At 38.4% G+C, this 72,089-nt stretch overlaps 1 protein-coding gene across 1 annotated transcript; it reads left to right on the top strand.

Moving 5' to 3' along the window:
- The first annotated feature begins 17,853 nt into the window (after positions 1–17,853).
- On the top strand, positions 17,854–69,468 carry ngfrb (nerve growth factor receptor b). Its single transcript, XM_047377747.1, has 6 exons — positions 17,854–18,186; positions 26,246–26,387; positions 43,311–43,670; positions 62,437–62,674; positions 63,767–63,927; positions 65,126–69,468. The coding sequence occupies exons 1-6, from the start codon at positions 18,133–18,135 to the stop codon at positions 65,467–65,469; spliced, it is 1,299 nt and encodes a 432-aa protein (XP_047233703.1). The 5' UTR covers positions 17,854–18,132; the 3' UTR covers positions 65,470–69,468.
- The last annotated feature ends 2,621 nt before the right edge of the window (positions 69,469–72,089 follow it).

Raw genomic sequence — 72,089 nt, 5'->3', positions numbered from 1 at the left:
GGCTAAGTGGTTTGGCCATGCCCACTGACGACGACATTAAAGAACAAAAATGTCATGCGGGAGACAATTTTGGGTAAAATTTGGTGAGTTTTGGGATATGGCAAAGTCCCCATATTGCCCCGCCAAAAGTCCCCGGAATAATAATAAGAATTCGAGCGATTACTATAGGCCCTTGCAGTTTTCAGTTTTCCTGCTCGGGCCTTTCAGTTTTCCTGCTCGGGCCTAATAAATGAGGACAAGAAAACTTACAAGGCAGCACAAGGAAACAGGATGAGGAACCCAGGGGAGTAACAGGACCAACAACAGGAAAGATTAGGCACGAAAATGAGGAGTGTAACGGGAGGAGAACGATGATCAACAGAGGACTTAAATACCGAAAGACGAATGGAGAATGACATTGGACGCCAACGTGTTATAGACTCAGATAATATTTTACTTTTAAAGTACCAACATAATGAAGGACATTAAAGTATAGTTGGGCAGCCTTATACCTGACATAAATGTGCCTACAGACCAAATTTACTCCATCACTTGTCTTCTCTAGCTGGACTGAAAGCGAGGGCCAATTTTAATGTGCTTCACCGCCATATTTTTACATCAACCACTATGTTTTCTAATTTCAATGGCACCTTTTCTGAAGGGCTGCATGGTGTCACAGTTGGTAGCACTGTTGCCTTGCAGCAAGAAGGTCCTGGGTTCAATTCCTGGCCAGGTATCTTTCTGCATGGAGTTCGCATGTTCTCCCCATGCATGCGTGGGTTCTCACCAGGAACTCTGGCTTCCTCCCACAGTCCAAAGACATGCCTGTTAGGTTAATTGGTCATTCTAAATTGCCTTTAGGTGTATGAATGAGTGTGTGTGTGCATGGTTGTTTGTGTGTTGCCCTGCAATGGACTGGCAATCTGTCCAGGGTGTACCCTGCCTCTCGCCCATAGACTGCTGGAGATAGGCACCAGCTCCCCGCGACCCACTATGGAATAAGCGGTAGAAACTGACTGACTGACCTTTTTTGAAAGAGGAACTAAATATAACCATTTGGCAGTCTTATGTTGTCTATCTTTCATGTAGTAAACTTGCTTGAAACATGTCCCTCGATTCTACAAAACAAAAATGGAGTTCTGCAGTGTGCGTCTATTGTGTGTGTGTGTTGTCTTAGCCTTTTGATCGTTATGGCAACACACCTGCTCACATTTTGTGTGTGGATGTCCCAGTACACATTAAAAACAGGTGCAAGAAACCCACTTAGTTTGTATTACAGACATAAAACACAAACCACATCATATGTAGTGTGCACTATTACAGGGAATATAAATCACATGCTCTGAAATGTATAAAAACATAATTATTTTCTATTTGTGTTAAGAAATTAAATAATGGCCTAATAAAGTGGCTAGGGGGTATATATCTAAAATATTCAATAAAAAAAACACATGTTTCTGTTGAGTGAAGAATATCAATGAAGTTGTATCTTTCTTCACAGGGAGGGAGGTGGCAGACACATTTCTTGAGACCAAAGTAGCAAAGGTTTTTGCCTAGGACTTCCGTGGTTAGCAGCAACACCCATCCACCAGTCTGTGGTCAGTCTCCACGGTAACCATCTGTTGTAGCTGGATGTGAAGCTGGATACAGATGTGTTGCTATGCAGATGGTCAAAAACAAAAATGCAACTTCTTACTTGCAGAAGAACAAGCTAGTGTAGCATTTGTATTTGCAAAGACGATTGATAAATTCTGCTATTCAAAGTACAAACATTTGGCAGTTATAAGCAGTTGTGTGGTTGTTTCCTGCAGTTCAGCTCTAAGTCTTCCCTGGCTTCTGTTGCCAAGCCTCCGTCTCTGTGGATTTTGACTCAGCCAGTTCATCCAGTTTTCCTGGATCATGAAAAGTCACCGGGAATGTGAGCGCATACATTCTCAAATCATTAGTGTTCCCAGAAAACATAATTTACATAATTTAAAATTTCAAGTCAAAACACCCCTGAAACAAATATTTTGATTTTACTGCAAAAACTGCTTTTTGCAATTGTTTTTGTAGAGGGATCGGCCTGCCTTCAGAACACTCTCTGTCAAGAATCTATTCAATTAGACCTTGTTTGAGTATTCTGAATTAAAAAGAGAGGGCATGACTGAGACTCTGCAGAGTTAACATGACCTTTCATGTTAACCTTGTGTTACAACTGTGTAGAGTAGTTTTGAAATGCATATTTTATATTTTAATCTTTCATTTATTTTCCTTTGTAAAATGTAATTATAATTTTTTGTCACGTTACTTTTCTAGCCTTAGAAGTACTCTCCTTGGCAGAGGAGATTGACCTCATTACGCTTGTTTGTTTTTGTGCTTCCTTCTTTGCCCCAAAGGTATTATTAGTCAGTTAGTGTTTAACTATTTAGCTGCCATTTAATTTTATCTGTGCGTCTTTTTGCTTAATGGAGTAAAGACAAAAATTCAATCTGGGAGACTCACCCCTCCTCCAACTTCACCCAATGGCTTCAAGTCTGCAATAATCCTCAGCCAATGATCCTTCAAGGCTCCACATTTAAAGTCTCCCATTCATGGATCTCTCTGCTGTCAGTTGAGCTTCGACCCTTCTCCACCCCATCACCTCCATCAGATTCTCAGTTCCATTACCATCAGGCCTCCTCTCCATTTCCAGTATCAGATCCGGGGGAAGACAATTCTAATTCTAATCCTAAGACGTTCATCAGTTCATGCATTATCAGCATTCATGTCTTCCTCTGGGGTCTGAGCGCCAAACAAATAAACATCCATTGTGTAACTTCTCTAATCGCATTTTGTGTTTCTTATTGTGAGTCTCTACAGGATTGAATTGTAGGTTGGTTGTCTAATAATATCTTCAATTCAATTCAGTTTATTTATTCAATTCAGTTTATTTATATAGCGCCAATTCACAACACGTATCATCTCAAGGCACTTCACAAAAGTCAGGTACATACATTCCAATCTTCTAACTAAACACAAAACAATACGTGCTACGTGTGCTCCTTCAATATCCCAGGCGACAGGTCAGTGGCTACTGTGTCCCAAATCCTGCCCTGCATCTCCTGTTGAGTCAGAGGAAATTACCTGTAGCATATGACATCATGTCATTCACTCTTGCAAACAGTCAACAAATATTCAGTTTAGACAGGACCCGATGTTTCACTGTGGCTTTTTAACAGTGCTTGTATCAAAACGGATTTAATACACTTTTTTCAAAGAATTATTAAAGTATTCTCTGGTCTGCATGTAACTCATGTTACAGATTTTACCTGAGATATTATACAATTAAACTTGTATGCTGCAAAATAGTATTTTATGGACTGGACCGGTTATTCTACATTTGTCAAAAATGTTAAAAAACATGAATAAGTCAGATTCACAGCTGATATTTTGTGGTAACCTGCAAACGCTTCTCTAAGCCGATTTATTTATGGTTTTTCAAAGTAAATGGTGGTAGAGCCTTCTCTTTAAAACCATTAGTTAAACTACAGGGACTCTGGATTAGCTTCAGGATTGGATTATTACTTGTGGGAGAAATGTTTCTGCATCAATATCAACCTTTTTTAAATTGTCTTGTTGAAATCATGGCATTAATGGATCCGAATTTTCTGAGTTGCAATAAAAACAAAACAGGTGATTTTAATCTGCCCTAACACTACCTTACATACCCCACTTGCCATCCTTGAGTGTCTAGAACCACACCTCAAACAGAATGCTACCATTATGGTAATGGTTTGATTAGGTAAACAGAGCAGCTCAGTTTTGCACAAAATCTTCTTTTAGTTAAAGTAGAGAGAGAATAGTGCTTTTGTCACAACTCATCTCGGCTGTGTTGTTGCACCTTATACTGCGGTCAGTCAGACCTCGCTTTCTCAAAACTTGATTCTTTCTGTCTTTTAACAACTAACAATCTTGCCATCTTTCGGTTGGTTCACTGCGTGCAACAGAATAGATTTTCAAATCCTTCTTTTGGTTTAAGGACACCTAAATGATCCTCCCAGCACCTGCCTCATCTGTTTCAGCCTTATTATTACCAGTACACATAGTTTATCTATATATATATATATAAACTCTTTTACACATTATTATTGTACAATAAGAACATGATTCAGCACCGGCAGAGCTCTAAAGAGTTTCTACACATGTACGTGTGTTTACACGAATACATGCTTGAGGTGATGGCAGAGAACGCCAGCAGTATCCTACAAACTCTGACACTGCGGGTTTCAAGAGTCATTAGCTTGATGGTTAATGTCAATTCATCTCAGAACATTGTTTATGGGGGCCAAGAGGGGCTGACACCACTGACCCCCACGCCTCTTCATCCACACAGCAACAAGACAGATTATGTCCAGAGGTGCAGTTGAGGCTCTCAACTGCTGACATGATCATGTCATGTCATGATCTTTGCAAAGATTTGATTATAGCAAAAGTTATCATTCTCAAGATAACCCCTCACCTTACGCTACATCATGGACCAATGACTACTTTGGATGTCAGTTGTTTAATCACATAACTTCAATGACTTGAGTGGAAAACAATGGAAGGGAGAAAACATGTTTTGCCTCCAGCCCTTATTTGGTGTGTTTAGAAAAAAACAGAAGTCAATTAACTGGGGCTGTCAACCAATTACTCCACGTTCATTCAAACATGCAAAAGACATGGTGTCCCTTTGCCTCCTGTTAACATATAAGTTGGAAAGAACTGGAAAAGTCTAGAAGGAGTGGAATAAATGCATATAAAAGGCTGCTAACTGCTTTAATTATTATAGGTAAATCAAAGAAAGGAGTTTGGTGAAAAATAAACCAAGGTTAGGATGTAGGTACAATGTTTACATTTGTTTGAAATGCAATGTCCATATTTGCTGTTACACACTTAATAAGCTGGTAAAACTCAGTTATTTATTTTAAAATAACAAAATTTGTATGAAAAGGGATTTTATTTATTACCGAAATTTTATTTCGGTTCTGCATTTTAAACCCTTTTTTATTTTATGCAACTGATCAGTAAACATAGTTTTCAAAATGTTTTACAAAAAAAAATAAAACAAAACGTGCCAAAAATTTGTGTTCACTCCTCTCTGAGTCAGTTATTTGTAGAACCATCTTCAACTACAACTACAGATGCAGGTTTTTGGGACTGGTCTCTACCAGTTTTTTATATCTAGAGACTGAAATTGTTGCCCCCTCCTCTGAGAAAAATATCTCCAGCTCAGTCAGATTGGAAGGGGAGTGCGACAGATCCTCAGTTAGATTTAGGTCTGGACTTTGACTGGGCCATTCTAGCACATGAATATGCTTTAACCTAAACCGTTCTATTCTAGCTCTGGATGTATGTTTGTGGTTGTTGTCCTGCTAAGAATTTCTGTCTTTTCCTGCCTCTAACAGGTTTTGTTCCAGGGTTTTTCTTCCATCAAGTCAGATCAGTTTCCCTGTTTCAGTGCATTACCACAGCATGATGGGGCCAACACTATGTTTGACCATGGAAATAATGTTTTCAGCATGATGTGCTGAGTTAGTTTTTTTTTTTTTTTCCCCAAAAACCCCATTTATCGGTTTACATTCCTACATGAATGTATTCCCTAAACTTCTACCCTGACAAACAAACAGATAAAAGCAAGAAAAGATTTTATAAGGTATATAATTTTAAAAGCTTGGGAAATTGTTATATAATCTACATTTGCTCTAAACTTTCACCACCTTTATAGAAAAGAAGAAGTAAAATAGGACACAGGTGGACATTTATTTTGAAGTATCGGCTCAAAGAGATCTGAATATAGCAAACCTTTCAGATTTTTCATTTATAAGAAATGTGAAAATCATGGTTCCTTTTCCTTCCACTTCAGAATTATGCATTACTTTATGTTTGTTTATAACATAAAATCCCAATATAACATACCAAAGGTCATAGTTGTACTGGAACTTGGACTGTATAGTCAAATAAAAATTATTAACCTGGTTATATCAGATATGATAAAAAGCTATACCTTTGAATGGAACCCCCTCGTCATGTGCATTTTTGAAAAGTTCTCCATTTATTTATAATCTGAATTTTTTTTGGGTGATAAATAATTCTTCTCTGGTGCATAAAGTAGAGAACACAAACCCATCTGCATTAAACCGAAGTTCCACTGCACTCTTAAAGTCAAAATACTTCTAACCTTTGTTATTACTTCCTTAGGATCTTTTTGTCACATGAATGTTATCTCAACTCTTGATTTTTTTTCATGAATCACACTGTTGTCACATGCTTGCTTTTCATGTTTGGTCAATTGTTTAAATCGCTAACCGCTGGAGAGAGTCACTGCTTCAACAGTACAGTGAATACAGGAACTGAACCACGAGTATGTGTCAAAACAGGTGATGACCACCAGGGTGCAGAATTGCATGGTTTAAAATGTATGTGGTTTTGGTTCATTTTACAAGTTATCCACATATGCTTTAATTTTCTTGGTTTTATTGAGACATAAAACGTTCCATAACACTGGAATCTGTACATTTTCATAAAACTGGGCTTCACTTATTGATTTATTTGATCCAGCTTAGCCGTTGTAGGAGCTGGACCCTAAAACCTTTGGTAACAAATGTTTGCCAGGAGTTAGGTGCTTTGCAAAGTAGCTAACCCATTTAAATCTAATCCCTCTTTTCCAAAGATATTGAGTGAAGGGTCTTTGCATGTATCTAGATTCAAAATGGAGCACAACAATAAACATTGGACAAAGCTACACACAAGCACCAGTATACCTAAGGCACTTTTTAGGCATAACTCATGTTTTTATTTTGTTGACATACAGGATTTAGTTTCCAGGGTATGAATGACCACTGGTTTGCACAAATGTCTGGACAGATGTTCAACTTTCTGCTGAGGGGGCGTCTGTTTGTCGAGTCGCCTGTCACCTTAGGATAATCAATAGGTGTTTTAAATGAATATGTGCTGAAAGACATTCTTTGCTAGGGGATAATTATTTAGTTTTTAACCTCTGACTCTGGAAGTCATTTTCAATTTGAAGATACAAATTAGAGCTACTTGGAAAAACCCTCCTCTAAACAGCTGTTCTGTTTCTTTGTGTCTCTAACAAATCTAATATGTTTTCTAGATTTCTCTTAAGAAAGTAGAGCATTAACTTAAAAAAAAACTCTGCTAACTTTTCCAACTTGTCAATATTTAAAGCCACAATACAGATCCTACCTTGAACAGGCCTGCAGTGCAGTTTGAGGAGTGAGATTGCTATTGAAGAGGGTTGAAGGTGAAATATTACGCAGTGATCAGTTTAATGGTCGAAGCTTCTGGATTTTTATTTACAATCTTCTGATATTTCAACAAATCCATCCTGCCATGCACTCCAACATAGTTACCAGGCTTTATGAAGAGAAAAAGGCCCACAGCACCACAGATCCATCACTATACTTAACAGTGGGCATGGTGATTTTCAGATTCTCATCCCTTTGTTTCATATATTTGAATTTTTGCTCTGGTTTTTTATATGTTTGGATTTTTCTTGAAATAATTTCCTGACTTAGAGATGAACCTACATTTGTGTTCCTTCAATTGCATGTTCTCTTGTCTTACTCATAGTGACAAAGAGAAATCTTTAGACATAGTTTAAAACAAAATAACTAAAAAGGTGTTTTCATAAAACAATCCTGTTGGTTTTAACTGAGTATCTGAAGTAAGTAGGTTACTTTTATAATTGTAAGCACATCATCTGTCGCATCAGTGGGAGTCCACTGCATAATAGACTGCATTGACTGTCCCCATCCCGAGGCTCATTTTTACCCCAGTCTTTCAGCGGGAGATGTGTCCCTCCCAACGCAGATCAATAGAATGGCCACTGAACTCCACCAGGCCCCTCCTGAATGAAAAAGAAAATTTTAATAAATTTAAAAAGTCCCCTCAGCACCTGATATAGTATAAAAGAAACAAATACAATGCTGTTATTAATGACTTTCCGAGGAATAATGAAAGACTAGGAGGTCAAGTTCGACAGCGGAAGAAACGGCATTCATTTCTTTCTCATTCATTTCTTCATTCATTGTGGATTTTCAAGGACAAAGCTCATAGAAATATTCATTCCAGCTTTAGGAGAACCTTCATAGAACAAGCAGCAGCTTGAAGGAAAGAAACTACTCAGGCAACACCTTTTTGTCAGTTATATTTAAACAAAGTGTCTCTTACTGCCTTTGTGACTGTAATCCATCCATCCATTGTCTATGTCTGGTTTTCAGAATCAGAATCAGAATCAGAAAAGCTTTATTGCCAAGTACGTTTTTGGACATACAAGGAATTTGTTTTGGCGTAGTCGGTGCAATACAATACAAATTAAACAGTATAAACATATCTACAATATAATATAAATATATGTGCACAGTTTTAAGTGAGTGAGAGTAAATATAGAGCAGTATAAGATGCAAGAGCAATACAACAGTGCAGGTGATTATTGTGCAAGTATGGCAGTGCAAGTAAAGCAGGAGTCCAAGCTGAGCATTAATGTAACGCATAGAGTTACAAGTTACGGGTGTCCTGTCAGCAAAAAAAGGGGGGGTGTGGGTGAAAGGGAGAGTGTCAGGGTGGTTTCCGGGCTTTTCTGTGCAATGGTCATTGGTAGAGCACTGTTCAATCCCTCTGAACTGAAAAGGATTTTGATACAGCTGCAGAACTACCCCGCATATCATCCTAAATCCACCATCCCCATGGTAAATCATGGAGATGGCAGTGTTGTAGGTATGCTTTTCTTTGGCAGGGACAGTGAAAGGTGTCAGGGTTGATTGAAAGATGGATGATTCATCCACTCTAACTGAATGCTTGAGCTATATATTGAAAAGTAGAACTGAGAAAATTTACCATGAAGACATTCTCTAAAAGACATGCTGCTGTAACTCCTTGGAGAGGGGGTTGTGGGGAGCTCAGTTTACATTCACACCTCCCAATTTAGAGTTTTGTTTGTAAAATAGAAAAGATAATATGTATTATTTCCTTTCCACTTCATAATTATGCACAACTTTTTGTTGATCCATGACAGAAAATGCATATGAAATACAGCGAGCTTTGTGGACCGATTGTGAAAAAACATGAGAAATATGAATACTTTCTCAAGGTTCTGTAGCTGCACAGACCATGTAGAAGTCTTTCAGCTGCTTATTCAGCCCTTATTCAGAGGTTGCCACAGCAAGACAGTACAACCTGCACACAGTCCTGGCAGATAATTTACTCTGGATGCCCTTCCTGATGCAACCTGAGATTCAAACCCAGGTCCCCTGTATCCAAGATGCAGACTTTCCCCGCTACACCACGAGAGCTGTTCTGACTTTAGAGAGATGTAATTCAACATAATTAAGACACAAACAGATTTTAACAGCAAAATGAAAACTTAGGTATTTATGAGTCACAAAAAATACCCTAATTATCTAGAAAATAATTCAGAAAAAAACTACAGATCAGAGAATGTACAGGCCAAAATAAAATCAAAACCTTACATTTAGATGAACAAAACAACTTTCAAAATTCATCATACGAAGTATAAAGACAAAGTTACTGAAATGGATATATGATAGGAAACCTATTCAGTTCAGTGTGTCAAAAACTTGGTGTGAATCAAATGCTCAGAGTGGAAACTATTTTATATAGGATGCATAAAGATTAAATTATTTATACAATGCTCTGTGTGATGTGACAGCACTGAACAAAAGACGGAGTTTGGATGTAGAGAAAAGAGGATAAAACAGATCAGATCAATAAAGTGCAGATGAGGGAATCCCCAGGGAAAAAGTTGGGTTTGTTGCCATCTGGCCTCCCTGCAGTTCACTCCAGCACAACCTTAACCCTCCAGTTCCAGCAGTCTTAGGATTAACAATATCTGTACCAACTTTACCAGACAAAGCCTTTCAGGATGCAATGACTGTTTTGTTGAACTTTCTCCAAAATCATATGGATATACACAACAACAGTGCCACAATAAACACAACATGATATTGCTCCAGTTATTGGAGTGAGTGCTCTCAGAGTAATTCAAGGGCTTCTTCTGCTCGTCATATGATGCCCCTGCAGCTATTACAGTACATTAGAGTGAGAGCTTGCAAGAAAATTGTGGATCACGTTGCCCAGTATTGTTTATGCTCCTTCACTGCAGCTGATGCAGGAGCGACTGTCGAGCTTCAGCTTTCAGGAGATGGAGGGGAAAAAATTGTATTCATATATGGAGATATTAGGCAGGTGGGTTGTGTTGCACATTAACAAGGTGCAAACAGAAGACATAAGCAACAAAACATATTGACAAAATTAAAGAGAGAGCTGCTTGTTTAACAATATCTATGGGGTGTGGATTTTTATGCTTGTTAAATTTAATAAAATGTATAAATGAAACAGTCTAAAAATATATCAAAATCAGTCAGAAGGGTTAATTCTTGACCTTTCAGGGAGAATCAGAATTTTTTTGTATATTTCAATCTCAGAATTAATTCACAACCTGAGGTAACTACTTATTAACTACATATAACATAAACCAACAAGAGTCAATATTCAATGGAATAACAAATTAAATTCAAGGGCAAAGAAACTATGGAAAAACAAAGAACAACTGCAACTCGATTCTCCAAACTACAGACAAAAAGGAGAATTTTCATGACTAGAGTATGAGAATTTAAAATACTAATGAAACTGATTAAAATCTAAAATTTACCTAGTTTATCAGTCCTGTAGCAACTAAAGGAAAGGGAGTTCATGGTCAAATTCTGAATTTTGACTTTCTTTTATCCAAGAAGGGAGGGGAAAAAGGTTCTACATCTGTCTATGTACCAGAAACACCCCAACAGAATAGAACAGAACAGGAGTTCCTTACTTTGTACCTTACTTTGACCAGACATGAGATGTGAGAATTTCATGGAATTCTCCCTGCTTTCCCCTCTTTAGTCTCTATTGGTATAAGAGTTAATCGGATCCAGCAACAACTGTGGTTTGACCTGCCAAATGTCACGTTTTCTGGACTAGTAACCTGTCCAGGTTGTTCCGGGCCTCTCGCCCATAGACCGTTTGAGATAGGCACCAGCTCCCCCACGACCCTGTATGACAGAAGCCGGTATAGAAGATGGATAGATGGATGGATGGATGGATAGACTTTGACATGTATTTGTGTCAGGCATTCAAACAAAAATTTTGAACATTAGAACATTGTGTCTCACATTTCCGGAACACCATCTGTGGTAATAAGTTGTTGTTTTGAATAGACCCATGGTTCTGGAAGGACATCTTGAGGTGACTTGGGGAAAAGCAGTTTTGTATGTGTTCAAATTAGGGAACAAGCCTTGCTACACGGGACTGTATATTGTAATAATTGCATTCCATTAAATGTTTAAAACCTAACTCTATTATCTCAGTGCGCAATCTAAGACCTAACAGTATTATCCATCAACCTTAAATTAAAACCTGACCATTAAATGGCTTTTTAAACGTGACAGTTTCAGTTCTGTGGGCCCGTTGTATACAGTGGGCTTCCTTTTGTTTGCCCTCTTAAAAACAAAAATATATATGGACTCAATAACAGAACAAGATCCTTTAACTGAAACCTTAGATATGATAGTGAGGGTATCATGGACCACCCATCCTCCGGTTACTTTCTAGGAGCAGATGGTCACTGTGAGAATTTACACTATGCACAGCTGTGATTTCAGGCCAAAACAGACTGTACCTGAAAAAGATTAGGTTTTGCTTTCACATCCTTATTTTTTACAAAGGGAACACATGTGCAAGACAATTTCTTTTAAAACAGAATCTTTACCCTTTTTTGTCATTTCTTTTGTACATATGTTGAGCTATTTCCATTTCTGTTTTTAACAATCTTTTAAATGAATAAGTGTTCTACTAATATTAGAATATAAAGTGATACTAAATTGTGTTTCTCTTGTTAAGAGGATGTTTGGTCAGTATAACTCCTTTGTCAGCAATAATGTCCACCCCCCAGCCTGCATTCAGTCTCCATGGCAACAAACGGTTTATTTTTGGTAGTAGTCTTTTTTTTTTTACTTAATAACTTCACTTAAATATATATTACTAGAAACACTGGCTGTTTTTTTACAATTTACACAGTCCTAGTTTTGCTAGACCTTGTCGGAGCTTTTGACACAGTTGACCAAAGTATGCTAAGTAGACTGAGCGACCTGCTTGGAAGTCCTAAGTCTGTTCTCAGAGATTTTGTTCATATATATTGTATCTCCTAGGAGCTTTTAGTACTTGAAATCGTGTCCCAATCTACAAAGATGTCATGTGGAGTTCCTCAGGGTTTCGTTCTGGAACCTATCTTGTTCATGTTATATACTCTTCATTTAGATCACATAATTCAGATGTTCAAGTTGTTGTTTACCTCACTTTCCATTGTCCTTATTAGGATCTGTTATCACAAAGTGTTTTGTTATTGTAATTAGCAATGAAAAGCAACTCTCCAGCAAAGAATTAAAAGTGGGACATGAAAACATATTGTTTTTGAAGTAAAATTTAATATCCATTTTTAACCTAGTGAGCTGTTTCTCATTAGAATAAGTTGTTTTGCATAAGTTTTATTTACTTTTGAGGTTCAATAGTGTACCTCTTGTCTTGTACGAAGCATTCAGGCAACATAAAAAAAATACTTAAGGAAGTATTTTGTATTGTTAACCTATGTTGAGATTGGTCAGAAGGATGAAGACAAACTCCAAATGTCGAGACAAAAAGTGGAAATGCATAGAAAAAGTCAACCTATTTTTTTCAAGAAAATGGTCAAATGATGAGACAAATAATCTAAACCCTGAGAAAGTCAGAATGCTAGGAATAAAACCCCCCAAAATGTTTAGAAAATGTTGATATGAGTGAGATCATGCGAATATGATATTACTATGATATGAATTAAATCTAAATGTTCAGGGAAAAATGTTTTTCTTAAAATTTAAACTTAAACTTAAACTTTTTCAAAATATTCACAAAATGTCAACTTTATTCTTTAATAAGAAAAAAAAAACCTCTTATGCCAACGTTTTCTTTTTTTTTTTTTTTTTTTCCCAAGTGACCCAGATACTCTGATGAGTTGTTTTGGTTCTTTTTCTCTGTTTTTGTGTTCATGAATTATTTATTTTCCAATAGCAGAGCAGCTTCCTCCCTCCGGTAAACCTCTGTCCCACACAGCACTTAGTCCTGACAGGGTTTCTGTAAATCACAGCCTCATCAGTGTAATCTGTCAGGCATCGCCATGAGCCACATGCTGCAAAAACGCTCTGCAAACACTGTCATGGTTACTTTAACATAAGAAGTCAGTACTTAACTAATCAAGCTGAGAGCTGCTGATACTTTACAGCACCCTTTGCAATCACTGGCACCCCTGTTATGTGTACATAAGTTTTTAAATTAACAGATGTTTTAGTAAACCCAAGATGCCATTTTTTCAGGTACCCAGAGCTTTGGGGTATTTTCTAAGTGTATGTCCTTCTACATCCTCCTCATTCTGTGTGGTGACAAGAAAAACCTGGATCCTCATCCAGCCTTGTTTGTCACAGGTCCAGTTCAAAACTTTTTTTAATTGTTCTGACTTGAGACATGCACAAATTCATATCTATTTCTTTGAAGCTATTTCTGAAAGATGATCTTCTGATGCTCAAAACATATTTGTCTACTTGAATGACATGTTCTCTTGTGTTTCCCATTTTTGAGAGTGGTTAAGAGAAATAGGGATCTGTATCCAAGACACTCCGATCAACCTAAAAAGCAAAGTATGTATCAAATACTGACTCTGGAATTGTTTAAGTATTAAAATGCTTAAAAATTATGATGATTATGAAAATGATGCTGCTGCAATAAAAAAGTTATTGATTTGAATCTTTGCCAAGCGTGCCAATGATTGCAGAAGGTGCTGCAGATTCTTTAGTTTGTCTATTTACATGAAAAACAATGCAATAAGAGAGCCAAAATGTTGCAGAAAATTGTTGTTAAACACTCAAGATAATCATATACATTACAGACCAACAGTTTGGACACACCTTCTCATTCAAAGAGTTGTCTTTATTTTCATGACTATGAATATTGTAGCTTCACACTGAAGGCATCAAAACTATGAATTAACACATGTGGAATTATATACTGAACAAAAAATGTGAAACAACTGAAAATATGTCTTATATTCTAAGTTCTTCAAAGTAGCCACCTTTTGCTTTGATTACTGCTCCACACACTCTTGGCATTCTGTTGATGAGCTTCAAGAGGTAGTCACCTGAAATGGTTTTCACTTCACAGGTGTGCCCTGTCAGGTGTAATAAGTAGGATTTCAAGCCTTATAAATGGGGTTGGGACCATCAGTTGTGTTGTGCAGGAGGTGGATACAGTACACAGTTGATAGTCCTACTGAATAGACTGTTAGAATTTGTATTATGGCAAGAAAAAAGCAGCTAAGTAAAGAAAAACGAGTGGCCATCATTACTTTAAGAAATGAAGGTCAGTCAGTTCGAACAATTGGGAAAACTTTGAAAGTGTCCCCAAGTGCCGTCGCAAAAACCATCAAGCGCTACAAAGAAAATGGCTCACATGAGGACCGCCCCAGGAAAGGAAAACCAAGAGTCACCTCTGCTGCGCACGATAAATTCATCCGAGTCACCAGCCTCAGAAATCGCAGGTTAACAGCAGCTCAGATTAGAGAACAGGTCAATGCCACACAGAGTTCTAGCAGCAGACACATCTCTAGAACAACTGTTAAGAGGAGACTGTGTGAATCAGGCCTTCATGGTAAAATAGCTGCTAGGAAACCACTGCTGAGGACAGGCAACAAGCAGAAGAGACTTGTTTGGGCTAAAGAACACAAGGAATGGACATTAGACCAGTGGAAATCTGTGCTTTGGTCTGATGAGTCCAAGTTTGAGATCTTTGGTTCCAACCACCGTGTCTTTGTGTGGCGCAGAAGAGGTGAACGGATGGACTCTACATGCCTGGTTCCCACCGTGAAGCATGGAGGAGGAGGTGTGATGGTGTGGGGGTGCTTTGCTGGTGACACTGTTGGGGATTTATTCAAAATTGAAGGCATACTGAACCAGCATGGCTACCACAGCATCTTGCAGCGGCATGCTATTCTATCCGGTTTGCGTTTAGTGGACCATCATTTATTTTTCAACAGGACAATGACCCCAAACACACCTCCAGGCTGTGTAAGGGCTATTTGACCAAGAAGGAGAGTGATGGGGTGCTGCGCCAGATGACCTTGCCTCCACAGTCACTGGACCTGAACCCAATCGAGTTGGTTTGGGGTGAGCTGGACCGCAGAGTGAAGGCAAAAGGGCCAACAAGTGCTAAGCATCTCTGGGAACTCCTTCAAGACTGTTGGAAAACAATTTCAGGTGACTACCTCTTGAAGCTCATCAACAGAATGCCAAGTGTTTGCGTAGCAGTAATCAAAGCAAAAGGTGGCTACTTTGAAGAACCTGGAATCTAAGACATATTTTCAGTTGTTTCACACTTTTTTGTTCAGTATATCATTCCACATGTGTTCATTCATAGTTTTGATGCCTTCAGTGTTAAGCTACAATATTCATAGTCATGAAAATAATGAGAAGAATGAGGTGTGTCCAAACGTTTGGTCTGTACTGTACACAAGTTGTAAAGAGATTCAGCATGATCAAAGGAAACTCATTATGAATTATTACAAAAGGATTCAAAACTAAACATATATATATGTAATCCTTTCACTGTTTATGATCACCTGAGTAATACTCCATAGTGAGCTCTATCATCACACAATTACTCATTTTAGATAAACACTTACAGGTTTGGTCTCGTTAGAATCTCAAGGACTGTAAAACAACAACACTGAAACCCATCAAAGGACTGAAATACAGCCATAAAACATGTTTTTTTATGAATTTTGCTTAAGGGTTTCAGAGCACATTGCACAAAATGCTACAGAACATCTGGAACACTTGCAAACAACTGTCAGATTTGGTTGTTTATAACCTACTAAAAAGTTGACTTAGTGAACTTAGACATCCTTAGAGCCTAAAGCAGAACATAATGATCAAATGAGGCCGGTATTTCATCTCAGGTGACAGCTCTCTCCCCTTTTCTAGTAAATTATTGAAATTAGTGTTACAATAGATAAGAATAGGTGGGGATAGTTAAAAAAATAATAAGAAAGAGCTATGTGATTTGGGAACATTGCTGAATTTTTAAATCTACTGCATGGTGCTACAGATCTCAGGTTTCCTGGTAAATGGTGCATTCAGTCCTGAGGGGGGAAGTGTTCCTGAGTTCAGCTTATCTGCCCTCTGTCTTTAGGCACTAACCTAACAGCGCTAGCATAACAAGTGCTGACATAATGAGTAACAAGGAAGAAAATATAAACAGATTCCTAGAAGTCAAAGTTCTGAAGATCATCATTGTCATTGTTGGTGAAATGCTTCAGAATCTAAAAAAACTTTAAAAATTTTAATATAACTAAAAGGTTAATCCACTTCAACATTTCAGTTCGGTTTAATTCAATATATGGATTCATTGCACACTGATTTATTTCCAATAACTTTGATACCCTTGGTTTCCTTGAAACTTAGAACAGTACCTAAAATCAATAAAATGTTATTATTATTATAAGAATGTTATCTTGTGGTCTGCATAATCATTGGGGGTGACTTTACAGTTATCCTGTAGAACATCATTGACACCTACAAGAAATGTAAGCCGAAAAAGGGGCATTGCTAAAGATACTGGCTGTTTTTCAGAGTAGTGAAACCAAGCATATTAATGAAATGTTCAGTGGAAAGTAAAAAACTGATAGAAAAGTATCTTCAGTTAAAGCTCTGTGGAGCAAAGTCATCTGCTGGTGTTGGTCCACTCTGTTTTTTTAAGTCCAAAGTCAGAAATTTTAGAGTTCTTCATGCTTCCTTATGCTGACAACCTTGTTTAATATACATATTTCCTTTTCCAGCAGGACGTGGCAGCTGCTCACACTGTCAAACGTAGCAAGATCGGCTTTAATGAAATGACTTTATGAAGATGCTGTCTGAAATTGGTTAAGAGTGGGTTCTCCACTGTGAAGAGTGTCCCGTGCCAATATGGGATAAAGGGTCACTCAGCAAGGAAGAAGCAAATAATCCAAAAACATGACTGTTGAGGAAAAAGGGGGACACTTGTATGCCTGAGAACAATATCCCAACTGTAAGAATGGGGGTGGCAGAATCATGTTGTGGGGGTGTTTTGATGCAGGAGGGATTCAAGCCCTTCACAACACAGATAGCATCATAGTAAAAGAACATTATGTGAAAATATCAATATCTCCCCACATCAACCAAAACGGTAAAGTTTGGACACAAATGGTTCTTACAAATGGACAACGACCCTAAGCAAACCTGGCTTAAGACAACAATCTACACGTTTAGCTGTGGCTGTCTCCAAGCCTTGATCTCAGTCCCATAGAAAATATGTGGACAGACCTGACCTAGTGACACCGGTCCTGTCAGGAGAATTGGGCCAAAATTCTAGCTAAGCATTGCGAGGATGTTGTGGACAGATACCCAAAACGTTTGACCCAAATCATACAATGTAAATGTCAATTTTACCAAATATTAAAGAAATTTTCTAAATTAAAGAAAGAGAAAAAATATACAGTATATGTCTTGAGGTTTAGCAATTTGGTGACTGACATAAAAATAAGATTTAATGAGCAAGATCTAAAATAAAATGTACTCATCAATTATTTGGCCTTGCTACATTTTTGTTGTTTTGTCCGGATCAACAGCAACATCCTGGAGCGTAATTGGAGTTGTTAAAGATAGAACAAGCTGCGTTCTTGTGTGCCGAGTGGGCGTGGGCAGGAGACGAGTCCTTCCCGTGAAGCCTCTCAGAACTCAGACGCTCCTGCCACATGAGAAACCCCAGTGGAAGCAGAGCACACACAGCCAGAAATCCCTCCCGATGGGTCATCCTCACCCGCGTCGTTTGGACTCTCAGACCGGATTGTAGCTGCGTGCTTGCAGGGGGCGCTTTGAAGACGTCATCAGGAGAGTTTTTCTCCTCCTCTCTTTGACACACATAGAAAGAATCGCGAAAGACTTCAGCGATGTCAGCCGTGTTTACTTCACGTCTAAGTTGCTGATACTTCATCCTCCTTTCTTGCATCTGATTGTTGACGCTCTTAAAAATATGCAAAGGAGATACACGATGAAATTGGTTTTAATAGCAGCCTTACTTGGACTGGTGAGTAGCACTTTTTATTTTATTTTTTTTTACAAATTCAGTGCATTAAAAATGTTGCAAAACTTTACGCTCTATGAGTTTATATATGCATCAAGTTTGTGAAAGTTTTAACTGATCTCTTCAATTAATCTAAAATAATCAAAATCACTGCAAATGTGGTGCATCTTGCTCATCCTGAGATTAAAACGTGGTTTTAGTGTGTAGAACTCCTTGTAATTCCTCACATATTGATGCTTTTTGGCTTCCTTGCACTTGCACCTGTCCTGTTTTCGGACCCTGGATTGACGATGTTAAAGCAGAACGGATGCATGCAGCAGAGCAGCCATTCGGGTTGACACTTTATAGCTTCGATTGCTGCATGGAGCTTTCCACCCGTCTCAGTTACATGTGTGCCCGCAGACAGAAGGACAATAACAGCGGACTCTGTGGAGCAGCTCATCCATGAGACATAAATTTACATAAAAAAGGCCTGATTTTTTTTTCACTTTATGGGACTTCATCTCGTCTGGGAGGTATAACAGAAGCTTTGTTGTTTGTAAATAGTCACATGGCCTCATATCAGCACTTCCACAAGAGCCAAAACAGGAGCAGAACATTTCCCAAACCTCAGGGGAATACAAAAGGAAGCACTCCTGTTGTGCTTTATAATACCTTTGATTTACCTAAAGGTCAAGTCAGTAAGTTCCATGAGTTTGTTGAGGTCCTGATTTAGGAGCCTGCTACATCACCAGCATATGACAGCTGCTCCCACTGATGGCTATGCATCCTTTGCTGGCTCAGCACATGCAATATTGATAGGTGCTGGACCACCCTTTCTCCTCCTCAATCTTTCTCTCCTCTCCTTCACCTTCCACGCTCCATTGTATGATCTTTCTGCTTCTTCCTTTCTGTTTTTAAGAAGTGATGATTCAGCTTTGTTAATTGTCATGTTTTTTGACACCATTGTGCCCATAGGACTTTAGGATTGGTTTTAATTTTGAGTCCACCTCACAAAGCAGTCATCTTAGAATGAGCATGGGGTTTTAAAAACTTGGCAAAAAAAGTAAGGAACTTTGCGTTTACAAATTTGTTCTGTATTTAAACAATGGATTGGATTGCTTAAAAACTTGTTGATTCCTCTTAAATTGTGCCACATTAGTAGGGAAAATGCTTATATGGGATGCGCCTATAAAAAAACCTGCGAAATCCTCTATGCCAATTGTGAACAACTTTTGGTGGCGACAGTGTGATGCTGTGGGGTGGCTATTTATTGACTGGAAACCCACATACTCAATCCTGCTGCCAAACCCACAAATGCATTTTCTGTTTGAAGGATGCAGCATTTAAAGGGAAATAAACATGTTTTCCAACAGGATGGGATTTATTGCCAAGAAGCATTGTTACAGTACAGAAATAAATGACCAAACCCAAATGTTCTTATTTTGGTGCTAGTTATGTATTGGCCTGTAAAAAAACAAGGATGTAACCTCAAAGTGACATTTTGTTGAAAAGACAACATACAGTGCCCAATTTCAACAAATGTAAGCTGCATGATATCAGAAAATCACAACATTTGCGACATTATGGCAGCTGCAACCAATGAACTTAAGCCGTGTTGTTTAGAGATGCTGTTTTAATAGAGCAAATCTTCTCTTAAACATGTAGACAACCACCTTTTCTATTTGGAATGCCTGAAATGCCAAGAAAGGACACTTGTAATAGATAAATAAATTATTAATAAATCAGTAAATAAATTAATAAATATAATTCAAATCAATAGAGTTAATTTTGGATACAATCCAAGCATAGTCAGATTGAGATTAAGGTAAATCAGATCCTATTTATAATACAATCAAAGTAAGTTTACTGTGTATTGTTAATTGGTAAAAAATATGGTTAAACTTTTATAGACCGAACGGGAGGGCCGGTGCTCCCATTTGCATATCTATTTTTAAATGCCTGTAGAATTGCAACCAAATAAGATAGAGACATTTTTTTTTTTTGCGAATGAAACTGGATAGTTAAACTTAAATATTCTATTTACAATGTGTCTTAGAGCAGTGGTTTTCTTCTCCAGAAACATTTGCAGAAATCCAGGCCGCTGTGTGCTTTCTACATCGGAATATGTGTGATGACATTGGAGGATGAAGTATCACGTGGTTTTCTTGTACGCCATTGCCCGCAACAACTGGAAGTGATCTGATTTCCCAGGACGTCTTTCCTGGAAGTTGTAGTTTTTCCGCAGTACACTTTGCTCGCACTTCCTCTTTCATCTTGTCTCGTCGTTTAGTATTTATTGCTCTTTTACACACACACACCAGACACTCAACACACACTTACACAGTCGCACACACACTTATGGAGCCTCAAAAAGCAGGACACACCAAACGGTATTTTACCTCGCTAGAAGCTTTGGAGCTTACAGAGTCGGATGAAGGGGGGATTCTGTCCAATCATCTGGTCTGGATTTGGCCAACAGTGGAGATGAAGCTGATTTTATTGACGGGATGGATTCTTCCCATGACATGTATGTATATGTTTATGAAATATTACTGAGTTAGAAAAAACTAAGGTAAATATACAGTTGAAAGAATTTTACTGTGTTATGCATCATTATTATATTATGCACATTATGGACACATATAAGACACAATGTAACTTTTTCTGTATGCAGTGTTGATGATGAGGAGGAGGAAGACGAGACCTCCTGCTCCTCCGAGGCACACAGTGCTCTGGAGAGAGGCAGAGGGAGAGGAAAGAGTCAGCCTTCAGAAAACAGGAGCTGCAGCAGTCGTTCCACTGGGAAGCCAGTAATCACCTGTCACAAGGCCTATCACAGCTCCACTGGTCAAATTGAAAGCTGTGTCTGTGATTGCACTATTGTAAATAGTTTTTTATGTTCATGTTGTGTTTTTTGCATTCTGCTTTTTTGTATCTTGATAAAAAATATTATTTCAATTTTCGTTCATGTGTTTTAAAGTTTCAACGCAGTAAAAAATTATTAGATGTTTTGTTGTTTATTGCACTTTTTATTGTTTGAAGATGGTCCTATGAACATATGTGCTCATAGGTATCTGGCACACTTTGCGCCACTGTAAATAGTTTATTTTGATGTACATATCTTTTCTCAAATTGTTTGCAATGCACATTTTATTTCCGTTTTTATCTCTGTTTATAAAAATTTGTGTATTTCAAAAATCATGGATACACTCCAAATAAAAACTTGTTGTGGTTTGAAAGGGTTTTGTGCAATTTTTTTACATGACAGTTTTTGAAGGATACAGCTATGATATTTATGTTATTAGAAAAATATGTGTGAAAGAAACGATTTTTATATTTCTGGTGGTTAATTGCAATTTTTAGCAATTTATTTCAATGTGTCAATATGGACTTATATACAAATTATAAAAATGTGGGATATAAGGGTTGTACTGATGTCTAGCAAATTGAAATGCTCTAAGAAATGGCTCTACAGCATGTAAAAATGTAAAAATATGCTCTGGCAAACTTGTTCTATGTCAGGTCATAATGGGTTAAATTAAGCTGAGTTGGTTGTGTCGAGTTGTTGACTAAGCAGCTTGTCCCTATCCTGAGCAAGGACATGGCGACAATTGAAAGAAACAAACGGGAAGAATCCACCAAAAGTATCCTGCTGAGTTTGAGCAACCAACAGTAGACAGTTACCAAAAGGAACATAGACGTGCTGACCCAGGGGTACTTTCCATAATAAGAAACAGAGTATACATAGTATGGGATAATTAACAAAAAGATTATCATTTTAATTAACAGCAATACCTCCTTCAGTGGTTTTGTCCTGGAAAAAGAAACAATTAAATAAAGAAATACTGAGTCAGCTGTACCCATGAACAGAAAAAATAGACAGAAATCAGTTTTTGGCTGCAGTAATTAAAAACATCTGTTGATGCCAACATGGAGTTAAAAATTACTTAGAGCTAATTTAATGAGCCTGAATTTCATCATTCTTCGGGGTTAAGGTGGCCAGGATATATGAGCTCAGAAAATCTTATTTTCTCTAGACTGAATAAGGACACTGACTGTTCATTGGTGCACAGTGGAGGTGGTAGATGTATTTGGGTTGTCTAATTCCTGTTAGAGTGAAGCAGTCAATAACATAATACATAAATAGCCTAGGACAGAGACTCAGATTAATCATACCACCCAAGTAAAAGTCTCAGTTCCTTGTATTCTGTTCTGAAGGACAAGGGCTTACCCTGTAATTCTTGAGCTTTTTTGCCTTGCCTTGCACAGTCTATATATTAACAGACATTTCTGTTTCTGAGAGTCCTTCCTTCCCTTTGTACTACAGTCAGCACAGTTTCATACAGCAAAATCAGTGCAACAGGTTTAACACACTTAATACACAGTGAAACAATTTTTACGGGCTGTATGGTATGGCAGTTGTGGCCTGAATGAGTTTTCTACTGCTTTTGTTTGAAGGAATACAGTTCATCCAGAAAGCATAGCTGTATACCAGTGCCTGGCTAGTGATGCTGAGGTTTAAATCTGATTTATTGCTTCCAATTTGTCTAACTTAAAGGTCTATTTCAGTGTTTTTTAAACAAATCTGTAGTTCAAAAGCTAAAATCCTAAGCAGTACTGGTCAAACTTCATATGTTATTCTACACTGAAACAAAAATTATTGAAACCTATATTCTATCTGAGAAAACACAAAATGAGGTTTTTCAATGCTTTTTAGGCTTTCAGAGCACCTTAGATGGATGCAAGCGTGCCAATGCAACAGATGCAGCAAAAATATATTCATACATGTCATAGTGGTATATGTCTATAAAAAGTTCTGAGGTTAAGCAGTTGTAAGGTCCATCGGAGAACCATAGCTGTGTCCGCATGCCCATGGGCATTTATTTCAGCTTTCACATTTGTAATTAGTGTACGTCTTGTTCCATCCTCAGAAAGACTGGCTCGCCCCACATTAAAACCAGCTTATGAAAGCATTAATGTCGAGCTTCAACTTGTTAAAAAGGCGTGCATCCTTTTTTTTTTTCTTCATTTCACACGCTATTCGCTCAAATGACATCCACCAAATAATCTCTTTGCACAATTCATCAGATTTTAGCTTGCTAATGCGTTTTAATCTCCGTTTTGGTTTTTGAGCCGGTGTTCTGTTGCACCTACACCTGGAGCTAAAAAGGGTCAGAGAGAAAAAAACGAAATAAGCAGACGCCAAACGCTGGAGTCATTTCAAGTGTCATTTTAAACGGGTTTGTTCACATCACTGGAGGTTTGTTGGCGAGTTCGTGCAGAGGAGTGTGTGTGTCGGAAGGGTGTGTGCATTAAATAAGGGGGCAGAAGAGGGAAAGTACAGTACAAAGGAAATGGGTTTCATTCACATCTTAATGGTTGCTTTTGTAAAATGTAATAATAAGCTAGAACATGTGCTGCGGTTCTGAACACAGTGATGAGAAGATCTGTAGAAGACAAAGCATATCTATAAGTTTCTAAATACTGTATAGAAAATTAAAACGTTACTATTCTCTATATGGAAATCCTGAAGGAGACTGTCTAGCCATCAGTTTGTGACCTTCAGCCCAAAGAAACATGGGTTATGAAACAGGACAGTGATCCAAATCAGACCAGCAACTCCACTTCCTTGAGAATGAGAAGCAAAAGAGGGTTTGGGAGATACTTAGTCAAAGTCCAACTGAGAAGCTGTGGGATGACCTTAAACAGGTTATTCATGTGGCGGAATCAAATCAATTCTGCATAGAAGAGTGGGGCAAAATTCCTCCACAGTGATGTGAAACACTCTTGTTGCAAACAAGGGTGGCATACTAAGTTATAAGGGTTAGGGTGCAATTACTTCTTCAAATAGGGTTGGTTTGGATAGCTTTTTTCATTAATTTGTATTTATATTTACTCAGGTTATCTTTGTCTGGTAATACATTTTATTTGATTGTCTTTAATATTTAATGGCAACAAAAATAATAAAACAATACATCTTTTATGGGCAATTATGTTTGACTGATGCTTTTTTTTGGCATATCTGACACAGGCCTTTAGTTGGTTTTCTCCTTGGGATTCTTCCATAGATGCAATTTTTTGCCTAGTTTCTTTCTTTAATCTTAAAATCACCGACCTTAACAGGGGCGAGTAAAGTTTGCAGTGCTTTCCATGTGGTTCTTGGTTTTGACATGACCTCCTAGATGAATAGCCGTTGTCCTCTTGGAGAAGTTTTGGTAACTGACCTCTCTTGGGAAAGTTCACCAATGTTCCATATTTTCTCCATTTGTGATAATGACTTACTGTGACTTGCTGGAGTCTCAAACCCCTCAAAATGGCTTTTTAATCTTTTCAGGCTGATAGATGTCAGTGACTTTGTTTCTGATCTGTTCTTGGATTCTTGTGGTTCAGGGCATGATGTGCTGCTTTGTGCACACTCACACAGATGTAGAAACGGCACATCAGCTGACCCAGATGCCTGAGGGGACGTTTGATGTTTTGTAGAGCTCTTCTCTCTCTTGTCAGCTGCATTCCACACACACCTGAACCCTGACGATTTATGCAGAGGGTACCTCCTTTGCTCAAAACCTACATGTGTGCGCACATCCCTCAAACCGCGATAAACTCTCTTATGATGCGCCTCAAACCAAATTCGCCTCAGTAGGGAACAAGCTGACTCACATGTTGCTCACTGGATGAGGCATGCTTTACACGCAGATTAAAACAGTTTTCTGTTGGCCCCTGATCTACGGAGAGTGGGAGACACATTGGGAAACCAATGTTGATAAATGTTGGCCTGAAACTAAACATCCTCGTGTAACTGTAAAGTAGAAAAAGCAGATTTGTTTTAGTTGGAAACCAATCCAAGCTCTTTTCAAGGTTGGGTCAGGCAATGAAGGCATTTGTTAAATAAGAGATTAAAAAACAGAGATGGTGTGAGAAAGGTTTGGTGGTGGCGTGTTGCTATTTTAAAAGACGACAGTTGAAGTTTTTTAAGAAATGTGGGAACTTCAGGACTCAGGCATGAACGTGCAAAGTGTGCCGGGATTCTCATGCATTTATGCATAAGCAGAGGCACGCACAAACATCCCTTCCTGTCAACAGCTAAGATAACACACTCAGCAGGTTACTCCTGGAAGAATGCTTGAAGAGAAGAACGACTTAACTTGGTTTGGATGTGTTATTGTGTTGCTTTGATTAATGCCTCTCGATTACACGTGTAAATACTCATACACAGAGCTGGACCAAAGCTTGGTGGGACATTAATCCTGCAAAGCCTGACACTAGCAAGAACAGACAATTGTTTACTTTACGAATCAAGCTGTTTTTAAGATGGTTTTGACAAAATTATCTAAATAGCAGTTTTGTACATTATTACATTCATGAAGGATTTTCTTAACAATTTTGAACAGGTATAAATGTCTAATTCTAATCAAATAACCTTTCCTTCATTGTATCCATCTACAAGTAAAGTTATTATATATCTTAGTTTTTATTTTGGCACTTAATGTACCAGTAAATTAGGAAATCCACTCAAAAAACCTTATGCATTGACCCCTAAAATATGCCTCTAAAACTAAACTATCTCAACTGATACATTATTAGCACAATTTTTCAATAAAATGTTATTTACCTTTTAGGTTGTAACCAGTTCAACCACAGAGTGACTTTTCTTCTGCTGATTGTCTCAACTGTGTTTAAACGACAGATTAAGATAAGCAATCTTGTATTTCACAACATCATGGGAAACTGAGAATGGAGCTGAACCATTTCCAGTTTTTTTTTTTCCCAGACTCTGATCCTCGTGTATCCAAAATTTACTAAAGGAAATTCCAAAAATAAGCTGGTTAGGAAGAAAGAAAGGGAATGAAGAGAGAGAGACAAAGAGCATTGTATTTTTGTGCTTTCCTTTTTCTCTCAGCTGCTAAATGCTGGAAAAACATTTTATTTTGCACGGTAATTGCACATTATTTGTTTATGCAGCTTCACAAAATGTTTTAAACTTTAAAAACAAATGCATGAAGTTTTTACAATGATAACCTAATGCTCACACAGCATGTAAATAAGGAATTATTTTCTTGACCTTTCTCTTGAATGGCAGACTGGAGGTATGGCCTCTGAGCGCAGTTGTCCTTCGGGCAAGAATATGACCAGTGGAGAATGCTGCAAGCAGTGTCCGCCCGGCGAAGGCGTCGTCACGCCATGTGGAGCGAGACAGACAGAGTGCGCTCCGTGTCTTGACAGTGAGTACCACATAAACATCTTTTACTCTGCCCAGAGGACAGGTTCTGTTATGTGTTTGATTATGTTACCAGTAAAGAAATTGTTAAAGCTGTTTAACATTAAAGAACAAAATGTTGGTTGCATGCCCTTTACTAGTTTTTGCTGATTTTTTCCTAACATCTGTGGTTGGATTTGCTACTATTTACATGTGCACAGACAAAGTGAAAGTTCCTGGTTTTCATGAAACATCTTCATATTGCTCTCGACTGATATTCTAATCATGTTAGCTCTAAACTTGGTAAAATAACAATTACACTGAGGTGAACAAAGCCAATATGATACATACCCAAATACGGATTTGGGTATGTATCATGGGGATAAACCTGGACAGCATTTCTTTTTTAAAAATATTGTGATATCAGAACATGCATTCAGCAAGTAGAGAAAAGTTTTGTGTGTACAGGTCCTTCTCAAAATATTAGCATATTGTGATAAAGTTCATTATTTTCCATAATGTCATGATGAAAATTTAACATTCATATATTTTAGATTCATTGCACACTAACTGAAATATTTCAGGTCTTTCATTGTCTTAATACGGATGATTTTGGCATACAGCTCATGAAAACCCAAAATTCCTATCTCACAAAATTAGCATATTACATCCGACCAATAAAAGAAAAGTGTTTTTAATACAAAAAACGTCAACCTTCAAATAATCATGTACAGTTATGCACTCAATACTTGGTCGGGAATCCTTTTGCAGAAATGACTGCTTCAATGCGGCGTGGCATGGAGGCAATCAGCCTGTGGCACTGCTGAGGTCTTATGGAGGCCCAGGATGCTTCGATAGCGGCCTTTAGCTCATCCAGAGTGTTGGGTCTTGAGTCTCTCAACGTTCTCTTCACAATATCCCACAGATTCTCTATGGGGTTCAGGTCAGGAGAGTTGGCAGGCCAATTGAGCACAGTGATACCATGGTCAGTAAACCATTTACCAGTGGTTTTGGCACTGTGAGCAGGTGCCAGGTTGTGCTGAAAATGAAATCTTCATCTCCATACAGCTTTTCAGCAGATGGAAGCATGAAGTGCTCCAAAATCTCCTAATAGCTAGCTGCATTGACCCTGCCCTTGATAAAACACAGTGGACCAACACCAGCAGCTGACACGGTACCCCAGACCATCACTGACTGTGGGTACTTGACACTGGACGTCTGGCATTTTGGCATTTCCTTCTCCCCAGTCTTCCTCCAGACTCTGGCACCTTGATTTCCGAATGACATGCAGAATTTGCTTTCGTCCGAAAAAAGTACTTTGGACCACTGAGCAACAGTCCAGTGCTGCTTCTCTGTAGCCCAGGTCAGGCACTTCTGCTGCTGTTTCTGGTTCAAAAGTGGCTTGACCTGGTGAATGCGGCACCTGTAGCCCATTTCCTGCACACGCCTGTGCACGGTGGCTCTGGATGTTTCTACTCCAGACTCAGTCCACTGCTTCCGCAGGTCCCCCAAGGTCTGGAATCGGCCCTTCTCCACAATCTTCCTCAGGGTCCGGTCACCTCTTCTCGTTGTGCAGCGTTTTCTGCCACACTTTTTCCTTCCCACAGACTTCCCACTGAGGTGCCTTGATACAGCACTCTGGGAACAGCCTATTCGTTCAGAAATGTCTTTCTATGTCTTACCCTCTTGCTTGAGGGTGTCAATAGTGGCCTTCTGGACAGCAGTCAGGTCGGCAGTCTTACCCATGATTGGGGTTTTGAGTGATGAACCAGGCTGGGAGTTTTAAAGGCCTCAGGAATCTTTTGCAGGTGTTCAGAGTTAACTCGTTGATTCAGATGATTAGGTTCATAGCTCGTTTAGAGACCCTTTTAATGATATGCTAATTTTGTGAGATAGGAATTTTGGGTTTTCATGAGCTGTATGCCAAAATCATCCATATTAAGACATTAAAAGACCTGAAATATTTCAGTTAGTGTGCAATGAATCTAAAATATATGAATGTTAAATTTTCATCATGACATTATGGAAAATAATTAACTTTATCACAATATGCTAATATTTTGAGAAGGACCTGTATATTTTATTACTTTATCCTCTAAAGCTGCACCATATTGAGAGAAGATGTGATACGTGGTAATATTCATGAGTTCTGCAACGGTTTTATGACTTGCAATAAACACACAAATAAACAGTGGCAGTGTCGTCTTCATTTGGATTCTAAGCAAACACACACACACACACACACACACACACACCAGATGACGGGTAGTCTATCAACATCTGAAGAAAAATAAAATAAATCCTTTGTGTCAATCCTAACCAAACTGCTTTATTGAAAATTACTTTGACTGGCTCCTTGGTTAACTTATCTACTTCAACACCTTACCACCTCTTTACCTTCTACAACTTTTCACGCTGCATTAAACAAGTCACCAAATAAACTGCATGCATAGAGAGCCTGAATGTAATGAGCTAACACTTATTGCAGTCTACGCAGTTATTTGCGATATGCGCTTTATATGCATATCGCATAGTGATATTACAGTAGGGAAATTTGTGATATAATGTGCAGCCCTATTATCGTCTACCCACAATTTTATACAGAGAAGACACTAAAATTAGAAAGGTATTTCAGATGTTATATTTTTCTGCACATGAGGCATGTACACGAGGTTCTATACATAGTCCTCAGAGGACTAGCTCATTCATGAACATGATCTCGGAGGGTCTCTAACGAGCCACGTAAACGTGCCTGGCTAGGATAAATGGGTTTGTCCTCAGAACTCCCTGCAGCTGTGAAGCTGTTAATCCATTTAATGACAAAAGGATCTTTAATTCTTGCAGTGGCGCTCTAGAATATGAAGCTACAGCTTCACATAGCTAAAACTACATAGGCTATTCATATCTGCCGGTACCGAGCCAAGTTATTACTCTTTGGGACATCAAATATTAATGAAAACTAGACAGTTTAACAATGAACTAAGCAAATATTACAGTCCTATTTAACCAGTTAACTAAACATTTTCTGCCCCAAACTCCACACGATCTGATCAGGGTGATGCTTCACTGAGCAGCTAAGTTAGCTATGAGCTCCATATCGATGCATACAGATGTTACATGATGGACGCTACTGATATAGTGTAACACCTGCACTAGAATAATGAAAACATACAAGAGAAAACATGTCTGTAGTAAAAGTAAACTGTACCATGTACCGACAAATACCTAAGATCTGAAAACACCTTTAAAGTTGTGGAGTAAAAAACAATTTATTCTGTTTTGAGATCCTAGATGCTGATGCTGAACGTGGCCAACGCTGGTAATGACCCTCTAGCTTATCAGCACATACAGGTCCTTCTCAAAATATTAGCATATTGTGATAAAGTTCATTATTTTCCATAATGTAATGATGAAAATTTAATCTTTTGCAGGTGTTTAGAGTTAACTCGTTGATTCAGATGATTAGGTTCATAGCTCGTTTAGAGACCCTTTTAATAATATGCTAATTTTGTGAGATAGGAATTTTGGGTTTTCATGAGCTGTATGCCAAAATCATCCGTATTAAGACAATAAAAGACCTGAAATATTTCAGTTATTGTGCAATGAATCTAAAATATATGAATGTTAAATTTTCATCATTACATTATGGAAAATAATGAACTTTATCACAATATGCTAATATTTTGAGAAGGACCTGTAGTTCAAGAGCCAATCATCCACAGTAGTTGTGCATTATTACACTTTGGCATTGGCAACTCAGGCTGGAACCTTTGATGATAAACAACCGTATTGATTTTAAAGCAGCATATGGTGCATTTGGAAGACCTCATCTCCTTTAGCAAGATAAATGTTTTCCAGCAGTATAGAAGGTAAACTGAATTACCTGCAGTCACAAATTAAAGAAGATATTAGTTTCATAAAGTAAAACATTAGGAATCCAAATTAAACTAATAAACCCCATACCACAAAACATAAACAAAACTACAATTGTTTCCTTCTGTTATCTTCTACCAAAAGGAGATGCAATTGAGTACAGTGGTAAACAAGCTCTTTTACATAATATAAGATTTAATTTTGGTGTTGAGATAAGTATTCAGGATGTGCAGCAAAAACATGACTAGGTATGTCTTAAACTGTGAGGAATATCTGTGTACTCAACAATTAGTGAGCATAAAGCATAAATTATCCTTCTTATGCATCTTCAAGCCTTCAAATTAAAATGTAACAGACTAAATCAGTTTTATCATGCTAGAAGTAAAATAGATACCATGCATAGCTGTTCTCTGGCACTGCTGCCCTCATCCTTGCCTTCACCATGTAGGGAGAGAAGCTCTGGATGACTACTAAAAGAAATGAGGACAGTAGCGGAAAGATGATAAAAGAGCGTGATCGGCTCCAGATGCAGCTGAAAGGATCTCCAGGGGGAGATATTTAAAGCATCGGATACGTTATTGAACTATAATTAAAACGGTAAGCAATATAAATTCAAACTAGACACGGACAACCAGTGGCAGAAGAAATCTGTGTATTATTAAAGGTCGTCTCTTTGAGGTGAATTTATGCCTGAGCATAGGGGTGTATAAGCATTACATGAGGTCAAAGGTTTCCTTGTCCTCTGTGGAAGACAGGGTTGGTCCACAGCCATTTCCCATAGTTTTCCCAGTGTTTTCCACGTATGAATTCCCCAACTCTCCCTCATGCTGGCCAGGAAGTAGATGTCAACCTCATTGGGTCAGTGAAAGACTGCAAACCATGAGCGAAGGAGTCCCACATCAAGTAAAGGGTTTGATTAAAGGTCATGAGAGAAGTCACAGAGATGGAAAATTTATTATAGTGTGTTTGTAAAACTTCTTTGGATGGATGTATGCTGCGCCTCAAATAAAGAGTTAAACTCCTGGACAGCTTCTTTTTTTTTCCCCACAAATTTTCTTTTTACACACTGCATATGCTGAATGTGTACGCAATTTGGACTCGACTTGACCTTTTTGAGAGATATCTCGGATGTTTTGTCTTTCTGTTGTACAACATGAGCGTTTTTAGAGGTGATAATACCACAGTCCTTGTTCTATTCAGACATGAGCAAACACACAATGACAAGCCATGTGCATTCAATCACAGACATGAAGAAATGTAGATAACTCTGACAGATTTTATAACACAGCTATAAATTAAGATAAAGTGATGAGATGTTTAGCAAAAGCATGTAAACTATTTCTGTCACCCTGGTTAAAAAGGGTTAAACTCTGACCTTTCAGCGGCACAGCCAGAAACAATGCCTAAGCTGCTAGTTAGCTGCATTTACGTGACTGCTTAAGGTAATTTGTTAAAATGATTAGCTGTTCTTGCTGTAAATAATAGAACAGTTGGCAAACAACTTTTTCAGAAAGTATATTTAGGTAGCTAATATCTACCAGTTGGATGGCTAGTAAACAAGTAAATTGAAAGAAATGAAAAATAGCTGAAGCTCATGTTCAGCTGATAGTCTTAGTTAGCATTTCTTTGTACTTATTTCAGCAGGCATTATAAGTGGGTCCAGCTAATGGAGGTTGTTGTTGCCTTTGGAAGAAATCCCGCCCGCAGCATCACAGATCCTCCACCAAACTTAACAGTGGGCGTGACATTTGTTCCCACATGTTCATTCTGTGTTTTACACCAGACCCATCTGGAGTTGCTTCAAAACTTAGTTTCATCTGACTAAAGCAAACAGTTCCAGTTAAAGTCCCGGCTGCATTTGGCAAACTTCACATGTTTACATTTTGTGGTTGTGGGACAGAAAAGGCTTTTTCCTGGCATGCCTCCCGAACAACTGATTGGCATGTAAATAGCATCTAATGGTTGTTATGGAGACTTGGCCACTCTGTGCTGCAGTTCTCTAACAGTGAGGCTTATTTCTCCCCCTTTTAATCCTTACCACTGTGTGGCAGGAAGAAAAACAGGTCCTATCCCAGCCTAGTGACCTATGGCTCTTCTGTGTCACATCATATTTATAACCAAGGGTAATAGAAAGAAAAGCATTACTAGTTAAAAGTTCCCAGACCTGCCGATCAGCCTAAGAGAGTAAAGTAGAGTTTGTGATGGCATGCACTCTAACAGTGTTCCCAGGGCTTTGGGTATAAAGAAGAATCTGTCAATCTGTTTCTTCTCCAAACAATGGGCATGACGTGTTATTCAATGTAGTCGTCATGTGCTTTAGGCCAGACTTACCTGGAGTGTTTGTTGCTTAAAAAGTTCAATCTTAAGCCCGTTTAACAAAACACTTTAAGGCGAGACTTTTGTGAAAGGACTTGGATAGCGGGGAGGGTTGAAGTCAACCGTCTGCTGTTACGCCCTGTTACGCCCCTGACTTGCCAAGCAAGCACACTGTATGAGTTGACTCGTGCAAGAGGAATCTAGCATTGTGTCCTGAACGTGTGATTTAGTGTCTATAGATGGTGCCGATTCTTTGCAAGGTGTATCTGACACACATCAGACGGGTTATGATAAAGTGAGCTGAGGCAAAACAGATCACTGGACTTCAGTCATGGGTAGTCTATTCAATAATATTGATTCTTGAAAATATAAAAATACAGAAAAAGCCTAAGTGTGTTTTACTGTTTTGAAAGGAAGGTGTGTGCCACACATTTTCTGTGCAACTCTCTATATTGACTACAGTCATGTCCTCTTCATGCTACCCTTGGTTTTTGGAATACTTTTTCAACCTACAAAATAAATAAACTCTGATAAAAATAATTTGGATTTCTCAATTTGTTTTAGTTTAGAATTGCGCTTAAGGCCTTTTAAACATGTTTTAGGGGCTTGTCGATCAAAGTTCTGTTGATCAGTGTTTATATTTTCCATGTGTTGGCGCATGCATACCTTCTGAAGGTGATGCTATTTTCTCTCACAGGTTTCTAGTTATAAGACACATGGCGAGGTTTCCACTCAGGCTTCATTTAGAACAAATAGTTAACAGAGGCTTGGCAGAAGTGCTAAAAAGAACGGTCAAGTATAAAACACAATAGGAGTTTGGATGAATGAGCAGATAACTGGAGATAAAACAGAACAATTAGAGCTGGAATGGAGACAAAGGCAAACCTTTCAGAGTCAAGAGTTGATGCAACATGCACACACTCGGTGAATAAGAGTCCTTATTTGGGTGTGAAAACAGAAGGAAAGACTGCATGTTTGTCCAGTGCTAAAAGTACTATCTTGTCCTTCAGAAGGAGAATTCAGTCTACATTTAGATAATTCTTTTGCATTCATAACCTTGTCCTTCTCCCATTTCTGTTGCTCTCCAAGCTGCAGCCACTGTTATTAATGTATTGACTTGCATTATTGATGCATGGCATTATGATAATGGCTCTGAGAGAACTCATGGGGGACAGTCAGAGTAGTCTGAGTATGTGCGTCAGTTTGAGGAGGGGAGATAATGGGGAGAGGGTGAGGGGATCGCACTACATGACTGGACACCAATAAGCCCACATAGTGAGCAGGCCCTGATGGTTTCCAGCTCTGAAAAAAGACAATTAAACAAAAATGTGACGGACCCACATTTGACACCACCAATTAAAGACACGACTGCACAGAACTGTGATTCATCTGGTTCTCAAATGACACAATCTCTGATTTCTTGTTTTCTCTCTGCCTGTCTCTCTTTGTCTCACGGTCAATCTATCTCTCCTGATCTCTAATTTAATCTCTGCAGCATCAGAGCATTTGGCGGGGTTGGTGGGCAAATAGTGCAGAATAAGAACTTGATCTGCCACAAAACACTGAACTAGAAAGAGCTACTTCGAGAATGTGTAACTCCCACAACCTCCTGCATCTAATTTCTTTCATGATCAGTTCAGTGATACGTGGGAAATTAAACTAAACCTTAAATAATTTACACCACTGCTTAATTATCTGGATAAAAAGCATTTTAAAGGAAAGATTAGAACACTCTTTCACAGAAACCTTTAAAATGTGAATATTGATATAAATCTCTGGTGATTTTGTGAACAATTTTATAATTATGTTTAGTTTTCAGCCAGGTGAAAGCAAACTGAAATTGACTGTCATGGATATTTAACCCACAAAAAAAGTTATAACCAACCTTTGTAACTTTATGTACATAACACCTCTCCTTGCCTTTCTATGCATCTGATAATATAATCTTCAGGTTCCCACAGAGTTTTGGTGCAATTAAAAAAATATATATTGCGGCATTAGTGTTGCATTACAGAGATCCAACACGTAGTATATACGGACGCTATAACAGTGAAATGTACATAGGTGCTATGCAAATATTGCACAAGAGATCCAAGATTAATACTGCATTATTAACTCGTGATACACTATGCAGAAGCTCGATCTGCTATAATGAAGATTCACTTGTCTCGGCATGCTGAATACTTGAAGTGGTTGCCGTGGGATGAGTTTAATTTACTGATTTATTCAGCTAATAATGATTTGACCACCTAGCAGCACTTATAGACAAAGTATAGAACATTGAACTTTCAGCCTAAGATGGTCCAACAATCAGTTGTAAGCACTGAAAGAAAAAATTTGATTTGACATCACAACAAAATCACCCCGCAAAATCTATGCCCTTTATCCCATCACACAACATATTTGTGAAGGGAGTGAATCATAAAATAATGCACATACCTCTTATACAACAGAGCTGCACGATATTAAGAAAACGTGCAATTTGCAATAATGTTGACGGATAAATAGATAATATTGCTTGCAGTAAATCATCAAACACTCAACAGTGTTGATGTCTCTTTGCTTTGGGTTCATTGCAAACATTCTTAACATGTACTTTCCTAATGTTTTACCACCATTTTACATTATAAAACATTTTATCCTGCATTATATGGCAACAACTGCCACCACCAGATGCATGACTGGACTGCCTAAAAGCTGCCTAAAACTAATATTTTTTGCACTCCAAGCAGTTCTTCGCTATATTTACATTGCACACCACGATATCACAATAGCTAATTCACATCTGCAGTCCTCTGGCAGGTCAAGATAAGAAAAGAAAGCTTAAGAACAGTTAATAATCAAGATAGGAACAGTCAATAAAATAGACAACCATGATCCAGCAACACCATCAGATATGCTTGTATTATCTTACTATAAAACCCACAACACCAAACATGATTTTTAAAACATCCTAATCAATAACAGCAGCTCTGAGTGGTCTTTAACAAAGCCTTTAAATTGGATTTAAAGGATTTAAAAAAGCAACCGCTCCTCACGTCTTCTAAAAGCATGTTCCATTGATTTGTTGCCTTTACGAAGAATGCTGATTGCACAAAAAAACAGGACAGCCAAATGGAACAGCACAATCTTGTGTGAAGGATACATCGGCTTGCATTGTGCAGCCCTAATATACATTAGAGGATGTGTCCAAAGATTAGTTTCATTTTTTTATGTATAGTTATACCAACAACTTCACTGAATACTGGTTCTGGTGTTGATTCTGTTTTTTCAAACAGTTGTTGCAAATTTTAAAGCCCATGTCTATGCTTCATTAGTAGTTAATTTTTAAATAAGAATAAGTGTAGATTATGCTAAAAAGAAAGTACACCCTCTGTCGGTTCTTGAGTTTTGACATATAAATAATCTGGTCCTTTAGGTGTTCTAAGCTTAAACAGAAACACAGATCATAGATTTCCCTGGTTATTATTTACCAACAAAAATGTAGGCTAAATGGGAAAGTTTGTGAAAATGTATACCCTAAAAACACGAACAACAAAAAAAAAAGGGAAACTAAAAAGTATATCCCCTCTTTGAATAATGTAACTGAATATGCTTTAATGTTCAAAAACACACCCATTGTGTCAGAACGTAAACTTTTGCAGAATCTTTTTTAGAAGAACCCTATTTAATTACATTAGATGACCTAGACTTAATCAGGTTGTGATGCGGTAAAAGAAGGTGGATTTATGTGTTTTGAACAATTCTAGATGTTTAGCATAATTAAGTAAAGGAAATCGTATCCAGTGTTTTCAAAACACAAACGACTTAACAAATCAGTGATATTCAAGGAGAAAGTGAGAAGAAAGAAAAGTTTGCTTCTATTATTCAAGAGTTTTTTCTTTCTGAAAACAGGCTCTGAACTTTTTTTCAGCCTCTAAGAAAATAGAAAGAAACTAAAAGCCATTTGAGAACTTGAGACATGTTCTTTCCCTGAAAATAAATTAATTTATCAATTCAAATCAGGTTATGTGTCTTGAAAACAGAGATTGCACAGTCACATTTGCATTGCCTGTATCTCTTATGGCATAATTTCTGTTGCTGTTTAGTGTTACACACAGGCACACTGTCATTGTTTTCGGAATAGATCTGACCCACATACAGAAGTACACTCTGGAGAACGAAAATCAGTAAAATGATGTTTTATTGTGCAACAAATAATCAGGAAGGTGAACGAGTGAATCCTCAACTGTATGGAAGGAAGGGGAAGATAACTGATGAGACAAGGAACTATAATAAGGCAGAACTAACTATAAATAAGATAATCAGATGAACGGCTTACTAAGTAGGTGCAGTCAGGTCGCCAGAGGTTGAGGGATTCGGGGTCTCGGTTTACGTAGCAGAAGCACTAGGGATCACTGGCTTTATTTGAGACACATGGAACGTAGGATGTATGCAAAGACTTGCAGGCAAACAAAGGCGAACCGCAGAGGGGCTGACCACAGTCTCTATCTCATAGGGTCCGATGAAACGAGGCGAAAACTTTCGGGACATGAATTTTAGGGGCACATCACGCGCCGACAACCATACCTTCTGACCAGGCTGGTGCTCAGGTGCAGGATGGCGTCTCCAGTCACCGAAACGCTTATTTTGATCAACGGTACGGTGAAGGGCTTGGATGGTTGAAGTCCAGATAGATCTGCAGCGGCAGACATGCTGATGGACTGAGGAAACCGTGATATCCTTCTTGTCGGCAGAAAACAGGGGTGGCTGGTAACCAAGGGAAGCCCCAAATGGAGATCGTCCAGTAGCTGAAGAAACATGCAAGTTGAGTGCATACTCAACCCAAGGTAAGTATGAGCACCAATCTGTGGGATTTGTAGATGTGAGACAACGTAAAGTGGATTCCAGTTGCTGATTTAATCTTTCAGTTTGGCCGTTGGACTGAGGGTGATAACCTGAAGTCAATGAGACTTTAGCTCCTAGAGCCAAGCAAAACTCTTTCCAAACCTGAGAGATGAACTGTGGACCTCGGTCGGATAGAATGTCTTGTGGAATCCCATGTAAACGAAAAACATGTTTAGTGAGAAGTTTAGCAGTTTGTAGAGCTGACGGGAGTTTCCTGAGGGGAATGAGATGGCATGCCTTAGAGAACCAATCAACAATCATGAGAATGGTTGTCATACCTGAGGAGAGTGGTAGTCCAGTAACAAAGTCCAATGCAATGTGGGATGACGGCCGATTAGGAATGCTGAGGGGTTGGAGAAGACCTGCAAGTGGCTGGTTACTCGACTTGTTTGTGGCACAGGTTGTACAAGCCTGAACAAAATCCTTCACATCCTTATGTAAGGACGGCCACAAAAACCTCCTCTGAACCAGTGCTATAGCCTGCTACCCCAAAATCTGGCTGTATGAAGCCAGTCGATGAGTCTGAAATGTACTTGAGACGGAACATAGATGCTATTGGATGGTCCAGTGCCAGGCCCAGGTTCATGTTGTTGAGCCCTAATAATAGTGTCTTCTATCTCCCACCTGAGTGCCCCTATTGTCCAACTGGGTGGCAGGATGGGAGCTGGTTCCTTTACCGAATCCTCAGCGGCAAACTGTCTGGAGAGGGCATCAGGCTTAGCAGTTTTGGATCCGGGTCTGAAAGAAATGCACAAATCAAAACGAGAAAAGAATAAAGACCACCGAGACTGGTGTGGGTTAAGTCTTTTGGTTGACTGAAGGTAGGCTAGGTTCTTATGATCTGTCCAGACTTGGATGGGATGTTTGGCCCCTTCTAGCCAGTGGCGCCACTCCTCAAGGGCTAGTTTTATGCCTAGTAGTTCTCTGTCCCCCACATCCTAATTCCTTTCGGTGTTGCTGAACCCACGGGAAAAGAAAGCACAAGGATGGAGTCTCCCATCCTCAGAGTTTTGTGACAAAACAGCTCCAACATAGATGTCAGAAGCATCAACCTCCAAGATTAACTGTCTTGAAGAATCTGGATGAACTAAACGGAGGCTTGAGAGAACTTTTTTTTTAAAGCCTGAAAGGCTGCTTCAGCTTCAGATGACCAGGAAAACGAGATCTTGGAAGAGGTTAATGCAGTAACGGGTGCAACAGTCAGACTGTAATCCTTGATAAATCGTCTGTAAAAGTTTGCAAACCCGAGAAAATGATGTAGTGATTTGCGAGAGTCTGGCACAGGCGAGTCCAGGACTGCTATGATCTTCTCTGGATCTGAACGTACCTGTCCACCCTCAAGGATGTAGCCCAAAAAGGTGATGGAAGGTTGGTGAAATTCACATTTTCGGCTTTCACAAACAGGCGGTTCTCCAGAAGACACTGAAGTACTTGGCGAATGTGTTTCTGATGCTCCTGAATGTCCTTGGAATAAATCAAAATACCATCCAAATATACGAAAACAAAAATGTTCAAAAAGTCTCTGAGAACCTCATTGACTAAGGCGTGAAAAACAGCAGGAGCATTGCATAGTCCGAATGGCATGACCAAGTACTCAAAATGACCCAACGGTGTCTTGAAAGCCGTCTTCCACTCATCCCCCTGGCGGATCCTGACAAGGTGATAAGCGTTTCTGAGATCTAGCTTGGAAAATATAGTTGCACCATGAACTGGTTCAAAGGCAGAGGTAATGAGGGGAAGTGGGTATTTATTCTTAACAGTGATTTGAGTTAGGCCCCTATAATCAGTGCAAGGACGTAACGAGCCATCCTTCTTCCCTACAAAGAAAAACCCCACCCCAAGTGGTGAGAAGGAAGGCCGAATAATACCTGCCGACAGGGAGTCAATATAGTTTTCCATTGACTTTTGTTCTGGACGAGAGATGTTACAAAGTCTGCTAGAAGGCAGAGGGGCACCAGGAAGAAGGTCGATCGCGCAGACATAGGGTCTGTGAGGTGGTAGAGATAGAACTTTGTTCTTACAAAAACTCCCTTTAAGTCATGATACTCAAGTGGCACATGAGATAGATCTATTACCTCATCCTCTTTATTAGCCTGCCGGGGAGAGCTCGGGGAGAAGGCTGACTGGAGACAAGATGAGTGACAACTAATGGACCAGGACTCAATACGACACTCAGACCAAACCAAATGAGGGTTATGTTTTTGTAACCAGGGAAAACCTAGAACTATGGCACCTTGGGACACCGGAAACACAAGAAAGATATCTTTTTCCAATGGTTACCTGACAAGAGTTCTAGTGGCTTGGTACACCGAGTTATTTTCTGCTGTTTCTTTCCGTCTAAGGCTAAAACGGAACATGGGGAAGTAAGAGGCTCCACCTCAATTCCTGCTTTGATAACCAACTCTGAATCTATCACATTCTGTTTGCAACCTGAATCTATTAAAGTGCACAAGGTCAAAGTATGTTGATTTATTATGATAGTTGCAGGTAAGCTGAATCTGGGGGCCTTATTAGTCTGTGAGTGGTCCACCCTTTAAAGTTGGTGGACCCTGTCTTTTGATGGCCTGGGGCAAGTTGGACAGTTAGCTACGAAATGATCAGGTGAACCACAGTAAAAACATTGTTTAGTTTGTCTATGTCTGTCTCTCTTTAAAAGTGAGACGGGTGCGTCCCACCAGCATGGGCTCAGGATCAGATGCCAGTTGCTGAGGTGGAGCCTTAACATAGGGTGAAAAATTGGTTAACAGTGGTTTGAAAACAGACCTTTCAGCTCTGGCTCTTCTCTCGTAATCTATTGTCAACTCTAGTAGCTAAGGTAATAACTTCATCTAGTGTAGGAGGTTCATCCACCAAGGCTAACTCATCCTTTAAGGAATTGTCTAATGCATGCAAAAAAGGTAGTCTTTAATGCTTCATTATTCCAACCAGAGGCAGCAGCTAAGGTACGAAATTCAATGGAAAACTCATTAAGTGGTCTATTTCGTTGTTTGAGGGCTCTCAACTGTTGGCCAGTAAAAGACTTGTCTACTACGGAGAAAATATTTGTTTAAACTCCTTGACAAACTCTACAAAAGAACCACCAAAATCTCTGCAATCAGAGAATCGGGCTTCAGCCCATTGTAAAGCCTTGCCTGACAATCAGCCAGTTATCTAAGAAATTTTCACAACATCATGGGGAAAGGAACGGGGAGAACTGTTGAATACCAGGTTACACTGGAACAAAAATCCCTTGCAGTTACCCAGCTCACCAGAAAACTGTTCTGGGTTAGGGGAGGTGACATCACGAGAATGAGGAAGCTGTTGAGATACCGGTGGTGCGGCACCGCCATCTACCTGTACGGTGGACTGTGAGTTTAGGGTTTGCTGTAATATGGCGGTAATCTGCTCTAACTGTTGATCTGTTTGGTGTTGTTGCTCTGAAAGGGAATGGAGAGATGAATCATGAAAATGGATTTGATCAGCGTGTTCAGAGAGAGTTCTACAGAGTGCTTCTGCTGGTTCTTGTGGGCCACAGTGTTCTGTCATTGTTTTCGGAATAGATCTGGCTCACATACAGAAGTACACTCTGGAGAACGAAAATCAGTAAAATGATGTTTTATTGTGCAACAAATAATCAGGAACGTGAACAAGTGAATCCTTAACTGTATGGGATTTAGGGGAAGAGAACTGATGAGACACGGAACTATAATAAGGCAGAATTAATGAAAAATAATTCAAGATACTCAGGTGAACGGCTTACTATGTAGGTGCAGTCAGGTCACCAGGGGTTGAGGGATTCGGGGTCTCGGTTTACGTAGCAGAGTTTGTTCAGATGTTTCCTCTGGTGCTGTTTGAGGCAGACTGGAAAAACCATGAAGTTATCCAAGATGCAGATGCTTATGTTGGAGGGTGGACAGAGTATTCTCATGTCTTGATCCAAGAAATGGAGGAAGTAGGAAAGATGCCAGCTAGAGCAGAATCCAGTTGAAGTCAGGAGTTTAGGAAACGAAGTCCTCAAAAACGTAGAAAGTCTTGACCAACAGAATTTCTGGGACCGAAATCTGTGTTCAGCGAGGTAAATCCAAGAATCAGGGGTCAGCCTGCAAGGGAGCATAAACAAAGTTACTTAGAGCACAAAAACAAAGCTTAGACTAGAGGTTGCTGAGTTCGTTACCACTGAAGGCAAACACTCTGGCGTCGAAGTGCTGGCAGCCTCCTGCTTAAGTACTCCTCCATGCAATTAGCAGAATAAGACGCACCTGTCCCCCAGCGCACCTGAGAACTCCAGCACCATCTAGGAACTGAACACAATGTTGCCAGCACAATATATACAAACACACAACCCAGACCCTGACACACACACAAACAAACTGCTTTTACAAATGGGTCTGTTGTATAATTTAGTGCATTTCCCAGTTCTCTATCCAGCCAAAATACAATTCCATAAACCATGAAGTATTGATTGTAACCTTTGCAGATATGTCTGCCCAAGGAAATTTGGCAGGTGTGCAAAACATATTATTGATGTCATTTATTATTTAAAAAAAAAAACATTCATAAAACTGTTGCTGCTCATTTTCAGTAAAAAAATTATATTTTCCTGCTTCAGGTGGCCGAGTTTATACAGAATCTATTTTTGAGTATTTATAAATTGGCAAAAAAGGCAAATGTGTTGTATTAAAACAAATAGCCCTTTCTCAAGCAGCACAATAATAGCAGTGCTTTGAAATGCTGAAATAAAAAGGAAAAGGAGGGTTTTCTGCAAAGTCCATGACTTAATACAATCAGAAGGGTTTCTTTAGATAAAATAAATTGAACTTGAATGCATTGCACTATAACAAGAATCAAAATAGAATGAATGTAGCTAAATTTGATTCTGTCAAATCTGTCATTCGCGTGTGTAATTAAATTCATTTTCAGTTATGCTTCTTTAATTAGTGAGAACAAGTGCAAAAAATGTAGTAACAAATAAAATTTTTCTCATCGTCACCAATATTATTTCCATAACTCACCAAAATGGCCAACTCAGACAAACAAAAATGTGCGCAAGGATAAGCAGATGTGTAAAATATGGTAAATATGACAGGACAAAATGGGACAGGACATAATAGTAGGAAATGGTTTAGTCACGGGAACAAAATGATGGCAGAACGGGACAATATGGGAGGAATGGCTATGAAATTGGTGTACTGCCAAACATGCAAATCGCCTCAGTGCAAAATCCTTGCAAGCGGGAGCAAGACTTTATTTTGATGGGTATACTATGCACTACATAATATAATATAATATAATATAATATAATATAATATAATATAATATAATATAATATAATATAATATAATATAATATAATACAATATAGGACTTTGGCTTGTATTTTTTGATTTGTTTGCTGTGGTTTTGTGCTTAGTTGTTCATTTAAAGGTTTGACTGCAATGTTAAACAACAGTGGGAAGAAATGCATAAAAAATGCTTTTATTCAAACACTGAGTATAAAAATTCTGAATTGCTAAATTAGGCTAAAGCAGAGGGACACAAGAATCAGCTGGGATAAAGTTAAAGGATCTAAAGGGAGTTGAGTCAACGAGATAAAAAATAGGCAGACATCACTTGCCTTCATACAGTGGTAGGAATTTATAAAGCCATCATTCACTAACATACAAAACTTTTTAAGCCATCTGAAAGGTTTTTTTGAAACTTTCTGTTTAGAATTTTTTAGATGCAAATTATTATAATAATCATATACAATCAGTAAACCTATGTTATACAAAAGGTAAAATTGAAAGCAGATTTTTTTTCTTAAATGTGTTCCCAACAATGCCACTATATTGTGTGTAAATCTAGAAGAAATAAAAGCAAAAATTAACTTTTTCTATGTACCCTTCTTCTCACAGGTGAAACCTTCTCAGAAAACTTCAGCCACACGGAGAAATGTCAGCTTTGTACAAAATGTACAGGCCTGCTCCGCATGGAGACGCCCTGCACCGACTCCAATGATGCCATTTGCACATGCAACTATGGCTACTACCTAAACAGAATCACACAAAGGTGTGAAGCCTGCACCAAATGTCCCGAAGGCCAGGGCATGTTGTACAGCTGTGAGTCGGACCATGACACGGTGTGTGAGGAGTGCACCGACGACACCTTCTCGGACCAGGATAGTTACAGGGACCCCTGCATCCCCTGCACAACTTGTGATGAGGAAGACGAGGTGTTGCAGGACTGCACCCCTGTCAGTGATACTGTTTGCCAAAGTAAGACAATATATTTTTCTCTAATAAATTATAGTTTATTGAAATACAATATAAACTTAGGGTACAGATCTTCTCAAACAATCTAGATGTTTTTGTGATTCTGATTGCTGAGGTTACTCGCTCCCTGAAGTGTACTGTTGTTGGCTTGTACACTAACAATTTCTAACTGTATGTTCAACAAAAACTGGCATCAAGACACTGGAATAATCATCAAAATCTTGCTCTTTTGCAAAGAATCAGTGTCTTACTTACAACATTAAATATGAGAGTAAATAAATCCACCAGTTCATTTGCTGACAGCATTTTATTGTAGTTGATATTATTCATTTGATCTTTAAGAGTAAAAGTAGCTAATTAACCAACTGGCAGATTTCTTTGTACATTTCAGAGTATGTTGTAGGTAATGCATAACAAAGCTCATCTCTACTCATATCAACTACTGGAGAAAAACGATAAAACAAAAAATAATACTCAAATTTATATTTCTAGCCAACCTCGTTCACTGAGAGACAAAACATTTTTGGTGCCCCCTACCAACCTACACACACAAACACAGAGACTTGCATGCGCAAATACATACGTTTAGTTTTTAATAGTATTCCAACACTCCTTTCTTTAAAATGTAACAGCCAACTTGTAATTTTATACTTCTGTGCAGGGATCTGATGATTTAGCAGCTTATGCAGACTTGTGAGATGAATTCCCTAAAGCACCTTTTTTCTCAATTCAATTCTGTATAATCTGCACAAATCATTGGCTGAAACATGAAAATCTTACATAGCACTCTGATAATAGGGATATGAAATTGAGTTACGTCATTTAAAAATGCCTTAATAGGGACACCGATCCAATATTTGAGGCCAGTTTTGGACATCCCTAAAATAATCGGTTAAAATCCAAGATGTGACATTACTTTCAGTGGAAAACCGACAGCCAAGTTGCATATTTTTGTTACAATACTGTAACAAAAAAGTGGTCTTTTCAGAGATTTTTATCTTAGCTTATAAACAAATAGATATGGAGTAATCCTGTCCAATCAACAAGCACATTTATCATGAACGTCTGTGCAGAGTGAGGCTGATTTACGGGGTTCACTGCCCAGGGTCACGTTGAAGTGCATGGAATATAACTGAGTGCATATTTGCTGAGCAGACTCTCCAAATGACTGAACAGATCATTTGTCAGTCACATTATCAGCTCATCTCGGTTCAACACTATAGGCGTTGTTGGCCCATCAACCTAAATGCCATGCTGAAGCTAGCCCCACTGTCTTCCCACTCATCCCCTCTCAAGAAACAAGGGCTACAGTCTTTTTTAAATATTTTCGGTTTCGTCAAGGTCATATTTGTAAACAGCGCTTTGAATTTTTTGTTTTTTATATCAATGGACCCTGTGGGTATCATGCTCGAAATCACAAATTCCTAATGACTGCAGTCACTTTTCCTTCCAATGATCGGATGCCACACAGATTAAAGCAATGCTTTTGTGAACTGACAATGAAAGGGGTCTGTTGATTAGCCATGCAGCTGGTCGAGGCAGCGGTTTGAAAGATGTAATAATACCGCCAAACACAGTGTTAGTCTCAAGCTGTAGAGAGTCCATTGTTCCTTCTTATGATCTTGTGTGGCCGGTGAAGACTTTTCGTTTAGCCCATGACGCTACACAAAGGTGCTATCTTTGAGTAAAACTGCTAATTTAGAGTCTGCTTCATAATCCAGTGATTTATTTCTTTTATAAGTGATAATACTGTTTATGTAAAGCAGTGATGCAAAGCTTTCATTGTGACTTTAGAGCTTTTATAAAGTCCTGTGAAGACCTTTGGTTTAGCTCCTTAGGCTACATGAATGTACTAGCAATGAGTAAAACAGGCTGAGATGCTAATTTAGTGTTTCTTATTTTCATTGAGTTATATATTTTAAATATTATAGTACTGTGCTGTTCTGTGAAGAAAACAGGATCAAATCACATCATGTGTTGAGTTCTGAGCACTACTGAAAATGCCACATGGTTATTCTCTGCTTTGGCTAATCTGTGCTTATTGACACTAAACAGTTTTATTAAGAGCAATTAGCAATGGTGACATAATTTCCAGGGTTTCTACACAGTTTGTAAAGACCTAAAAATGTAAGGAAAAACTTAAAATTGGGTATTGAAAAATGTTTGATTTTCCAGACTGTTTTTCTGTCTTTAACTTTTTAAAGAACAAAAATCCAACAATTATCTATAAAAGCAGTGGTTTTCACAAATATCTTATATTTAAATGCCTTGCTTTATCTTTGATTTGTCACATCACACCTTGGCTTTAGCATGTTATCCATCAGTATTATGGTCTTTGACTTACTGACTGAATGCACGCTCATTTAAAAATGTAAAAACACAAATTTAACTGCTTTTTCTATTTTGGACAACTTCAAATTCATGTTCAGTCGGACCTGTAGTCTTTAATCTGAGTCTGATTAAAACACAGAACAATGCATTAAATGTGGTACTTTCTTTGGCAATTTTACAAATGAAACTAAAGTGTACATTTAGTTAAAAGAATATTGTAGTTTAAAGAATGTGCACTTATTAAAGAATACTCAAGTCCTTATTTGGCAAGTACAAGACTTACAGAGTTACAGTGTTTTGTGGACCTGGAGAAAGCATTCGACTGTGTCCCTCGTGATGCCCTGTGGGGGGTGCTCCAGAAGTATGGAATCGGGGGCCCTTTAGTAGGGGCCATCCGGTCCCTGTACAAGCGGAGCAGGAGTTTGGTCCGCATTGCCGGCACTAAGTCGGACCTGTTCCCAGTGCATGTTGGACTCCGGCAGGGCTGCCCTTTGTCACCGGTCTTGTTCTTAACTTTTACGGACTGGATTTCTAGATGCAGCCAAGGGCCGGAGGGGGTCTGGTTTGGGGACCAGTGGATTTCGTCTCTTCTTTTTGCAGATGACATGGTTCTGCTGGACCCCTCTAGCCAAGACCTACAGCATGTGCTGGGGTGGTTCGCAGCCGAGTGTGAAGCGGCTGGGATGAAGATCAGCTCCTCCAAGTCCGAGGCCATGGTTCTTGACCGGAAAAGGGTGGCTTGTCCTCTTCAGGTTGGAGGGGAGTTCCTGCCTCAAGTGGAGAAGTTCAAATATCTTGGGTTCTTGTTCACAAGTGAGGGAAGAATGGAGCGAGAGATCAACAGACGGATCGGTGCCTCTGCCGCAGTAATGAGGGCACTGTGATGGTCCATTGTGGTGAAGAGAGAGCTGAGCCGAAAAGCGAAGCTCTCAATTTACCGGTCGGTCTACGTTCCTACCCTCACCTATGGCCATGAACTTTGGGTCATGACCGAAAGAACGAGATCTCAGATACAAGCGGCTGAAATGAGCTTCCTCCGTAGGGTGGCCGGGCACTCCCTTAGAGATAGGGTGAGGAGCTCGGCCATCCGGGAGGGGCTCGGAGTAGAGCCGCTGCTCCTCCACATCGAGAGGAGCCAGTTGAGGTGGCTCGGGCATCTATACCGGATGCCTCCTGGACGCCTTCCTTGGGAGGTGTTCCAGGCACGTCCCACCGGGAGGAGGCCTAGGGGACGGCCCAGGACATGCTGGAGGGACTATGTCTCTCAGCTGGCCTGGGAACGTCTTGGGCTCCCCTTGGAGGAGCTGGAGGAGGTGTTTGGAGAGAGGGAAGTCTGGGTGTCTCTGCTGAGTCTGCTGCCCCCGCGACCCAGATAAGCGGAAGACGACGAGTACGAGTACGAAGACTTACAGATTTTGAAATAAAGCTGATTTAAGATAATCCAGCTGCAAAAAACTCTGTTAAAATGGTTTCTATGCCACTTTGTTGTTTCTTGTTTTGTGAATCCTACAATAAAAAGACTAATAAAGCAGTTGAAGGTGATTTGCTCTTTAAAAACTGATGGAAAGAAATTTGAAAATTGAACCTGGAAAAGTAGGAAATTTTGAAATGAAAAATGTATAGGTACCTGAATTATATAAATCCAGTCTATACTAGATGATAGATACGTTTTCTCACTTTTCACTCACTTGTGATTAAACTTTGGGTTAATGCAATACTAATAAATCGTGTATTGTCTTTCTAGCTTTAAAGTAAGCTCAGGGAAATAGACCACAGAAGGATTAGGTTATTTGACAAACAAAATGGACATGTATTGATGTTTCCTATCAAGTGTCCTGCTACTGTTAAAGCTACTTCCAGGGAGAATGATGTTTTAACAGCTTAATACAGGCTGTGGTCTCTGAGTGGGAAGTGTTTTTGGCTAGATGATACATCCAAGATCAAGATATAAAAAGCCAGAACTCCGACGGTAATACATCCTTTCTGATAACAAACTAACTATAGATCATGATGAATGTGACATAACTGTGATTGCAAGTATGATGACTTACAGCCCACTGTGTTTGAGCTTTGTTGTCATATCCTACTCCTCCCTCTAACCAAATCATGTGCCTTTTATTTCTAATGTAATCTTTTTAGGAAAGAACACATGTTATCAGTGCTTACAAATCTTTGGCGCTGCCAGATGTTCATATCCATTAATGTTGTGGAGTCAGACGAATCAGGCCTAAAGGCTAAACATAGTTAGGAAGGTAATAGGGCAGCAAGGAACACACAGAAGGTCATTGCCTGTGAAAAGGCAAGCTGTAACTTGAGATACTTGGGCTTAGTTTAGCTGTAGGTGGTAGGAACAGAACATTACTTTAATTATATTATCCTTTGAAGAAAAAGCTAGATTTCCTACTTCTCTGTATACTTAAGATTAGGTTGGGGTGAATTTTCCCCTGTGATTATTTAGACTTTCAGCTGTTTGGTGAGAATAGTTGACTCTAATATGTAATAATACTGAACAGACCTTTTCAAGGTAAACCTTCAGCGTTGATGCTTTGACAGCAAGATGGTTATCTTAGGAAGTGTGATATGGCTTCCTCTACTCAGCAGGACACAGAGCAAGGTCAAAGGTTTAAGATCATGGGAGGCTTGTATTTTAAGGGGGATTATCAGGCAGTGTGAGCTCCAACCAGAGCTGAACAACACAGTAAAATCCTTTCAGAGGTCAAAACATCAAATCAGCAATCCTGAAAGTGAGGTTAATTAGGTAATAATTAAAGTAATAGAAAACTCAAAGTGATATTTTCAGTTATGTAAGAAAAAGAGAAGTTGTTTAACAACACTGATCAATATTTATGATATGTTAATTAGCAAAAGCATGTGACAAAAAGTGAGTTTAAATACAGTCAGAAATATTTACTATTAAAGATATATGTATTGTTTTCAGCAGTATTTAATCATAGATTTTATATGTTTTATATATTTACCTATAGCATTACTAAACCTATACAGTGCATCGCATGCACTGTAGAGTATAGTTAATTAATTTTTCAAGTTTATTTACATCAAAATAATTCAAAACTAACGTCACTTTAGAGGCACTTTAGAAGAGAAACGGGTCCAAGTCCCATCCAGAAAAATATTGTCACCTTCCTAAAATAATGGCATTCTTTCATTCTTACAAGTTTTTCAGGAAAAACTTCACAAAATATATATATTTATTAACAATTTCACCTAAAAAGGTAATAACAACAGATGAGTGTTAACATAGCCATTTCCTATGGTCCTTTTTATTAAGCTACATATGTTTCTCAATTAGATCGTAAAATGTGGAAAAATAAAAGAGAAACAGTTGATGAAGTAATCTTTTAACAGGAAGAAAAGAGTTGTTACAGCCACAGGTTCTGGAGCTCTTCCACTCTTTGCTAAATGCTAGCTTCATGAATACTTTGTGGACAAAAATGCTGACTGAAAGACAGAATTAAAATACTAAATATCTATGCAACATTTAGTGCCTAGCCTATATTGTGGTCATCCTTATCACTTACCAATAGGGGATGAGCCCTGAATTATGGAAATAGCGTCAGTGGCTGAGTAGATTTTGGTTTTTACTGAAGCGGTTGCCATTTTCAAAAGCCTGTAAAACTGTCGTAAGTCACACTGTTGACATAGGCCATTATACAACAGGCATGGAATTGCATCACCTCCTCAACTAAGGATTTAGACAATTTTACAAGAGGTGGCAAGCATCATGTGGAGATAATTTAGGCAAAAAATCATTTTTGACAAAAAATTACTTTGCCCATTATTTTAGGAAGGTTGACCATATAATAAATTTTGTTCAATACAATCCGGTCATGGGCTGCACGGTGGCGCAGTTGGCACGGTGACCCCCGGCCGGGAGTCGAACCCAGGACCTTCTTGCTGCAAGGCAACAGCAAGAAGGTCCTAGGTTTGACTCCCGGCCGGGGGTCTTTCTGGATGGAGTTTGTATGTTCTCTCCGTGCATACGTGGGTTCTCACCGGGTACTACGGCTTCCTCCCACAGTCCAAAGACATGCCTGCTAGGCATTAATTGGTCACTCTAAATTGCCCCTAGGTGTATGAATGAGTGTGTTGCATGGTTGTGTATTGCCCTGCGATGGAATGGCGACCTGTCCAGGGTGCACCCCGCCTTCTGCCCATAGACTGTTGGAGATAGGCACCAGCTTCCCCGCGACCCACTATGGAAGAAGCGGTATAGAAAATGACTGACTATCAGTCAGATTTAAATTTAATTCCAGTGGAAACAAATCAGCAAGATCTAAATGGTGTGTTTGCAAACACTGAACTGGGAATACTAACCATTTTTCTTAAAGAAAAATAAGGATTTACTTTAGACTATACCAGTCAGTACCTGCAGTTAAGCCAGAAAATATCCATACCCTTTGCAGAACTAGATTTAAAATGATTTTTCATTTGACCAAGAAGTTTGTGAAAGGATACCTATGTTTTTTACATTGTAATAAAAATGGCATATTGGAAATTAGTTTACCTTTCTGGAAAAATCTTCATTGACATTACAGCAATAAAATCCTTCCTAAAATTGCTTTCCAGCTTTTATTTGTGCTTTCTACTGATATCTTGATGGTTTGTCTTTGCCAGTGACCTCCAAACCTTTAAAGTTGAAAGGCCTTCTTACGATCACCCTAATCTTCAACATTAATATTAGTCCCATTCAAAAGAAACATGTTAGTAAAATTAAAAGATCACTTCAAACCTAAATCTCCCATTGGTATGAATAATTAAGGGTTTATCTGGAGACCCTAACCCTATAAGTATCTAGTTTGACACTGTTGTGGTTGCTAAAAACACAAAAGACCTGTTCTTGGTTATTGTAGCAACATGCTATTTTGCAACATTGGAAGCTTGTGTTAGAGGATTAGAATCATTTTAAGATAGGAGCTTCTTTAAATGCAGCAAGACTTTTCATTCCTACTGAAACTCAAAGATATTTAAATCCTTCAAACTCTATATGCTCCACTAAAATACTTTTTTTGCATCAACCTTGGCATATTCATAACTGTAGATCCTGTTCTGCTGTCCTTTGAATATCTACTCAACATCCAGCTAGAAATGCAGTTTGTTTGAGATAAGTTCAATGTTGGCAAATAGAATGACCCTTATCCTGAGGGTCATGTGTAATACACAAGGGGGAACGAGAGTGCTGATTTGAAGTAATGCACATTAAGCCCACAGAGAGATTATTTCAAAATACATAATTAATAGGAGTGGGGAGCCATGCTAGCACAACATTCCAAGGCTCTTTTAATGCAACAATTAAAGATAAATGAGCTGTGCTTGAGTTTGACAAAATAGGTGTTGTCCGTTCTTATCAGGCTGAAGTTTTGGCTAAAAGCCCTCAAGGACAAAGATGTTCAATGGCAGCGTTCTACCTTGGGATTTTACCTGGAGCTGACAGCACCAGTGTGAGTTAACTTATGACCCAAAAGCCAGACGTTCTGGTTCTAAGGCACCAAAAACAACATATTGTGGTTTGCAGCACATGTGCAATCATTTTACTCATGGAGACGTGCAAAAACAAAGAAAATTCAAGGGATTTCTTGGCTTTGAGTCACAGACATGAGTCACACACTTGCCAAAAACTAAGCTGCTTCCGGGCAATGATACTTCTCAGCACAGATTGAAATCAATAAGACTGATAGGACATTACAAATAGAAAGATGAAGGTTTAGAGTAAGGGAAGGAGAGATTGACCGGTTCAAGTCCATTTTGGTATTGAGTTGATAGGTGAGAAGGGCAGGAGCAGTTTCCTTCCTGAATTTGGTTGACCTTAACAATAGACAGCCTGCCCTCTACAAGCGAGAATGCATGATTAACTAACCGGCATAATGCACAGCACTCAGGGCCCAACCTCTCTGACACAAGGAGAGGGACGAGAGGAGAAGGTGAAATGTGTAAAGGATTAAGGTACATAAAAAGGACAGAAGAGGATATGATTAGCCACAAAAACCTGTGTCTATAGTTGGTAGTTGACCCTTCATCTGTACACAATGATTTTACAGGTATCAGCTCTTCCATGACAGGATTTTACAGGTGCATTGTTTTAGTGTCCTGGATTTAGCCCTGCATCACTAAACATCAGTGCTTCGTTTGCTATACTATGACATTCTGTGACATCTGGTTTTTAGGTGTAATATTTCTTTAGTGCAATATCAGGCACTCCTGTGCAGTAACCACTGTTTCGTTCAGTTCATGTGCACTCACTGTTTACTCTCATATATTTGTTGTTTAATGTATATATTATATTTTTATAAGCTTATTACTATTGTATTTTTTACTTAAGTAAAATTAGTATTTATCCTATTTATATTTCTGAAAGCAGGTCCAAACATAAATGTTAGCTATATTATACTAAAATACAATGGCTGGGCTATGTTTCCTCAGGATCCGCACTAATAAGGATCAATGTATAAAACATGGAACCTATGATTGTAAATAGTTCTGTAGAATAACAGCATAGAGTGATAATGCTGGTTTGGCATAACCTAATGCAGTCCGGATTAACTACAGGTGCCAACCATTTCTAATAAAATTAAGATTTAGTATATCTCATTCCAGTCAGTACATATTTTAGCCCAAACTTATTAATACCCCTGGCAGATTTGGATTTAAAATAGTTTTCATTTTTCTGTTAGAAAATGAGAAAAGCATCTCTTAAAAGATCATTTAACATTTAAAAAAATAATCAAATTTGAAAACAATTTATCTGTTTTTATTTACATTTTGATAAAAAAATAACATGATGACAATCATTTAGACTATTTACATCAGTCATTAAAAAATCTTTATTGACATTACAACAATCAAACCATTATCATAGTTGTCTTCTTGACATTATTCTCCCAGCTGTGCTGCTCCTCCAGAGTTACAATCTGATTAATGCTCTTTTGCGGGGCTTGTATAGGTGGACAGCCATATCTTGGTAGATTTGTAGATTTATATATATATATATATATATATATATATATTTATTTAGGAACATGAGGAGTCTGGTTATCATCACCAAACAATAAATTAACTATCCTAATGTGCAACTGAAATGAATTTAATGGACGAACCAAGAACCATAAAACAAGTGGTGTAAATCATAAAAGGACAAAATGCCATCAACATTCCTAATTTTCTGCATGTAAAGCCACATCAACTCTGCGGATATGACAAATCCCCAATCCCACTCTAACTTAACAATTCTCAGTCTTTGTGCATCACAGTCAGTCTTTGTGTGGCTTATTGCTTGGTTCACTTGTACTGACCTATATCTCAACTAAGCTGGGGTGTACAACCACAGCTGACATCCTCTGTTTAACCCTCTTGAACCTTGCTCCACACAGTGTGCGCATTGTAATGATGAGGGTTCGTTTTTAAAGGAGACTGTGTCACCGCCCTGCTGCCCAACATGCATGCACCCTGACTGTCTCCTAAAGCTGTCAGCCAGCACACAGGAATTTGCCTTGGCATTCCAGGCGAGAAAGTTTCGGGGGGTGATTTTACACGAGTGAATGTGTCGGGTGGCAAGGGTGAACACAACACTCCCCGTGCACTTGTGCCATCAATTTGTTGTCAAAAGTCCAGTGCGGTTTTTTGTCCTCATGAAGATTTATAGCCATATGTTGGTTGAAAGTGTCTTTGTCAAGTTACGTCTCTTTTGCAGTGATGATATATTTTAATTTGCCATAGATATTTCCAGTGGAGTTGCTACACTGAATAAAGACGGAATTTTCATGTCATTTTGGGAGATTTACTCTTTTCTTTATGATTTCTGTCATTAAAAGATGACAGAAGAAGGCTTTCTATTTTTCTAAGATAAAATGTTTCAAGCAGGGGGCCCAACTTCAAGAGCTACTATCCTCTAACTTTTGGATGCCTCCCTTCTCCAACACACTTGAATCAAATAAGTAGCCTGTTACCAAGCCTCTGCAGAGCTGAATGACATGCCGATGAGGGAAAACAGCCATTTGATTTCAGTGTATTGGATCAGGCATCCCTGGATTAGACAATGCCTGCTTTATGAAATAGATTTGGTTTGTACAGAATTTGTACTCATGAACAAAGAGAGAAAATAATCACCTTGGTCAGTTCAAACTGAAAAGGAAATTAAAGACAATTTTTACAGACTATTTCTCTCCCATAGCTTCTTAGGACAGTGTTCCCTCTGAGTTAAATTTTGTTGTTAAGATGTAGAAATACAATGTTGCCTTCCCTCTATTAAATGTGGTCGAAATGTGAAAAACAACTCTAGATTGCTTGAGGCAGAAGACCTTGTGAAGAGACTGTGTCTGATGTCGGTGGAGAACTGCCATTATTCATAGTGAAACAAATCCTATACCGACGTTGCTAAAAAGCCATAGACCAAACTGTCCAAACATTTAAATTTCAGATTTTACACTGAAATTTAATCAAATTGTTGTGATTATGAATCTGAGATTATTTAATATTTAATATTAATATTTTTATAATTTATCAAATAATATTTCAGTCTGTTAAGGGATGTCCTGTGAATACCAGCCCAGTAAGGCGGTGGTATTAGGACAAAATAGAAAGGTGTGAGACGAGCTCTGACATTATTGAACAGCATAAACTCTGCACATATATGGAATGAATTCACACAATTTCTTAAAATACAAGAATTTCTTAACAAAAATAAGTCAACTCAAAGTCAAACATATTTCAATCAACAAACTCTTTACTATGCTAAAACAATCCAACTAAACTACCAAGCAGAATTAAAGAATAACGAAGACTAATGGACTATGTACAATATAAACAAGTTGATTAAAGATGATTGGAAATCATGACCAAAAAGAGTGATGCAATATTACCATGCAATGTTTATGTTTGAGAACCAAGGATTATCTTGAAAAATCTGGAAGTGAAGTTAAGTTAGTTTTGGAACTAACTTAGAAAATAATAAGCAAACGTTTAGACAACCATTCACAATGTAAGATCAGATAAAATATTATTTTAATAAAATAATGTTTTAAATAATGATCTGCTGAATAAAACCAACCTTCTGGATGACCATTTCACAACAGTGTCTAATTAACTGCTTTTATTTATTGAAATAATATTTGAAGAAATATTATTGAGTATTTTGGAAAATAACCAAATCTTTCTGGAGAAATGGGGCTTAATGGTGTTTACTTAGTTATCAAATTTAGTAAATGATGTTTAGGGACTATTATTCACTAGCTTGAAAACCAACAACCTTTCTGTTAAATACTCTTTAGTAGCAAGCACGTGTTCTTACCGGTTAGCAGTTGAGCTAACAAAAGAAGCTAATAGCTTCAATTCAATTAAATTCAAAAATACTTTATTAATCCCAAAGGGATATTAAATAACACCAGAATCAACACATACCTTTAAAATACCAGGGTTAATAAAAGGGTTAAAATGCATAAGCGCGGACAGCGCATTATGAGCAATGTTCTGTTTAAAATCACCCTTTAAATAAAGTTTATCTTAACCTTAAAACATACAAAGAACACAAACCGGCACGTGTGCTGCAGATAGCCTGCTAGCACTAAGACAGCCGAGTTTCACACAAACTTCATAAAATGAAAAACGTTTAGATCATTTCATCTTAAATCTGTCTCTGCCCAAAACACCTAACCTTATGAACCATGGTGAGGAAACGTTGTCCAAGGGGTGAAGCTTGAAGAAACGTTCACAGTCAACAAGCAGTTAGCTTTCAGCTAACCTCGGGGGTTGAAGGTGCGTTCGCTCTGTGAACAAAAGGGTTAGCTCCGGAGCTGTAGCTGGGCGGCCCGTCCTGTCTGTCAACCAGCTGTGCATACCGTAAACACAGCGGTGCAGGCCGTTGTCCTTCCTTCAGACTCGGCTTGTAGAAACAGCTTCTCTACTGGGGATTTCTCTGCGACACAGTTTTGCTTCTGCGGGGGGCGGCTTCGGAGAGAAAAAGGTAAGCAACTCTTACACCTTAATTTCCCCGTTCATGAATGAAATCACCGGGTACACAAACAGTGATCCACTCATACTTATCTTGTGCATATGATTGATGATCTTATGACACTCTTGGATCCAGTTTGAAGAGTTTATGTCTGTTTGCCAGCAAAGAGACATCAGCGCGCTTTCCTCCCCTATCCGGTCCCTCTGGAAGGCCGTGTGGAAGAGGGCGGATGTAGCAACAGCTGTGCATTTATTTGGGTAGTGGCGTCACAGGAAGTCCGCAGTTATCCCGTTTCCTGGCTGTGCCGGAAGAAGGTTAATGCACTTTATTTTGAAAGTTCCAGAAAGGTCCGTACCGGAGTTTAATGTTGAAATCCATGGCTGTGGGTCCCAACAATAATTAAGTGTATCATGCAGGAATCAATCTTGAAGTACCTATGAATTTAGCAAGAAGAAGAAGAAGAAGAAGAAGACATTTATCAAGGAAATACATCAACAAATTAACCAACACAATGATGAAAAAAGGACAAAATTCGATGGCAAACAGTAGGAAGAAATGGTAAGCTTCAGAAACGAACAAGAGAGAAAAAGCCTTTGAGATTGGAGAAAGAGAACAGATGGTCAGAATGTGGCTTAGTCGATAAAAGCGATGGAGTTACTCTTCTGCACTCTCGGGTTTCCCAAGTTGACCTCTACGAGTGCTGATCACGTTCTGCCGCAGAAGAGGCACACACACATCCACTAGAACTGCACACACACACATGAAGCGACGCAGACATGCACACAAATTTCCACAGCCCTACATCTTCCTAGCCACATGCATGAACACTTAGAGGTGTGGCTGAAGCATGTAGGAGAAAAATGAGATGTCATGGAAGTTGGGACGAGAGCCAGAAGTCTCAAGGAGTGAAGAGGAAGTATGACAAAAGAGGGGAAAAAAAACGTTCAAGAGCAGATTAAACGGACATGTTCGCTTGTTTTATAAATACCACAAGAATATTATTGAGTGTCATGTAAAAATCTGTTCTGGGCTTGTCATGCTTTGTCGGGTGGGCGCAGCTTGTAAAAAAGAAGCCCTTCCTCTTCTTTACAACGTGACTGTAAATTGCAAAGTGCTCAAACACCAACACCAGTTTGCAAGAGTCTGCAAGTAGCTGGAATTACAAGTTCAACTCAAGTGTGGCTGAACATAACATATAATAGACACACTCACCTTGCATACTAAAACACTCAAGCAAGGCAGCAGCTTCTTCCTATATAATTACTTGTTAGACAACACACGCATGAGTGGATTTCCTGTCACAAGTCGTTATCGGATGAAGCCAGAAGGAAAACTCTTGTAATGTTACTAACAATCAGATATAACCTTAAAAACTATGGATTATGGGTTGTGTTACTGTTATGGTTGGGTTGCAATTGACAGATCCTGTTAATTTAAAAGCGTGCACTTTTCAGTTTTAATGACAAGCTTGTGTTAACAAGGGAACCTGTAGTCTGAACTGATGGCCTCCAGGCTTGATTTGTAGCCTCCTGCTTGATATGTTTAAAGCTGTGGGTGGTATGGGATAAGACACAAGATTTACACCTAATTCTGACCCTGGCAATGTTTTTCCAATTTTGTTTTTAGTTTTGGTGAGGCTGTCAGTGATTGGACATTTTCTATTTTTTGGGATGATTCTCTGTAAACTCCAGAGATGATTGTGTGGTACAATTCCCGTAAATGAGCAGTTTCTGAACATCTCAGAGCAGCATGTCTTGCTCCAACAATTGCATCTTGTTCAAAGACACCCTAATCCTCTTTCTCCACCATTCTGATGCATAATGGATGTATTGCAATAATGAGAATCAAGCATGTAAACATGTAAGCAGGAAGAATGAATAGCAGCAATGTTATGTGACTTAGAAATAGTATAAATGCACACAAAACTAACTTATTAAAAGGCTGTAAGCTGATAGGAGCAAGCAGCACAAATGTAAAGGATAAAAGGGAGAGGACTGGGGGATGAAGAGAGAAAATGGGGAGGGGACATTTGTCCTACACAAAGGACATTTTTGTCAATGGATGGTGTTCTGTTTCATGAGTATATATGTCTTCTAGAGGGTAAAAGGTATCTGGGGTGAGGCAGGGCTACTATGGAGATGATGGTGATAGTAGTGCATCTGTTTGTCTTGTACTGAAGACTCCTGGATTGAACTTGATATGTTGCAGTGAACAATCATAGCCTTACCTAGTGATGCATGATATATATGCATTAACATCAGTAACCGATGGTAATCATTTTTTAACATCTAAATATCGGCCTATAAGTAAAACCGGTCCAATAGTAACAACTGTTTATTTCCATCTTCTTGATGTTTGTGTTTCTGGAGGAGGAGGGGTGGAGATTGGACATGTGTTATTTGTTTGGTCAGGTGACAGTGATAGTGATCCAGCGCTGCATTGTGGGTGGTTTAACTGAAGCAGAGAAGCAATGTCAGCTTTGTGGTTGTAAATATCAGTTATTTTAAGGAAATAAGGATCAAACTCAACAGTCGTTTTCAATGCTAAAGTGAGTATGCATAAACACAGTCTGCAATCTAGTGCATACTTTAAGAGGGTACGGAAGTTTAAATTTTGTTAATTTATTAGCATCAACTCAAAATGACAGTCAGCTTGTGGCACTTTATAGAAAACGTAAAAAGGTCCAACTAAAATGTATATGTAGTTTAGTTCACCAAATGTTAAAGTCAGGTTCATATCTAGTTACTTTTACCCAAATTCACCTTGGTTAATTCCAGTTTAGCACTTACCAATTCAGTAAAGATAATTAAAACCATTTCACACAGCTGATTTCAAAGCAGTCAAATACACCCCAACGAAGTTAAATTCAGATTCAAATCCAGTTTTTGAAATTCCAATTTAGGGCAGTCCATTACAGTTTATTACATTCTAATTCGATCCAATTATATACTCACCAGGTTTGTTGACCAGTCAGCTGGAAGATGACCACTCTCCCCAATAAATCATAGCTGCTGAGTCATAGCTACTGGAAACCACACTGATCAGCCGTTTACAGATATTTTTAACACCTTGCTTGAGACGTGCCATTGGTCAGACTGTTGTAAATCCCCCACCATCAGCGCTGCACCTAAAATAAGAACAGCAAACAGGAATGAATAACGGCATAAACGTTTGAGGACTTTAAAGCCTTTAAAGGCAATAACTCAATAAATTGAGCAGCAGGCTGCTTCATTCAATTGGGACCTCAAAAAAGAAAGTCTGTGAGGAATTCAATTTAAGATGGAGAAATAAATAGTTTTGCTGTGTATTGAACACCAATAAAAACAGCCTCAAATCACTCTGTAGAGCAACACATTTGCAGAGGCTTTAGCATAATTGGTCAACAATGTTGTCATGAGACCAAGTAGTGGGAAAAAACAGCCTTGGTTGCCATTTCTTAACAAGTAAATAAGTGTTGGCGTTTCCATAAAACACTTTTCACATCTTTAAAAGTTGCTTTGCCAAAAGCCCCACAGCAGCACAGGGCATCGTCTTATAAACATTTTCTACTCCTCAGTGAAAAATGGATGCCTTGTATTCAGCAGCTCTCCTGAGGTATTTAGACCCCTTGGAACCCAGCAGACAGATTTCCTGTTAGTGATGTAAGTAAGTGTAAGTAAGTGACAGACGAGGATAGGTTTTCATATCCACGATGAGGAGCGAACATATCTGCTAATGGTTGGAGCAATGTTGGCAGGACTGGATGGACAAACTTCCTTTTACGCTCATTAATGGTTCCTCTGGGATTCTGGAAAAATTACCGCGCTATGGGATCTAATGTTTGTGGTGAGGTCTGTGCTCAATCTGTTTGTCAGCATGAGACACATTTATGGTTTTACTTGCAATGAAAGATAGAAACTTAAAAATAAATATGAGCCTGGAGATTGATGATCTGTGAGGTTGTTCCAAAGAAATCTTCAGGCCAGAAATATCCTGATTGGTAAAATATTTGAGAATGTGCAACATGGTGCACCCTTTGCTCCAACTTATAGAGAAGCAACCTTAGATCAACAGATGACAATAAAGCTGCAATTATTTTAGAAAGCTGGAAATACTTCAGTTTAATGTGTGAAAAAGGATCAAGCATGACAGTGTCATCTGACACCACTTGACATGCCCCCTATGAGGAAAATCTGTTAAAGGCTTCAGTTTCTCTAAACTTTTCTCTCTGAGCAGCTTTCTGCTTCCACTTGCGACGGCCCTCAAAGTGGCGGGTGCTCGAATTTGAGAAACAGTGAAGATGTGATTTTAAAATCTCATTACACACATAAAAGCCTCTTGATGTGTTTTTATAATAAAAGTAATTAAATAATAAATTTTCTCTTACAATGAATCACGTTAATCATTTTTACCGTTTGTTCTCCTGGTGCTTTTCCGAGTATTGTTTGCAGGCACGAGATACTGGCAAGGTTTGCCAAACCAATAAAACACCTGCAGAATTATTGCTTACAATTTATTAGAACAATATCACTTATGAACACTGTTAAACTTATGTGGTACAAATCAAAGTAATACAGTGGCAGCTGGTTGAAGCTTGTCCATCACTGATTTTAATTGGAAACAGAGCTTTGCGTAAATAAAGCACAAACAGATTTTTGAAAATGGACAAAACGTTTTATTTCTGTAACTCCTGATATGTCCTTTTTACTTTTTATCTATTTTATTATAGCAACCAATAAAGCTCGCAGTGGCTTAGGTTTTTGCACCCTTATTTAAGTCAAAGAATTAATTATTACACCACTGCTTCTTTTCTTGACATGTATGTTGTTTTTTTTTTTTTTTGTTCTAACTTAACTTAGTGTCTGCATAGTGTAGCATGAGATTTAGTAACATTATGATCAGAGAGTGGTGGGTAATGGTAAAGAAAGACATTGGGGTTAATTATAATCAATATTGTCATCAAAGTTTTTATCCATGGTATCTCCGTTTAATATTTGCCTGACATTGCGAAGGCCTAATTGAAATCCAGGACATATACTGAATAATTGGCTGTGCGCATTACTGCTGAATACTTTATATAAAATGTTCTGATTTGAAAATGTCTTGGAACATCTAAGTATTGTTTTCTCTTTTAAAAAACAGTTAGTATTATTCTGTCTTCTGATTTTCTTTTTCTTTTTGAGAATGTTTTTTTCAGCTCTACTTATTGGATGGTTAACTTAAGGAACAAGTCATATTTACATTTGTCAGAGAATGCCAAATAACAATCAAGCAGGATTCTCTCAAGTAGCTTCTGGAACCTTAAATTATTAATCGACCCACAGTGGGCTGAAATAAATAGAATAAAGAAGGAAACTGTCTTTTAATACCTGTTCTTAGTTTTTCATCAGGCTGCACACCTTTGTTTGACGCTACTGTAAAGTGCCTCGCTGCAAAGTAAAAATACTTCCCAACTTGCATGCTCACTCGATCTTGTAATGTCAATAGTAATTGACATTACTGCAAATTATATACAGCAAATATGTATTTATATATATATATATATATATATATATATATATATATATATATATATATATATATATATATATATATAGAATATATATATATATATATAGAATATATATATATAGGGCTCATCTAATTAAAAAGGAAAGGGGCAAAGGTGTCTACAGATATAGATCCTATGGCTGCAAAACAAGCACAAAGGACCACTCCTTCACCACTGTGCCTTCCACTTGCTATGAAATGTTTTTGCAGATATACGGAGTTTCATCTCTTCTTAAATCTGGACCATCTGAGAAGAACATTGCAAATGGACTTTATTTATAGAGCCCTTTCCTAGTCATACTGACCAATCAAAGCGCTTTACACTAGAGCTGCAGTCATCCAATCACATTTACAAGGACACATATATTTATACACAGATGCACAGATAACTTGGGGTTAAGTGCCTTGCCGGGGGCACATAAGACATGTGACAGGAGGAATCTGGAATTCAGTTGAACGCAAAATCTTCGGAATGCAACACGGCTACTATTCCCATTAAGGCCACAATCAAAGTGCTTCTCACTATAAAGTGAAGAACTGCAATTTTTAAAAAAAACTTTCTGAAACTCTACCCAGGTGTCTCTGTTTTTTAAGCATTATGTTAAGACACAAATGAATGCTGAAATATTTTCTTTTTTATTTAAACAATCAAAAATTGCTTCTTTTTAGAGGTTTCTGTCCCTGGACTTAAACTACTTTTCTGTCCTGATATGTGAAATTTAGGGTCTACTTACTGTTTAGATTGTCTGTCTGTGTTTATACCCTGAAGAAGTTGCTCATAGATCAAACAGAGAGCTGAGAGGAGGAAGTGTATTGGACTGACACTCAGCAGGTAGCCAAAAGGAGCCAAACAAGTTAACGCATGTTATTGGAATGCTGCCTTCTTTACATATTGTATTTCGGATGTTCATGAAGCTAATCCCATTTATATGTGGTTGTTCTTTGCAGCAAACTACCCACCACTGTCGTCTACACCTTATACGGGTTCCTTAGGGCCCTCCGATGATTACGTTACCCTAGACGACCTTCCACCAGAGATGCCCAATGACAGCAGCACCACCACCACCACCACCAATGGAGACTCCCAAGAAAGGCTCTACAAAGGATTTAATGATAAACTTATCCCCATCTACTGCTCAATTCTGGCTGCTGTCGTGGGTCTTGTAGCCTTCATCATCTTTAAGATGTGAGTACAGAATAGTACACGGTGCATAAAAAGTCCAAGCTTGAAAATGTTGCATTATAGGCTATTTGGCATAATCCCACAGAGTAAGAAAGCAGTGTTAAGGCTGCTGACCCACTACATGCAAAGCAACATGACGAATCTCGGAAGGTTCTCACAGAAAGTTTCTTAAATTACAGTCATTCACCACAGTTCCTGCTTGAATCAATTTATTGTAAAGCTATGTCAACAATGATACGTTAACAGCATTGCTTCTGATTCTGCTGCTACAAAACTGAATAAAGAGCTCAAGTGTTTAATAACGGTTGACATCATTGGGTCTAATATATGGTTGTCACAGTTTTAGTTTTCCCATTTCTTCACCATATTTTTATATTTGATGAAATCATCTGCTGCTGCTTTTGTTTTATGGGTCACAGCATGGACCCCTGATAAATATTGTATGCACAATATGTTTAGACATTATTGTTGTATTGGTGAGGCATGTGTTGCAACTTTATACATTTAAAGACAAATGCTTAGGGAGACATCTGAATGTTCGATGATAAACACAAAATGTTTGTTTTTGTTTGGAAAACATTGATAGTTTTGTTGTATGCCCCTGGGAACAAATTTAAATATACTCCTCTTAGTAATATAACAACAATTTTTAACAGTGTTACACACAATACAACAATAAATATATTAGTCATTCATCACTGCATGTATATAATATCTTATTTTAGGTTTCAGTTAATTGATTTCTGCAAGCTTTTAGAACAAACTATGCAGAACGAAAGGAGCATGCAACCAATTCAGCATGTTAAATGTTAATTTTTATGATGTGGATTCACGCCTCCGTAGAGGATGTCTTACATCTATTTACAATCTGGAGAAATAACAGAATAGTGTTGTGAGAAGGCTGTTACAGTTGTGCAATTATTAGTTTTGGTGCCCTGCAGCTAGAAGGTCCTGGTTTTGAATTCTTCCTGCAAGTTTTTGTATGATCTCCCTGTGCATGTTTGGGGTTTGCTCTGGGTATTCCGGCTTCCTCCTAAAAAAAAAGAAAAAAAAAGAAAAAAGGTTATTTTTTTGTTCTTACTTATTCTCATTCAGGTGGAACAGCTGTAAGCAGAACAAGCAAGGAGCCAACAACTGCACGACCAACCCAAACCAGACTCCATCACCGGAGGGGGAGAAGCTCCACAGCGACAGTGGCATTTCTGTGGACAGCCAAAGTCTGCAAGAGCAGCAGGGCCAGACTCAGTCACAAACTGGTAACTGCACCGTTGACATGCTCACTAATACACAGATATACCTGCACCAAGGCAACTACCTTAATGTAAAAATATATAGTAATTATCATTAACAAACTACTGTGATTGAACTGCATCCAGATCTGTTTTAATGTAAAAGTTAGTGTTTTGCTGAGTAAGTGTAAAAAAAGAATTTGCCCTCAGGAATGAACCATCTGAGGCCTTCACTGGCTCCTTGTTGACAATGACCTTTGAAACTTACTGTTACAAATCAGCAGGCAAGGACTACAAAACTGACAAGACTTACAGTGTTTGTTTTAGGGGCTGTGCATGCTGCTGCTGGATTTTAATAATGTCCTGACAAACCAGTGACTTTTAAAGCATCGTCTGTACTGTAAGAGGAAGGAAACATAATATGTAATCAGTGCACAAAGTCCAATAAAAAAATAATAATAATTAACCGAATGCAAAACAAGAATGGTTATACAAGTTTGCATTATCTTATGTAAGATTTGTTTTTAACTTTTATAAAAAAAAAAAACAAGGTAAACTGCCTTGAGCAAAAACTGAGATATCTTGCTTTCTCATTACTTAGCAACACACCCTTTAAGTATTACAACTTGTCATGACTGTGTCTTACAGCTAACAGCGTTTTGATTCTTAGGGGAGTTTTCCTCCATTTTTCTGGTAGAAAGGCCTAATGTTGAGATCTTCTATGGCTGACTTGAAGGCAGTGCTCTTTTGAGGTCTTATCTAAATATTTTGAGAGACATTGAGGCAATGATTATCTCAAAACCTTCAGTGTTGTGTTCAAGAGAACAATCTTATTGCAAAATCCTCACCTCAGGCTAATCAGCTGAGCTTAAAGCGGGGTCATTATATCTATGTGGTGAAGATAGGTATAATGTGCCCGAATCAAGTCCTTGAGAGCTACTATCATGCAACCTTACAATGCATCCCTTCTTCAACACACCTTAATCAAATGAATGGCTCATTAGCTCAGAGATACTGACAAAGGTCACACACACCAACAACAGATATCTGGATTTGAGTTTTGTCAACGACTCTGAGGACCCTCATTGAAATTCTGCCTTGAATGTGGTTCCATTTCAACACTTGGGAACAGATCCCTTCTTTTTTATTAATCCTGCAGAATATAGATGAAATTTGCAAATGAATAATTCATATAAAATAAAATGCTCCTAATTTCTCCTTGCAGTTGTGACCATTGATGAAGAACCTTGTCTGCTCCTTCCTCTCCACACTCGAGAGAAAGTGGAGAAGCTGCTTTTCCGGGGTGGTGAAGGAGACACCCGCGACCACATGCAGGACAGCGACTGGTGCAACCTGGCGGGCCTCCTTGGATATGAGGAGGAGCGGATTGCAACCTTCCAGCAGGAAGAACATCCCGTCCGAGCGCTTCTATCCGACTGGGCAAAGAAGGACTGTGCAAGCATCGACGCGTTGTGCACGGCACTTCGCAAAATCAACCGCGAAGATGTTGCTCAAAGTCTTGTGCTCAGCCCTAGCGGTACAAAACCGACTGCTACTTCTGTGGTGTAATTTGTCTGCATACCTTTCAGCAAAAACTTAACACCTTGAACCTCGATGTTCAAATATTCCAAATACAATGCCTTAAATTATTCCACGTAATTTCTGCTACAGCTGCTTGACACTATACCTTCATGATGAAACAGTCAGAGAGACAATCCCAGAATTCGCTCAAATTACATTTATCAAAAGGAAGATGTAATAAATTATGCATAACCTTAAGAATAATACCAAAAAGTCAATGTTAGCTATTCCAAATCCACCAGTTAATTGCAAGAATTTGTTTATTTTAGTTCATTAATAGAATTTTTACCACATGGAATATGAAAGCTATGTGAAAGGTGCATTTTATTTTAAATCATGGTCACTCCTTTGACTAAACAAGCTGTGGAGCAGCTGTGTGCTTTAAACAGAAGCTTCTGTGGATGACTTTCTCTTAATTTCTTTCAACTTGAGCCTGTCCCTTTATCCCTAAACCTCTGTTTCTGTGGCCCTTGCATTCATTACGTTGAGTTGTTCTTCTACATGAATGTTACCAAAGAGGCAGAAGTGTTTTCAGACCTGACCTGTTTTGTGACATTATTTACATGCCATGTCAGTCTTTTACTACCGCCTCTGTTTCTACTGCTAGATGAGGTCGTCATTCTTTGAAGTGTCTGGATCTGTGCAAATCTGACACCCTAAGGAGGTGCCAATGGACTCATTTGAAATGAACCTGTTCTCTCCCTTCCTTATTAATGACAGATAAAAGCACAAAGCAGCAGTGCATGTTGATATTATGTCAACTTCAATTTATATATTTCTGCAGACTCTTGTTTTTTTCCCATCGAGTGCTATAAATAGTGGTAGCTGCAACCTGTTGATATGTAGGCCCAGGTTATTAACCAATTAAACATGACTTCAGTATCACAGTTTCTCATCCTTACCCTGAAAATGATAGAAACCCTGTAAAAATCCTACATACTATATTTACATGGCAAACAAGTAGACGTATGTACGCATAGATTTAGTTGACATAAATACACACCTACAGTCTGTATTTCTGCATGCATGTACTCTGCTGAACAAACAAACAATGATAGTGTTTGCCTGTATATTTGTGTTCAAAGTTAATGAGAGAACAGGAAAACATATTCTGCCACATATGACACAGCACACTCATGAGGGGACCATATACTGTTTATTGTCAATATATTGAGGCAAATTGATTTAACTCTGTGTTTAACAATGCCCAAAATCTTCATGATTGCTTTTGTTGGTAACATACTGTTTTTGCAGGAAAATAGCATATATCGTGATTGCACAAACTCCGATTAAAGATTTCACATAAACAACTACAATATATTTTAATCCCAGCTGGACTTTCTGTAGGGTTGCCTTAATTTGCTCCAAAATGGATTAGTTTGGTTAAGAAAGCAAACTTGTTTTTCTGACATGTCACCTATACAAACAAAACCTTCTCCTTTTTTATTACACATAGCTGACTCAACACATACAGCTGCTGTCTACAATACACTCACATCCTGCTCCAGCTGATAATGTCTCCATACGACACAGTTAGGTGCAGAGTGAGGCTAACGTTAGCATGTTTTCTCTATTTTGGTATGTCCTGTATGATTCGGTAGTAACTTAATTCACTTCGTCTTCTGCAGACAAAACTTACAGAAAAAGTAGTTCTTGCACTTCATAAATGTCAGTCTCTCTTTCACTGTAAATCTCATTGAAAACTATCAAAAAAATTTACATTATTAGAGAAAATCCTATAAACCCTGAAATAGTCAAACAGCTACAACACAAAAAACTAGAATCATCAAACTTTATGTAGTTAAAATTCTCAGGGAAGTTTACAGTCAAATCTGAAACGCTCAAAAATTGAATAAACGCGGTCTGGCATGACAAAAGATGCCATTATTCCTGCGGCTGACAATCCTTTAAACTGATGAAATAGACACAGAAAACTGGTCAGCAGAAAAGAAAAAGGAAGGAGGAAAGAGGAGTTCAGTTTCCTCTTTGTTTGGCACAATGAAGGCTGCAAAAAAGACAAGCCAGCTGAGACAAAAGGCACAGGATGTGTGAGAGAAACGGGGAAGTTTCAGATTACTTCAATCAATGCAAAGATGAAACCCAGGTATATATGTTAATCAGGTTGTTCAGGAGTAAGCATGCTGATCTTTTGATTTTTTTACATTGTGATATGTTGCAGCCTCTTGATTTGAATTTGGGAAAACATGTTCATATTGTTCATCTCATGTTATATCTTATGTTTTTATATTGTGAGTTTTATTACGGCCAACTCGGACCTACGCTTTTTGTTCACTGTCTCTAGAAGACACAAATGATAGGGCTAACTCACCCAACTCTCCAATCTGAGCTAATACACCGAAGCACAGATTACGATTATTCACTAGTACACTGAGCATAATGCTGGTGTATTACTTTATATGAAGGTATTCTTACTACTGCTAGTACTCTGAAGGTTGTTTGATTCCCAACAAGCAGCTTTAAATGGTATTACATTTCATTTATTGACTGTAGCACTTAAATGTGTATTCATTTATGTCTTTTATGCATCACAAGTGCCTGGGAACTATTTCAGGTGTATGTTGGTGTTGTACATTTATTGATTTTAGGAATTTATAAGTTTAGTTATTTTTTTTTTTTACTTGTAAATAATTTTTCCTTATTCTTTATTTTAGTTTAGTTAAAACCATGGAGGCACCACTGCATAGTGTATACTTTAAGAGGGCTTACTCTCTTACTGTCAGTGTTGCGATGTTTAATGTAAACAAATAATAAAAAGAATGGGGCTTCATTTCTAATTATCAACGATCAGGTGTTTTAAAGGTTAGATGAATGAACAAGATGAAAATGAAAGTTAGTTTTAGATGTAAATAAATCAAAAAGTCTCAAAGTTATCAGGTGTTTTAGCAAATACATGTAGAATTGCTTTACCATATGTATAAATACACAAGGAAGAGAAATCCAACCAATCCAAAGAGCAGCATGTTGCTCTTTGGAAATGAAGCGAAACCATTTCTGTACTAGCCCATTAGTGTCATATAGTTAATTTCATTTAATTGTGGTTAAGTTATGAGTGCAGATGCACACACATCTTCTGAACTCTTAAATCTGCAATTACATGTTTGTCAATGCAACTGTAGGGAGGCACAGATGTGAACTCTTTATGCTAATTAGACTAGCTGAAAGCTAGTTTGCTAATTTATTCAGTTAAAATTCCAAATCTAAAAGTTTGCCTTCTTATTCTTCAAATTAAAAGCATTCTGTATCTCATTTGCAATTCTAATAGTTGCATGCTAATATTCATACATATACTCTATCATTAGCTATATCTTACAACTTCCTTCATTAATCAACATATGATAGAGTAGCAAAAATAGTTACAAAACGTTCCCAGACCAGATAATCTGAAACATTTGCACCGGCAAAGACTTTTATTGTTTATCCTCAAAGTTTAAGCCCCAGGTGAGCTACAGTATCACACAAAAAATACACACATTGTTCTGCTAGGAGGAATATGTGTTTTAGTTCTTGATGCTTATAAAGTCTAAGGGATTTATCAAACTATGAGGCCTCATCCTGACCCTTGATTATCTGTGCTTTCTACATGTAATTTGGTTTATTTATATGAGTTAAATTATGTCCAACAATATAAATGATTATTTTTTTATTTTTATGACTAAGACGCTGAAAACATTTGAAGGTAAATGTGATGATATTGCAGTTGAGACACAAGTTACAGCCTAATTATGCAAAAAGGGAGTAATAAATAAAGGTTGGAGTGACAGAGTAAGGGTGAAAAAACATGTTTGGGGTGTCCATTTGGGTAAAAAACCCTGATCTCTTAGTAAACAGTAATGGGACTTATGAGGACTGAATTGTACAGAAACGGTGAATGTTCCATGTAAACTTATACATAAACTGTCTAACACTGAATGTGAATTTGCTTGAAGTCCTATAATAGACAAGCAGTAAATAAAGCTCTTTAATTCACCTATTCTCTTTATTGATCCAACATAATACGAATGAGAATATCAAATTATACACTTAAGCTATTTATTAAATAAAAGAGACAAGACCGGTAATAATCATGTGAATACACTGTAAAAAATCCCTGAAGAAAATCAATATTTAATGGTCAGTCAGTCAGTCATTTTCTACCGCTTCTCCCATAGTGAGTCATGGAAAAACTGGCGCCCATCTCCAGCAGTCTATGAACGGGAGGCGGGGTACACCCTGGACAGCTCGCCAGTCCATTGCGGGGCAACACAGAGACATACAGGACAAACAGCCATGCACACATGCATTCACACCTAAGGGCAATTTAGAAAGACCAATTAACCTGTAGAGAACCCACCCATGCAGAAGAACATGCAAACAGCATTCAGAAAGACCTTGCTGCAATGCAACAGTGAACATATTTAATCGTTATTTAAGAATTTATTTTGGGAGTGTAACGCTTTCATTTTCCACTTTTATTTTCTCTTAAGTCAAGTTTATTATATAGCCCTTTTCAGCAACAAGGCACTCAAGGCGCTGAATATAAGGAAAAACATTACAATGATACAGAAAATCAAACAACAGAGGTAATTAAAAAATAAAGAGAATAGAATGATGGATAAGAAAATGAAAGGAAAATTGGACTGAAAACTTAATTAATAATTTTTAGATAACACATTCAAAGACCACTCTAAACAAATACGTTTTTAATCTTGATTTAAAGCTACTTAGGGTTTCGCTGCTTTTACAGTTTTCTGGGAGTTTATTCGAGATTAGTGGAGCATAAGAACTAAAAGCTGTTTCTCCATGTTTGGTTCTGGTTCTGGTTCTGCAGAGTAGATTTGAGCCAGAAGACCTGAGAGGTCTGGGTGGTTGATCCACTGACAAGTCTGTAATGTATTTTGGTGCTAAGCCATTCAGTGATTTATAGACTAACAGACGTATTTTAAACTCTATTCTCTGAGCTACAGAGAGTCAGTGTAGGGACTTTAGAACCGGGCTGATGTGCTCCACTTTCTTAGTTCTAGTGAGGACGCTGGCAGCAGTGTTCTGGATCAAATGCAGCTGTCTGATCCACTTTTTAGGCAGACCTGTGAAGACATTATTGCAGTAATCAATTCTACTAAAGATGAACGCATGAATTAGTTTTTCAAGGTCCTGCTGAGACATTAGTCTTAAATCCTGGAGATGTTCTTTAGGTGATAGAAGGCCGACCTTGTTACTGTCTTTATGTGCCTCTGAAGGTTCCGGTCCGAGTCCATCACTACACCCAGGTTTCGAGCCTGACTGGTGGTTTCTAGCTGTATTAATTGAAGCTGTGTGCTAACTTTTAAACGCTCTTCCTTTGGTCCAAAGATTATTACTTCAGTTTTGTTTTGATTTATCTGAAGAAAATCTTGGCACATCCATGCATTGATTTCTTCTAAGCATTTACCCAGTGCTTGAATGGGTTCATGGTCACCTGGTAACACCGTAACGTATAGCTGTGTGTCGTCTGCATAGTTATGATAACTTGCGTTGTTGTTTATTAAAATCTGAGTTAGGGGGAGCATGTAGATATTGAATAGGAGGGGCCCTAAGATGGATTCTTGGGGAACGCCACATGTGATTTTTGAGGTCTCTGATGTAAAGTTACCTACTGACACAAAAAAGTCCCTGTCCTTCAAGTAGGATTTAAACCAATTGAGTGCTGTACCAGAAAGGCCGACACAGTTTTCCAGGCACTCTAATAAAATGAAGTGATCAACAGTGTTGAATGCTGCACTAAGGTCCAATAATACCAGCACTGTGGTTCTTCCACAGTCTGCATTTATACGGATGTCATTGAACACCTTGACAAGAGCAGTCTCTGTACTATGGTGAGCAGGAAGCCTGACTGGAAAACATCGAAGCGGTTGGTCGTTGTTAGGAAGTTGTTTAACTGCTGAAACACAGCTTTTTCAATAATCTTACTGATGAAGGGGAGGTTTGATATAGGCCTGCAGCTCTGTAGTAGCAGCTTGTCCAAGTTGCTCTTTTTCAAAAGAGGTTTGATAATTGCTGTTTTCAGGGCGTGGGGGAAAACACCTGACAAAAGGGACGCGTTTATTATTTGTGTTAAATCAGATGTTATTACAGGCAAAGCTTTCTTATGGAAAGCTGTGGGTAAAAGATCGAGACAGCAGGAAGAAGAGCTTAGTTGCTGTACGATTTCTTCTAAGATTTTGCAGTTTATTTGGTGAAATTAGGAAATTTTGTCAAAATCAGTTGGAGACAACTTTGGTACTGGAGTTGATGTGGATGTGCTGACTGCCCCTCTGATTTTTGGGTTTTTTCAGTTAAGAAGTTAGCAAATTTATTGCAGGCCCTGGTAGAGTGGAGTTCAGATGCTACACTTACAGGAGGGTTTGTTAGCCTGTCGACCGTGGCAAATAATGCACGAGCATTGTTAATGTTTTTGCTGATGATCAGAAAAGAAAGATTCTCTTGCATTTTTCAGTTGTAGGTTATATCTGTATAGTCTCTCTTTATAGATGTTATAGTGAACCTGGAGTCCGGTCTTTCGCCACCTGCGTTCAGCTTTTCGACACTCCTTTTTTTCACTTCTGACTGGTGGCACTTCTCCATGGAGACAT

The sequence above is a fragment of the Girardinichthys multiradiatus genome, chromosome 10 (assembly GCF_021462225.1).
Source record: "Girardinichthys multiradiatus isolate DD_20200921_A chromosome 10, DD_fGirMul_XY1, whole genome shotgun sequence".
Taxonomy (NCBI): Eukaryota; Metazoa; Chordata; class Actinopteri; order Cyprinodontiformes; family Goodeidae; genus Girardinichthys; species Girardinichthys multiradiatus.
Note: the sequence above shows the minus strand (reverse complement) of the source record. Positions and strands in the feature narration are given on the sequence as shown.

Excerpts from the sequence above, each read along its gene's own strand:
- ngfrb (XM_047377747.1), top strand. The coding sequence starts at position 18,133 with ATGCAAAGGAGATACACGATGAAATTGGTTTTAATAGCAGCCTTACTT. Across the intron at positions 26,388-43,310 it reads GTGCGCTCCGTGTCTTGACA|GTGAAACCTTCTCAGAAAAC; the intron begins GTGAGTACCACA and ends TTCTTCTCACAG. Across the intron at positions 63,928-65,125 it reads CCAGACTCAGTCACAAACTG|TTGTGACCATTGATGAAGAA; the intron begins GTAACTGCACCG and ends TTCTCCTTGCAG.